The sequence below is a fragment of the Microtus oregoni genome, unplaced genomic scaffold, assembly GCF_018167655.1.
Source record: "Microtus oregoni isolate MIOR12 unplaced genomic scaffold, Mior012 000016F_ref0000370, whole genome shotgun sequence".
NCBI lineage: Eukaryota > Metazoa > Chordata > Mammalia > Rodentia > Cricetidae > Microtus > Microtus oregoni.
In genome coordinates this window covers 41,829,029-41,901,117 of record NW_024543075.1, presented here as the reverse complement: position 1 = coordinate 41,901,117, position 72,089 = coordinate 41,829,029, and the positions used below count along the sequence as shown (strand labels likewise).

Genomic DNA, 72,089 nt, shown 5'->3' with positions numbered 1-72,089 from the left:
ATTTTGATTAACTTTAAAAGGATGAAAGACATCATTCTAGCCACAAATTTATGAAGATAAGGATGGCATGGGTGAAGGACTTGCCAAAGTGAGTGTCCTTGGTCCAAACAGATGTTGCGTGGTGAGTGCTCAAGGTCGTCTCCCAGCCCTACATCTTAAAGCAGCTTCAAAGAGAGTCCCACCTCCATCCCAGGTCAAAGCTCTGCAAATTTCTTCTTGCTAATAGGCATGCCTTTCTAGTTTCTTGAAAATGTGAGGTAGAATGAGGGGAAGCATTTCCTAAGGCGGAAAAAATGGCAAGTTAACAAAACAGTATCAGAAGTCATAATTTCTAGAAATAGTTTTCTGATGGATCACTTGTGGTTTCCCATGCAAGCCATGCATCTTTTCAGAGGCTGATATATTAATAGGAACTTGTTGTTTTCTTGTTTCCTTAACAGGTGCTATGAGGGTATCGCTGAGGCAGTTTAATTAGAAACTGTGAATAAATTAACTTGATCCTTCAGAGAATGCCTTTAAGAGGAGAGTGTGGGCAACAAATTCTAACCGGTACTTGTTGTTAAAAGCTCAGAGCCTGTAGGAGACAGATAGCACACTGCTGTCTTTACCAGTAAGGAAACAAGTTACAGACATCAGGTGAAGATGCATGTAGCTTAGGAGTTAGTTCCCACTCAGTGCAGTTCCAGGACTGTAGACTTCAGTGCATAACATCCTCTTCTTTCTAATGAAAGTTTCCATATTCTCTTCTGTGCTATATATCTTCAATCTTCACAGCTAAATGACCTTTAATCACCTCCCAACTTTTGTAACACATCCTAAACACAAGAGAAAACTGTGTTAAAATCTCTTACAAGAACATCTGCCCCCACATGACTGTGGATATGGAAAGCAGCGATGAGAGAAAAGCAAACACACAAGAGCAATAGAAAACAAAACCAACAGAGAACAAAGGGCTTATGAATAAGGAAAGAGGGTCTCTTGTTCCCAGGATTGGTCTCTTTACAGTCAAGTCTCTTGAGGTGTGCCAAGAGAGATATGGGTTCAGAAGGATCAAGGAGTCACTTAAGCAAGTTATGAGAAGGAGCTATTTAGTCAGGGAGATTGAAATCCTCTAAAGAAGCTGAACATGGAAATTTGTATTTTAACACACTCTGTTATGTGTGATCCTTGTCTCTGAGGTCATTAATTTGCTCTGGACCCTCTCCAACTTAACTTGCCCCACAACCCACCATACAGACCTTTCCCAAATCTACTATCTACGGAGTTAAACTGCAACAGAGTTTGCGCAGGAGGGAAATGAGAGAGGTGCTTTTTCATTACTGTCTTTGATATTTCCATAAAAGCTTATATAGACCATGGTTTTAATATCTGAGTGTATCCACAATTTTTATTTTCTCAATGGCTTAATTCAGTGTTTGGGAAAACACTCTGTTACACACTGACTGCAGCAGTTATATATTTTTTCCTGTCAGGTATGTTCAACTTTTGACATTACACACAATGTCATCAACTACAAAGTTCACAATTAAAAACTGCAAAATTAACTTACGAGGAAAATTTCAGAGTATTTTAAGTGGGTTTATGATTTCGTGTTGGTTCACATTCAGAGCTACTGTCAGCTTCATGCATCCCTCAGGCAGCAAGTTGGACAACCCTTGCAGGATCCACCTAACTTCTCCATTTAACCTAAAATCTTTCTGCTGAGCCTCCTGTCTAAGATGAAATGATACTTCCTAAGTAAAATTTCCCCTGGCTTTTCAAAGTAAATCAAATTCCCTTTCTAGGATACTTTCATAGTGTCCTGAACTTTTCCATCCTAGGATGTAACTGCAAGGAAGACTTCAGGATCCTTAATGACCATGTCTGAGCAGGATGAGAATGAGAAGTACATGTGATCTCTATATCTTATGGCTAAAGGTTGCAGAGATTTCCTGAGTAAGTCCAGGACTCTCTGCTTCCTCCATCATATATGGGATTGGTAGAGAGAAATGCTAATTGTGAATAGGTCAGCAAGGCAGAGAGAACATAATAATTTCCAATGTGGAATAGTGAGTTCTATCCATTGCAGTGACTGTAAAAGAATTTGTACCAGAGTATTTGAACGTTGGGCTTGGGCCTGTGTGGATAGGCAAGCAGGGTGTGTGGGTGGGAGGATGTGCACTGGGGTGCATTGATTCATGATATAAGACTTCTCATGGTAGCATGAGAAGTCCTTCCTATATTCATCGTCCAGGATGCTTTTGTATTCCTGTGCTGGCCAAGACAATACTCTGCTCATTCTAGGAAGATGGTTTTTTAATCTTCTGACAAGAAAGCATTTATTGAATGGTTAGGTTTTTAATATTGCAGCTGTTTGAGGTCAGAGATATGTCTAAGACAAAGAAATCCTCATGAGTAAGATTAGGAGTTTTTTAAGATTATAAGTCAAAAGATTCTGGGGGTGCTCATCACAGTATTTCAGGGACCATGAAGTCTTTTAGAAAACAGCCAACCTGGTCTGACTCATTCTCCGTCATCTGGTTCTTTGCACACAGTCCTTCTAGCAATCTGTTCCAGGCTGCATTCATGGTCAAGATTTCAGCCTTGCCTTGGTCCTCAGTTACTCACTATGGGCTTATTAGGAATTTTAAAGCTGTTGTGTTGTGCTTATATATTTATCAATAACTTCTGTCTGTCTATTAAAAACATTAGTTGGTACCTTATTCTGGATTTGTGTATAGGTTTATTTCCCTAGTAGCTTTCTACAGCTAGGAGAGTCCACACTAGGACAAGATAGTCATTTACCTCTTAGCTGATCTAAGGTCCACTGCAGTTTGGATGGATGCTTTTCTTTCTTCTATAACTTCTTCAAGACAGAAACAGAAAATCCTTCACAATGAAAATATCTTAATGGGAATCATATGTAGGTTGTCAAAAACGAGTTCTTTGGTCACATGAATGAAAGTTTGTTTTCTTCTCTTTCCTTGATGCCCAATGAATTTTTTTTCAACATAATGCAGCCTCACTAGCTTGTTTCTGACCTTTGAGGTGACACTGCCACCCACCCGGGATTAGATGTCAACATGAAGAATTCCAATAGCTCTTTGGGGTTCTTACCTACAACGTTCATTTTGGTTGGCATCCCAGGGCTGGAGACAAAGCACATCTGGATATCCATCCCTTTCTGCCTGATGTACACCATCATCTTCCTTGGGAATGGTACCATTCTTCATGTCATCAGAACAGATGCTTCCCTGCATCAGCCCATGTATCTCTTTCTTGCCATGCTGGCACTGGCTGAGGTTGGTGTCTCAGCCTCCACTTTACCAACGGTGCTAGGAGTCTTCCTTTTTGATGCTTCTGAGATTACCTTTGAAGCATGCCTTCTCCAAATGTTTTTCATCCATTCTTTCTCCATTATGGAGTCAGCTGTGTTGTTAGCCATGTGTGTGGACCGCTTTGTGGCTATCTACAGTCCACTACGTTATACAACTATCTTGACACCACCATGCATCTTTGGCACAGGAGCTATCATTGGACTGAAAAGTGTTATACTAATGGCTCCATTGCCTATACTGTTACAGAGACTTCCTTTCTGTGGCCATAATGCCCTCTCTCACTCCTATTGCCTCCACCCCAACCTTATCCATTTACCTTGTGGAGACATTTCTATCAACAATATCTATGGACTTTTCATTGTTACCTCCACTTTTGGGCTAGATTCATTGCTCATTGTGGTGTCCTATGGGCTTATACTCCACACTGTACTGGGCATTGCCACAGGAGAAGGGAGGAAGAAAGCCCTGAACACATGTGGCTCCCACGTCTGTGCTGTGCTTGCTTATTATGTACCTATGATTGGCTTGTCTATGGTACATCGCTTTGCACATCATGCATCTCCTCTGCTACAAACCATAATGGCCAATGCTTATCTTTTCTTGCCCCCTGTCGTCAATCCCATTGTCTACAGCATTAAGACCAAGGAGATTCGCCGTGGCATCATCCGAATGCTCTCGGAGAAGAGGCTCAGAGTTTAGTGGACAATGCTAAAAAGAGGGGTGTTTCGTTGCTTTCTACAGTCACACGTCATCCTACTTTATGTTCTGTAACTGATGCAAGCTTAGGATACACTGTCTAGGATCTGTGGAGCTGTTCAGTGGTAAAGAGTGCATACTGCTCTCACACAGAACCCATGTTCTGATTCCAGCACCCACATTAGGCAGTTCACAACTGCCTTCACCTCAAAATCAAAGGTGATCATACTCTTCCGGCCTCCATATGCACCTGTACTTCAATGCATGCATGCCATGCATGTGCATGTGCACACATGTGCACACACACAAAATTAAAACAAAAAATCTTTTTTAAACAAAACAGTGTTCAGTAGAAGGAAATTAGAGTCTGGTAATAAACTAGAATGTAATGACAAGTAGATATGTATTATTTGTGATAGATCAGTTCACAAAATCAATGATATTATGCCCAGTTGTATGGCATGCTTGTTTGTAAAGTTGGGTCAGTAATGCGAGAAAAGTTTTTTTTTTAAACATCTCACTTTTCATCAGGAAATTGAAACTGCGATTTAAAAGTTACCTGAGACCAATTGAACCCCGTATACTTCTTTACTCGGGAAGAGAAAAAATAATCTGTATTGCATCCTCCTGAATCTCTGAATTCCACAGTAGGCAAACTGACACTTGAGTTCCAATGAGTTCATAGAGATTCCTCTATACAGGCACCGATATGTCATTTAGCCAGCTTCAGCAAGGCCACACATAGTTACCTAAAATTACAAATTTGTGCATCATACAAGATTTTGAAGTTCTACACAGATTCAGAAAACAAGCTTGTTCCTTAAATGCTTTTATCTGATTGAATATGACTCTTCAAATACTTTCAACAATTTAAGACTCTATAAGACAAGATTGTTGAGGAACAAATATGTAGTTGATACACTATTTTTTTAGTGATTCCTCACAAAGCCTCAGGTAGCATTAACATAGTGTTTATTCTTCAGATAAAAGTCTAATGCTTCTTCTTAGTGTCTTGTTCAAGCATATAGAACCAAGAGCTACTATTGCAATCTTGCTGGACCAAGACTTCATAATAAGAACTATTAGCGCTTAGCACTTGTCAGGAGCAACACTTTGCTCTTACTGTAATTCAGCCAAATAGAATTCACTGAGCACAAGTCTAGACCATCAAGACTGAGAGATGACATAAGAGGTCAGGTCCTTCACTCATAAGTTCTCATCTCACTGAGAAAGTGTTTTCTCCACATATTTTCTGTCTCTACCACATTGTGTACTACCTGGAATGAAGTTTAAAATCCATTTCAGTCAGAATCTATAATACCTATTTAGAATAAATACAAAATAAAAGAAGCCTATGAATATTGTAGTAGTTTGAAAGAAAGTGACCCCCAAAGGGAGTGGTGTGCTATTAGGAGACATGGCCTTGTTGGAGTAGGTGTGGCCTTGTTGGAAGAAGTGCATCACTGTGGGAATGAGCTTCAAGGTCTCTTTTTCTCAAGCTTCCCTCAGTGTGATACTCAGACCAATCCCTGTTGCCTATAACAAGTAGGCTTCTCAGCTACTTCTCCAGAACCACACCTGTCTGCATGCTGCCATGCTCCCCACCATTATGATAATAGACTAAACCTCTGAAACTGTAAGCTGTCAGAAGAATCAAATGCTTTCCTTTATGGGGGTTGCCATGGTCATGGTGTCTCTTCACAGCAACAGAAAGCCCAAGACAAATATGGATTTGAAACATTTAAAATCTTGTTTTCATGTTACATTTTAAGGCCTGTAGAAGTTATGTGACCTGACCTCTGAGTCGCCGTTTGCCATGTTTGTATACACTCTGAATTGAGAATTTATAGCTGCCTAAGAAAACAGGTTAGACTCACACCCACTGTGTGGCAGTGGAACTCTGTAGTAACAGTGATTTAGAGTTGTAGGGAGAAATCAAGCAAGCAAACCCACAGGAAGACCTTCCCATAGACAGCCAGAGGAAGAAGAGAGAGGTTATTTTCTGGACAAAGAAAATAAGAAAGGATATCTTTAGGGAATCCAGAAAAAAACGAATTCACATTTAGTGGGACACGAAAGAGATGGTAGGATCAAGTTGTCAAGCAATGTAGTAAAAAATGAAAATCTTAGCAGCTCACTTCTGTTTCTGGAGTTTTCATGGTCACTTTTCTGCTCCCTTTCTTTGGATACCTCAATATCTAAGGCTACTGAAACTCTGAGTCTCCTAACATAGATGCATATCAAACATATTTACTTTGTGTCTACATTTCAATAATTCTGTTCTATCTCTTCAAGCATCAAAAGTACTTCAAATAATTCAAATAATTATATTTCCTTTTTTATATATCTATGCTATATAAATCATATAGAGAGATAAATAATTTGTGCACATATTGGATCTATCAAAAACAAAAGAATGTTTTATAATGATCTAACCACAACTGATTGCCACTGTATGGGGAGAAATGAATGTAGTCACAATGCCTGAGAACATAGCTCAGTTGGTAGAGTACTAGCTAGTGTTCGTGAAGTCCTGGGTTTTTAGTATCCTTTACCTTATAAAACGAAGTGTGGTGGTACAAACTTATAATTCTAGCACTTAGGAAACAGAAGCAAGAGATGCAGAAGCTCAAGGTCATCCTCAACTACGGAGCAAATTTGAGAGCAGTCTGTACTACATAGAAGCATCTAAAAATAATTAACAAATAAAGTTGCACAAAACTCCTAAGTCAGGTGTCTCTAGGTGACACTCCTTATCGCCTCCTCTTCAGTCTGGGGAGAGAGCCAGAATTCTTGGGAAGATATGGAGTACATCATATTCAACAGCTATTTTCTGCAGACACTGTAAAAGGACACTTTTTTGCCTCTAATGCCGTTTTCCACTGAGAACCATGTGCTGTCCTTGATTCAATGTTTAATATAGTATATGTATGTCTTTTAGATCACTCATAGCCTGTATGTGAAAAACCTTGGCATTTATTTTTATATCCATATATTTTTCATTCATTGAAATCTGGTCTATAGTGCTTATCATAATTTATTTATAGGTTTCCAGGATATCTGTTTCTATGTAGTCTTAGAAATAGCACTGTAGTCATAAGTTCTCATATGTATGTGTCAATTTTTATGTGTCTAAATGCGTTTGTGATTTCTGGAGATGGAATGGCTGCGTAAATATTCTGGAAACTTACAGTTTTTGAAGGTGCCACACCCATTTATCTGCCAACCAGAGGCTGTCAATAGTCCTGGGTTTTGCTAATATGACAAAGACAAGCTGACTCTCAGTTTATTACACTATCTCTTGTTCTGAATGCGTATAGACTATGTGATCATTATCTTTACTTTATATAAGCAATCCCTTCATGCTTGAAGAGAAATGCTGCCTTCCTGGGGATAAAGTAATGTGTGCCCATGTCACAGCTCTTCCCTGCAGCCCACTGTAAGGGGACAGCCTGTTTGTCTAAAGATTCTCCTGTGAATCTCCCAGGAGATCTGGATACTTCTCACAATCTTCGGCTCGGAGTTTGATTAAAGCATGACTTCTCCAACTGTGGGCAGTCCTCAAGCCCAGAATGAGAAGACTAACAATCACTGAGATGAGCCTCCATTAGATTATGAGCTAGACCATTCTCCTCCTCAGAGGATCAGCACATTCCCAAGTGCCAGCCTCCTTAATTGCTGATGAGCATAGAATGCTCACAAAATGTCACTGATGGCAATACTGTTTGTTGCTACTACTTAGTTTTCCTTTTTCAAACTAAATGTCTGCATTCACAGAAGACAAACAATATTATTTTTTGTCTTTACATCTTTATCTCAAACCATTTTATCTCTGCCCTAAACTTGCTGTTACAAGCAGGCAGAATAGATATTCACATAAATAATTTAGCACTTCAAATTTAGACTTAGATGATGAATAAGAGCTTTTTCAATAAATTGAATATAAATCTGAAGTTCGAGATGGTAGAATTTTGTGGGGAAGGGAACAGTAGGAGATGAGGGAGGGGGAATTTATGGTTGTTATGTAAAATAAATAAAAATTAAAAAGACAGTAGAATTTCTCCTTAAGAAATGAATATAATCCTTGCCTGGTAGGCATAAAGACTTAAAATTTAACTTCTGCCATTGACCCTGTGGTAGCCTGTTCTTATATAATAACTCCTCGGCACTAATTTTCCAGGGTGTGCTTTCCATCCAGAGCCAAATCATGGGGAGCTCTCGGGTCTCGGTGCTCAGGTTTCCATCTTCACAATACAGATTCCTCTCCTGGGCAAAAAAGGCTTCCTGATTCTCTCCCTTGAGGCCTGATGTCTCAGAGCAATCTGCATATTCTTGTGAAGTCCTTAAGAAATGGTCCCACTGGTCTTCTACATTCCAGTCCATAGAAACCGCTTGCAGCCACGGGCCAGAGAACAGAAACCGAAGAGCACTGAACAAACACAACACAGTGAGTATTCAATGAGGCTGGACTACCCCCGAAATGGAGAGGAAAAAGAGGAGAAATCTGGTGATTGAGACAGAAGTTACTCCATAGAGACAAAAGGGAAGTAAGCAGCCCTGTCTCGGAAACCAGCCGGGGAAAGTGGGGCTGGAGGGAAGTGTGGTGGGTAGGAAATGGGAAGCAGAGTATGCAGAGATTTATCACACCCACTGATGTTAGGAGTGGCAGAGCTGCCCTTTATCAAAGAACTATGTGTTCTTCTCTGTATCATCAGAATCTTGCCCTAGAATTTGGCTTTCACTGGATGATATCCCTGTTGCTCCTATATTTGCCATTCTTATCAAGTGTCTCTGAAAGAGATGGGTTCTGGGGAAACAAGAAAATAAATGAATGGACAGAAACTAGCAAGCACCATCAGGAGATTGGGCATTACAGTGCCCCTTAAGTGATGGTTTGTAAGTTAAGGGCAATCTGATGGTAATGAATTAGTTTTGAGAGTTTTTCCCAGTTCCTCAACCCAGACCTCAGCACACAAGGATGAGTTCTAGAAGCAGGACTGCAAAGAGCATGAAGAGCTAAATAAACCATCCCACAGGAATGCAGGCATCGTGGGCTTCCATGGCAGGGGTGGCTAAGGGATTGACCCATCTGCAGAATTACTCAATAGACTGTAAGCTAGTGTGTGCTGCAGAGGAAGGGCAACGCCACATTTTACCAGTACTAAGCCCAGTTCCACTCTTTTCCTTTTCCTCCTCTCACTCCCTTCTTTGCTTCCATCTTTTTCTGTATTTTCCTTAACACATATTCCCTGGATTTAGGTCTACCCTAAGGTGTTGCACCTGCATAGATACTCATGCTCAAATACACGTACTCACTCATATCTGTATCACACACACTTACGTATTTCTAAACACAAAAACAATTTTCACCTTCATAAAGTGTGTTGTCCACTAATTCCACACTTTTTTTCAGGGATCCGCCTGCCCACAGCCCCTCTGCTAAAAGAAAAACTAATATGGTGTCTCTCCTTGCCTTAAGGCCTTGTGAGAGCTCCATTCTCTCTCCAGAGCACTGGCTTTTTACTCCTTTCTGCTTCAGTTTAGTTTCCATCAGACCTATAATCAGGATTCATGGCTTATGATGCTTTGCCATTATTAACCCTTTCTCAGCCCTTTTAAATTTCTACTTAAACTACAGAGAACCAGGTAGACTATTTTCATCAAGATTTCCTAGCTTTTTATACCACATTTTCTATCCTGTTCAGATGTGTGTGTGTGTGTGTGTGTGTGTGTGTGTGTGTAAGCATGACATGAAAGTGGAGGGGGAATATGAAGTAAAGGAAGGGGTAAAACAGGCAGGCAAGAAAAAGTAATAGTGGTGGGGAGAAAGTCAGCCATGTGCTCTCCAATGTGGAACATATATGGAGTATTTATGGAGTAGAAAGGGAAAAAGAAAGGGTTGGTATGAGGATGTGAACATGAGCAATGTATGGTGTACACAAATATGTGGATGTGTCATAAGAAAACCCATTATTTTATACCAAATTTAAAGAGAAGAAACACATCAAATTCAGAGCAGTGTGTATGTGAGCCTTCATCACTGGATTGAGTTAGTTCCTTTGAAAGAGCATTCAATAAACTTCATTATAGCTGAATTAAACAGCAGCAACAAAAAAGACTTCCTGGCTTTTCAAAGAAAAAAAGTTCATTTTTCTTCAGTAAACGCTCGTCCTTATTGAGAGAGGGGAAGGGCAGTCTCAGACTAGCTAACTGTGTTAAAATGATAGCATTCTAGGGCAGTGTGCTGGCAGTCATTGGCTGTAATCGCCACAGTTCTCTCCTCCTCTCTGCCATCCCCAGTGATGCTCCACTTACCACAGAGACTGAGTTATGCTCAACTACAACACCGTCAAAAACTGTACTTGGAAAGCCACATGGAAGGTTTTAGAAAGAAACCATTGTAGAATGCAAGGTACACTGTGTTGTCAGGTGGAGAGATGGACTATGAGAAGTGGGAATGCCCATCATCTCATAGTGTTACCTCTTGCTTTCGTGGAACTTGCACGATGGGTCTGATCTCTTGGCATTCAATGGTCCTCTCCATATAGCTCATTACTCTTTGTATTTTTTCATCTGTAAGTTCATAGCATAAATCATTCAAAATAAAATATGTTCTTCTTTGGCTATTGCACAGACCAAACCAACACAAGTGGAAATATTGAAAGAGAGATGGATCACACACACTTAAAAATAAAATGTGTGCCTACCATCTAGAAAAAGAAAAGAGATATAGAATCCCAAACTCCATTCAAGAGTGTCTCAGCCAGCACAGAGTGGCCAGCGGCTCTGCTGGAACCAGGCTGGACAGCCGCAAGGAGCACTGTGCTATGCTCCTTCCCTGGTTGTGTGAATAATCTTGTCATTGCACAGTGCTGGGAGTAGAGGTGCCAGCATAATTTACATCAGATTTCTTTCCTTTACAGTTTTACAAGGACCAGCCACCTTTCCAGTCAGCGTGGTTTTATTTAAAATATATTCTAAGTTGTTAAGTATTAACGATAAATCTTCTAATGAAGAAGTTTGATGATCAATACCACAGCAGCTTCATAGCCTTAGCCATGGTCATGTGACTTTTGCTATGGTTCGTGACTATTCTTCCTTTTTACTGTTCTGTTGGTCATTCCCACTGGTGTCTGTAACTTCTCTAGATTTTCTTTCTTATAAAAAATTCCCATTCCTAAATATCTACCTATTTTTACTTTTATGGAGTAAATTTCTTAAGTTTTAAATTATATTGACTTACAGAAAAACTTGTAAATATTTCAATCTTTTTTATTTTCCTAACTGAAAGACATCAACTTCTGTTTTTATTTTCTGTTTCCTATTTCTCCCAATTTTATATTGTCGTTGTTGTTGCTGCTGCTGCTGCTGCTGTTCAAATTCTTGAGCGAGCATTCCCTGAGTTGTAAATTTATGGCATTTATAGACCTCTTAGATTGTAACAATCCATAATTACAAGAAATAATTAAATAATGGGGTTTTCCTGATTAATATAGCCACAGTTTTCATTCTCAGAACATTTCCAAAAATTGTCATTCATCCTTAGACTTAAAGAAGACCTGCATTTATCCTCTAGGGGGCAGAATAGAGCCCTCTGAGTAGACATTACCGAAGCTCTTCAAAGACTCTTATTAATTCTGCCTTCAGACGTCTCCATCTTAGCTTCCTTCATTTCCCATTACTCTAACACTGAAATGCCCTTGTAAATGTTTCTTTTACAAAAAAGTCTCTGAAAAGTTTTATGCATACAATTCCCAATTGCTTCTTTTTCCATTTTTGTCTAATTACTAAATTTTACATTTCCTAATAAATTAATGTTAACATTTAATTTCCTTTCTTCCTGCTCTCCCTCCCTTCTTCCTTACCGAAGCTCTGGTCTACATTATCATATTAACTTCCAGATTCTCAGCTACTTGTAAAATGATAATAGTTTCTATGACTTCTCCCTGTCTTATTGTTCCTACATACTATGCATCTACTTGACACTTCTCACGGACTATCCCTATGAATATTAAACTCTTCATGCACTGAACAAACCTGTGGTGTTGCCCCAGGAGTTCGGTCCTGATCCTGTGCTCCCTAAGAAAATAATTGTTATTATAGTCCACACAGTATCTGAAAGCAAGATACCTGAAAATCACCTCAATACTTCCCAATCTAAGTACTAGTTCATCTGCATAAATAATACAAAGTACTCTTTCTGTGATGTCTGTCTGAGAGAACAGAAACAAAACTTTGTTTCATTTGCTTGTTTGTTTATTCAAAATTCTAGTAAGATTAGTTTCAGTCAATATATATGCATGTGTATATACGCACAGATAACAGTGATCAGAGTACATGTTACCAGAGGAAATAAATAGCTAAATTTTAGTACATGGCAGAAGTAAGGTAAGTTGAAAGAAATGAGTTTATCTTAAATAGAAATTTATACGCGAATCCTCAGTGTTCAACTTCTGGCTGTTGAATGACTCTCTGAAGCGTATACTTCTTGATTTTACTGATTGAATGAACAGTGACTCCCTTACAGTATCATATTGACACTGTTCTTAATGTGGAATGCAGATTCTGCATCTTGAATCTACCAGGCATGTCAGAAGTGACTAACATCACTCACAAGCCTTTCTACTTCATCCTCACGGGCATCCCTGGATTTGAGGCTCTCCATCTCTGGATCTCCGTCCCCTTCTTTTGCCTCTACACCATCTCCATTATGGGCAACACCACCATCCTCACTGTGATTTGCACAGAACCATCTCTTCGCCAGCCCATGTACCTCTTCCTCTCCATGCTGGCCCTCACTGACCTGGGTCTCACTCTCACCACACTGCCCACCGTCATGCAACTTCTCTGGTTTAACATTCGGGAAATCAGCTTTGAGGCCTGTTTTGCCCAGTTCTTCTTCCTCCATGGGTTCTCCTTTATGGAATCATCCGTTCTATTGGCCATGTCCTTTGACCGTTATGTGGCCATCTGCCGCCCACTCCATTATGCCTCCATCCTCACCAATGAGGTCATTGGTAGAATTGGGTTGACTATCATTTGCCGCTGTGTTTTAGCTGTGCTTCCTTCCCTTTTCCTGCTCAAGCGCTTGCCCTTCTGCCATTCCCACCTTCTTTCTCACTCCTACTGCCTCCACCAGGATATGATTCACTTGGTCTGTGCAGATATCAGAGTCAACAGCTGGTATGGATTTGCTCTGGTCCTTCTCATTATTGTATTAGACCCCCTGCTCATCGTATTTTCCTATGCACTCATCCTGAAAAGCATCCTGAACACAGCCACTTGGACTGAGCGACTGCGGGCTCTCAACAACTGTCTGTCCCACATGTTGGCTGTTCTGGTTCTCTATGTGCCCATGGTTGGTGTGTCTATGACTCACCGCTTTGCCAAGCAAGCCTCTCCACTGATCCATGTTCTCATGGCCAATATCTACTTGTTGGCACCTCCTGTGATGAACCCCATCATTTACAGTGCAAAGACCAAACAGATCCGCTAGGGAATAACTCGTCTCCTCTTCCAGAGAAAGGTGCACTGAAGACTGAAGTTTAGATTAAAAGGAGTAATCTTATACATGTAACATAGAAATAAGCATAAATTTTATACCATAAATTATATGCAGCAAAGATGCGAAGAACAGATGCTTTATAAAATACCTTCAGTTAATACAAGAGACATCATTATTTTACTGAAATTAAAATGAGTATTTTTTTGAGCTTCAGTTTGCTTTTCTCTAACCACATGCCTTTGAGATGAAGAAATCCAATTTCAAAATTCTTTCTTCTGCAGTGTTTATATGATTTTGTTTTACAAACTCGAAATTTTTATAATGTATGAACATACTCACTGAAGCAAGCCTTTGTATACCTCTTTCATTACCAAATACTAGAATTTAATTAAACATGAGTTCTTAAGTGATTTCAACCCATAATAATGGAAGAAACTCTATGGACAAGGAGACCAATTAAAGAAAGAATAAATGAGAGATGTTGGTGCTACATGAAAAACAAATGAACCAAATGAATGCCATATATCAAAAGTTGAAGTGGAATAAGTTTAAGAAACTAAGAGTTTGGGGAAATAGGGATGTGATAAACAGCTTAATTTCATGCAGAGTTCACTTAAATTTTGTGATTTGGTTCCAGAAGCATTCACTAAGCAATGGCTCTAGACAGTAAGAGAACAACTCTGATATCAGCTTCTTAAGTCTGTTGTCAAGCAGCTCTAATATCATCTTCTTATGTCTGTTATCAAGCTTTTCAGCATTAACATCTATAGGAAAAACAAAAACTAAATATAGTAATAATATGGTTGCAAGCCAACATAGGTATCATTTATTAACAAATATTTATTTGCAATCAAAAAACTATTCTTAGTCCCAACTTCTTTGCTCATGTTCTCCCTCCTTCTGCTCCTCATTGGGACCTTGGGAGCTCAGTCCAGTGCTCCAGTGTGGGTCTCTGTCTCTATCTCCATCCATCACCAGATGAAGATTCTATGATGATATGCAAGATATTCGTCATTATTGCTCTAGGATAGGGTCATTTCAGGTTCCCTATCCTCAGCTGCCCAAGGAACTAACTGGGGACCTAGGCTTGGGCACCTGGGAGCCCCTCTAGGGTCAGGTCTCTTGCCAACCCTAAAGTGGCTCCCTTAACTAAGAATTGTGGTTCCGTGCTCCCCTGTCCAACCTTCCTTTATCCCAATCCTCCTGTTTCCCCAAGGCCCCCCCCCTCCTTCCCTTCTAACTTTTCTCTCCCCATCTCCCCTTACCCCCATCCCACCACTGAGACAATGGAGCTGATCTATTGGGAGCTCACCAAGGCCAGCTGGACTGTGACTGAAAAAGCATGGGATAAAACTGGACTCTCTGAACATGGCGAACAATGAGGGCTGATGAGACGCAAAGGACAATGGCACGGGGTTTTGATCCTGCTTAATGTGCTGGCTTTGTGGGAGCATAGCCAGTTTGGATGTTCACCTTCCTAGATATGGACGGAGGGGGGAGGACCTAGGACTTAACACAGGGCAGGGAACCCTGACTGCTCTTTGGACTGGAGAGAGAGGGGGAAAAGAGGGAGGGAGGGGGAGGGAAATGGGAGGCTGGGAGGAGGTGGAAACTTGTTTGTTTTTTTTTTCTCCTTTTCTCAATAAAAAAAAACTATTCTTATCATTAAGATATCAGTTCCTACCTAGATTATTCAAGTAATGCAAAATTTTTAACATTTTTATTATTTATATAAATAATATGCAAAATGCATTTTTTTTAGTTTTTTAAACCACTTTTATATTTTCAGATTATAATTATGTTATGCCTCTCTTCCATTTTCTCCCTCCCAACCCTCCTGTATACCTGACTTGCTGCTCTCTTTAAAGTTCCTGGACTCTTTAATAGTATAGAATTTCAGAAACACATATTTAAATATGCATGTACGTTTTGTCATATTATTAGAATAGAATAAACACTAAACAATTTTCAAACACAAATATATATTTCACAGTCAAGACCTTCTTGGTGACATAAATGAAAAATCAGTTAGTGTCAACAAATGTGTTTATGTAAATATCTGTTAAAGAATATATTCTCAGATAACTGTTAATTATTAGAACATATATTTAGATTCATAAAATATTTAAGTATATGATGAAGTATTATAAACCAAAATATCTCTGAAAATGAATTCTCACCAACTACATATATTTATTATAAAATGTTAGCTATCAACCTGAATATACTTTATCTGGACATATTTTTTATTGTCTTAGAGAATATATAAACAAAATTTTATAATTGCTGTTCCAAACCAAACAAGTACTTCAAAAAATTACTGAGTATAGGTAATCAGTGAACTAAATAAATAGGGAGGAATAGCCTACAAAATGGAAAGTTTTGTCTTTGTAACTGGGGGCCTTAAGGTGAGAGGGACTGAAGGTCTGGTACTAAACCTGTGAACCAAGTCCACAAAGGGAATTGAGTTGCAGAGGTGAGACTGTGGTCATTCCTATTGGATGAAACTTTCTACTAAACCACAGGCAGAAGGAGAACAAAACAGTGAGACCTGTGTTGATAGAGCTGAGTGAAAGGAGGAGTCAGGGAAGAGAACAGAATGTACCACCCAGCGTGTTGAAGCTGATGAAGGGTGAGGGAATGGAAGGATGGAGGGGGAAGATAGGATGCTGAAGCAGGTAGGCAGCTGAGTCTATTCATATTTTACTTTATGCCTTGGTTGAAATCATTCAGTCAATGTGCATCCCAGAGTCACTAAATACATTGCATGGTATTTAGTTCGAGAAAGAATTAGTTCCTTATATAGCAAGGTGATTTCATAGGTGAGTGATAATACAACTTATTGTTTAAGGATGTACAATTTTCGGAGCTTTCAGAGTGAAAAGGGGTTCTACCATAATGAAGAAAATAAACAGTGAGTATCTGGGGCAAACAGGAAGGTATACTCATTCAAAGGCACATTTCCAAAATCACCTTTCTTAACTAAGGGGGACACTTCATCCCTAGGAATCCCATAAAGATGAAAATTTTGACTTACTTTAATTCAGCTATCATTAAATATCAAAACTATTATTAACTTTCTATTTGATAAGAGTTAGGATGGAATAAAGGATAAATTTATTATCCCTGCCATCAACTATTTATGTGATTAGAAAAGTATGGGTGTGTGTATTCAGAGATACGTGTACAACAATAAAATGTAAGACAGGATGCATTTGAGTATGTCACTTGTGATTCAAAATCAAATGTGTAGTTATGCTTTGAATTCCTCCTCCTCTTCCTTGTCAAAACACCTACCTGAAAACTTTACCTGTGGGAGGCCTACAATCATAGTTTATGGAGACAATAATAATCCCTGCCCCTGAGTCTGTGATTCAGATCATTCCTACTTGCAGGAGAACAAGGAGGCAATTCCCCGTTGAACTGGAAGGGTCTTAACACTGTATATGATGGGATTGAGCACTGGCGGCACAAAAAGGTAGATGCTTGACATGAGTGTGTGGACCACTGGTGATGCATGCTTGGCAACACGATGCATCACAGACACACCAATCATAGGCACATAATATATGAGCACTGCACAGATATGTGACACACATGTGTTGAGAGCCTTCCTCCGACCCTCCCCAGAAGCAATACCCATCACTGTGTAAAGAATGAGCCCATAAGAAACCACAATGAGCAGTGAGTCCAGCCCAAAAGTGGCCAGGACAATGGCCAAGCCCAGGATGCTGTTCAGCCTAGTATCTGCACAAGGCAGCTGGATCAGGTCTGAGTGGAGGCAATAGGAATGGGACAGGATATTTATGTGACAATATGGTAGCTGTTTTAAAAGAATTGGAAGTGGGACCATGAGTGCAATGCTCTTTAGTGTAATACTCAGACCCATGGATATAATCCGAGGGAGAGTTAGGATGGCTGTATAGCGCAGAGGGTTGTAGATGGCTACAAAGCGGTCGTAACTCATGGCCAATAGGACTCCTGACTCCATGCCAGAGAAAGTGTGAATGAAGAACATTTGGGCCAAACAGCCATCAAAGTCAATTCTGTAGGCACCAAACCAAAGGATGCCCATAACGGTGGGCAGTGTGGACACAGACACTCCCACCTCAGAGATGGCCAGCATGGAGAGGAACAGGTACATTGGCTCATGGAGAGCTGAGTCTGCATGAACCGCTGCCATGATTAGGCTGTTACCTACAATGGCAACCACGTACATGATGAAAAAGGGAATGGACAGCCAGCCATGTTGGGCCTCCAGCCCTGGAATGCCAGTCAGAAAGACTGATAGCAGGTCAAGACTTCCGTTGTTCTCGGCTCCCATGACACCAACAATAAAGACAAGTCTTCACCTGCATTTGAAGCAAACTGAAGTTAGCCCACAGCAGTTAGTCATGCCGGTTAGCCTCCACCTCAAGGGAGTGAGAAAGGTGGTGGGTGAAGCAACATAGCAGACATTCGTACCTTTCTTCTTGCTCCCAAGTCCACAAGGGTCAGCTGTTGCATCTCAAAGATGTATTTTAGATTTCTAGATCTTATGAGAGATTGGTTTGTTTTGTTTGTTCTCTAAAATGAAGGCATACTAGTCTCATATTTAAATGAGTAGAAGGTAGAGAATTTTGACATTCATTGCTCTTGTTTCTGATTCTCTAAGGTGGTGAAAGTGAATCCCTGTTTGAGCTAGGTTAGTGTCATCATGGAGTTGATAAAAATATGAGATAACAAGAACCCTGAAGTAAGAAATCATAACCATGTGTTCTCACTCTGTCCCAGGCAGGGAGCAGTGTATTGGATAAATCAAGGTTGTGGCTTTAGAAAGCCAGAAACACAAGTTCTAGATAAAAATGAGAACTTACAAGTTACCAATGCGTGGAAAACAGAGCTCAGCAAACCTACCAATGATGAAGTGCTACAAAAATGAGATTTGACCCAGAATCTGTGGACAGAAACAAAATGCAAAAATGGTTCTGTTGGCCATAAAGGGACAATTCGTAGTATAAAAATACTAAAGTTTAGAATTATGTGATGTGGCTTAATATAATGAAACATAATGAATGATAGTTACCATAACAAGACAAATTTTTAAAAGAAATGTAAGCAGTAGATGGAATGACACCAGTCATGTGTTTGATCATTCACAACAGACTAGATATGTGAATCACAGGGTCTATGTGACTCATTGTTGAATGGAGAGGATGGGGAGAATAAGCAGGCCGACAAACCTGCAGCTGCCCAGGTCCAAAATCAGGATCATGACTTTGCTTGCCCCAACATCCACCATCTGCTGGAGCATGTGAAGGGACCTGACCCACAGATCCAAAGCTGCAGGATCTCCACAACACAGGGCAACAATGGGTCTTTCAATTCATGAAGGACCTCAGCGAGGACCCAGCATCGATGGTGTAGTAGAAACCAGAGGCCTCACACCAGACCAATGACTCTTTGCAATGAACACTTGCAAGTAAAGATTTGTGAACAAAGGGGTTACTGCATGACTCACGGCATCACACTGAAACTTCCATGATGAGATTTTTTTTTCTTTTTTTCTTTTTTCTTCTTTATTCTTAACTTTTTGGGGGGGGAAGAGAGGGTTACAGGGGCAGAGGGCAGATGAAAAAAACCAGGGAAATGAACGTGAAAGAGTCATTGAATAAGTGTAAAAAAAAAAGCCTTTTTTAAAAAAGAAAGAAAATGAAATAGATGGTCTTCTGTTACATTTTTGTCTTTATTACATGTTACTTTGTATCTGCCTAACCTTCAGTATATGATAGTTTTGCTTTTATTATTTATCCATAATCTCCTCCATGACATCTTGCCACCAAATTGTCATCCAAGCTTTACTTAATTCCTCTCAATAATTGAATGCTTTCTGCTCTCCCAAAACACTGACTACATCGCACTTGGCTGTCTTACAGGTGACTTTCTTCCTCTTGGTTTGAATGTTTGTGAAAATATTAATCTTAATTTGGAAGCATGTATTTTTTCCTGTATATTTGTTATTTAATACCTATACCTCCTCATAGAAAGAAACCCCATCAGAAAAAGGGAGAACAATTATTTTATCCCGTAATTCCTAGTGCTTGCCCAAGTTTAAGTATATAGCAGACTTGTATAAAATATTCAACACATAAGCAATTGAATATGTAAGCAATAACTGAAAGCTTTGGAGATGGTAATTTATGATCCCTTCTCCAGCTGCACATCGCTCATATTACATTCCATTGTCTACTTCTCAAAGTTCTCACTTTTAGTTCCACACAGGATTTCTCAGCAAGCTTCCTTCTGGAAACATGAATCAACAATTTACACAGTGGCAACATTTCATAATACTGGGTAAATATAAATATAAATTTATCTCAAGCCTAACTTTATAATATTTTATAGACTTGATATTTTGTTAACAGTGACATTCCAGCTTGGGCAGAATGCAACCGTATATTTAATATATGTTGTCAATTACTGTTTATAATCTATAATATTGCTATTCAGCAGCATACCTAAAATTCTTCTTGAGAACAAATCTTCTCTTGTATCTATTTTAAGCCTAAATTCTTGGGCGTAGCTTTGTCCATGAAATGATCTCCCTCAAAGTTGTCTCCTTATACTTTACTGGTTCCTGAATCATTCTTAACAGTCTACTGGTTTGAAAATATGGCTTTCTACAATTGATTTTTTATTCCTTTCTAAAAATACTATCATTAGGTTGATTTCCACAAACAGAAATATTCCAAAAACTCTTGTCCACTTTCTTGTGCTAACTTGTATTTTTCACATTATTTGTATCAGACTTAGATTTACCAAACTTACCGCAGTCTTGTTTGAAGCTGAGAGGCAATGCTGTGGTGGCTACAGAGGTAATACTCAGGTAGTGGGTAATGCCCAGAAAATAGTCTTCCTGAATCTTTTTATCGTTTGTATTACATCATGCTATGGTATCTGGCTGACTGGTGAAATTTATGAATATATCTTCAATGAGAGTGTTTGGAAAACTTGAAAAATTCAATGAAAAAATCTACTTCATAGCAGGGAAGTACACACCTTTAATCCAAGCACTTGGAAATCAGAGGTAGGCAGACCTCTGAGCTCCAGGCTCTCCTGGTCTATGTAGAAAGTTCCAGGGACAGCTATATAGAAAGACACTGTCTCAAAAATAAATAAATAAACAAAAACCAAACAAATACACTCAATAACCCACCCACTTATAATTATTTCTAGTAAAATGATTGGTATACACTGTGTCCTGTCCTCCCTGTTAGACTATAGACTCTTTTAAGGTTATATTTCTGCCTGATCAAATACCCTGCAAGTACTTCCTATGACTGACTCTGAAATGTGCTTTTGGAAAACTAAAATCATAACTAGATAAATAGAATAGGGATGTAGATGTGTTGCTCAGCCGAAACTGAGAGTCCTGTGTTGCATGCTCTAATCAGTTATCAAACCAACTGTGACTTATGAAAACATGCCACATGGGGAGCTTTGGAGAAAATCAGGATAGTGAGTCTTAACAAGAGGGGACAATGGAGATGAGTGAGGCCAGGGCTAAAAGGAGGTGAGTGTGGAGGTCACAGGAAGTAATTTGAAGCTCATAAGAGGAATGTTTTCCCAGAGTCAAAAGTACACTGTTTGTACTGTTTGTGTAGAGATATGCAAAGACAGAATAAGCCCACATGGGAGTGTGGAGAGGGGCTAGCAGGACCTGCTGGGCTGAGATTGCAGGTCCTTGCAGCTCTCTGCCTGACCTTAGGCCTGAGGTTGCAGGCAATCAAGGTCTCTTCCATTTGTGACATAATTTCTAAAGACTGTGCATCATTGTGAGACATGACATAGACTAGTTTCTAGCCCCTCTTATGGGGCCATTATCATTATTATTATTATTCATTATTATTATACCATCTGTATTACTAAGTGTATCTCTGGCAATCCCAACTGAAAGCACCTGGACAACTATAGGGCATTTGAACCAGTATTACTCTTTCTACGGAAAAACTGTAACAGTGAAGTTTTTTGATTTGTTGATTATCTTAAACCTCTCTGTCATGGACTAAACAAATTATAGCATCTATTCAGAAACACACAGGAATTAACACCAATTCGAAAATACAGGATCATGATAATAAAGACTGAAAAGCAAATAGAGTGATGGATAAAAACATGCTTCTGTACACACATCAAGAAAACACAGACTCAACATCACCTGAGAGGGCTTAATGAAGAAATTCTTAGATTTACAGGTGGCCAAAGTTCCCAGTGGTTTCAGAATAGCCTCAGGCAGCCACTAGCTAAAAAGTGAGATGGACTTTATATATCTAGGCAAGAGCTTTCTAAAGGCCTAGGACTTTGGGGTTCTATTTTGTTCCAGTGTGATTATGAGATGTGTTGGGAAATGGAGAGGGTGAGATCTCACTGTGGGAATTAAAATCAAGAACTTTTGAAAGCCATTTCCCTTGGAGAGGTATTCCCCAGAGATAAAAGAATTTCAGCTCCTTGCATAAGATGGAGATAGAGAAAAGAACTTCTGGGCTCACTATCTGCAACTCTAATCACTCCACTAAAACCAGGCCAGCATTCAAACTGTGCCTGGAATCCAGGGGCATGATCTTTGAATACTGAACTTTAAAGAGCCTCATTTTCCAGGCAAAGCTTAAAGCTTACGAAGGGAGAGAGCATAGACAACCTCATGGTTTAAGCAATAGAGATTATGTCCCTGGTTACCTTCATCTATTTGCCCCTACTGCTCCCTATCCAATTCCCCTCTCAACACTTCCATCTCCCACAGAACCCTCCACCAACTTCCGCAACTTCAGGTCTCTTCTATAATAAACATATGAGGGTATGAAGGAGATTCAAACTTACATAGATATTGGTTGAACCCTACCCATGTAGCCTGATTGCTTCCCGACTGTGAGAAATTAACTTTCTTTCAACTTGGAACTTGTTTTCATAGAACAGCTAAGTGTCTATGAGACAGGTGTTCAACTGGATAGAAGCGAAGGGCCTGTTTGATTAGAGTTGGATGTAGTGTGTGTAATATCCTCACCACAAGCTCTGAGGCTTTTCTCAATTTTCCATCTGCGGTAGTTTTTTATTCAGTGTCTCTTATTCTCATGAAATATTTCGTGTACCTCTTATTCATTTTGGTTTCTAGTGGAATGAGGCCTTGTAGAGGAAAGAATAGAAGGGAAACAGCTTTCACTTTCTGTCAAGCTGTGTATGCAAGTGGAAAGGGAAATGGAGCTTGGCAAAGAGATTCTTTCTCCTTCGGAGTTCTGCAGTACTGGAAGAACAAGTGGAAATAATATCTGCTCCCACTGTTGGTTATTAATTGAGCTGGAATAATGAGTTTGAATACTAGATATGGAATTCAGAAGAACTTAGGTAAAAAAAAATCTTGTAGCATCAAAGAACTGATTTCAAAAGTCATGGGGTGCTGTGGCTCTACCATGGCCCTGGTGATCTTTACCTTTTGTCCTTTTATAAAGTCTGTTGCTATGTCTATCAAGTGGGTGGATAAAGAAAAAAATAACATATAATTATTCATTCAGGTAGTGAAAACACTATAATATTAGTTCAGCACATAAGATAACATCACTGCAAATCTTGACTTAAAATGTTTACTATAAATTTCAACAGTCACTGGTAGGGAGACATTTGCACATCCATGTTTACTGCAGCACTATTCATTAATAGTCAAGATGTAGAACCTGCCTACATGCCCATCAACAGATGAATGTATAAAGAATTTTAATCAGCTAGAAAGAGAGTGAAATTAGGTCATTTGCAGAAAAATGGGCTGTCCTGGAATTCAAGTTGTGAAGTGAAATAATCCAGATTTAGAAAGAAAAACATTATGTTTTTCTCATATACAGAATCTAGATTTAAATGTGAATTGAGATGAAATGTATAGATAATATGAAAGTTAAAGGCAACAGGGAGGGCTATATTTGTGTTTGCATGTTTGTGTACTTATGTGCATGTGTGCACATATGTGTGTGCATGGGCACATGTTTGTAATATGACAGGAAAGGGGGACTATTCAGAGGAATAAAACCCTGACAGAAGGGAGGAGGGAGACGAGGGGAGGTTTGTGAGAGTGAGCACAAGTGTTTAATGGTTTACCCATATGAAAATCTCAAATCCAGTTCACATGCGCACTGCAAAGTAGTAAAGATTCAGAAAGAAAGCTTTGTTGTTTTTTCTCACATGTAGATCACGTACACACACACACACACACACACACACAACATTAAGGTAGTAGAAGGACTAGTTAGGAAGTGGAGGGATCTAGCAGAGGGGAGATGGAGAACAGGAGAGGGTAATGGGAGAATATGTTCAAAGCACTTGATACGCTTTAATGAAAATACTGTTACAAAACATGTCAGTATAACAAATATGGGCTAAAAATATTTTAAATGGATATTGTGTTAAATTTTAGGCATTTGTGAAGAAATCAAGAGGTTCCTCCCAGGTGAAAGCTTAAGTGGAGAAATCCATACATCCAGACAGACATATAGGCATGCATACATACATGAGCAAAAGTGGACTGTCTTACAGTAGAGTGCGTGATTTCTCAGGAGATGTCCTAGTCAGGGTGCTTGTACACACTGAATTCTCACTGATGCACTCTGATCCCTCATCTCATCATAAAATCGAACTTGCTTTATCTTTTTAGTTCTATCTACTTATTTGACAGTCCCATCTGAATTTTTCGATGATCGGTGAAGGTGGACTTAGAAAATGGTGATCAGGATTATGAGGGAAAGGAGGCACATCAGGGGACAGTCAGCGTGAGATGGCTGGAGGGGGCTCGACAAACTCTCATCTGACGCTAGGCTTATTTAACCTCGGTCATCTCATGGTGACCGAATGGCAGTAGGTCTGTGCTCGCTTCTCTGTGGACACCACACTCCTGAGATGAATAAGTTTCCCTCAATTTTATGAACTTTATGAATTATTTATTGAATAATATTTTTAGATCTTGTTTCCCTGCTTCTCAAGAGAAAACTTCATTGAATAAAATTAATTGTGCCTTTCCCCAAATATCCAAGGCTATTACTCTGAGTTAAAGGTATCAGAATAAGTTGGGCAGTTTATTAATACACAGACTGCTGTGTCTGCTCTCCAGAATCTCTTTCGCGAACTCAGAGAGAAGTTCTTGGAGCTGTCGTGGCCCACAAAATTCCAGGTGTGGCTCATGATGCTGGTCTGGGAATTGTTTCCAGACACTTAGTACTATGTGTCCTATCGCTCTTATTCCACAGCAAATGCACAGCTCTTGGTACCTGGAAGGTCTTCAGAGACTTGTAAGCCTTCTAAGCTATAGTCATCAAGTTTTTGCTTAATGCAGTTCTCATTAGGTAAAGTGAATGTGGAGATCAAGGTTCTGTTCTCTAACAAGCTATGAAGTGTGGCTGTGCAGCTTATTGGACGAAAGCTGGAGAGTTGAAGCTCTAAATTTTCTGGATAAATATTTTTATCTCAGGCAATGTAATTTTTGGCAAGAATTTAACCCTCCCTTCTTGCTGCCATCCTGAAGCAAACACTCTATCTAACCACTGTCGTCTTTCATAAACTACTTCCTAGCCACACAGCATAGCCTGTCTCTATTTCCACAAATAAATCAACACCAAACCTCCATAGCATTTTCCTGTATTTAAATTTATCAGCTCATTCTTTGTGATTTTAGAATTCTCTTTGTTCAAGAAAATTTGCCCTGCAAGATTTTTTTATTCCAAAAAAAAAACCAACATTTTTTCAGAGTATCAGTAGTTGTTTGTACATCTTTTACCTGTGTATCTGTTCATTTAACAATACTTGCCATTATAACAGTCTTAGCACTGTTATAACTAGCACACAATTCTCACAGTCAGTGTCCAATAACTAAGTACATCATTGTATTAAGTTAGATATTGTTTTATTGACTCCAAATGCACATCTATCAAGAACTTGAGTCCTCTATGCTGTTTTAGAAAAAGTCTTAAACTTGGCAGACAAGGCTTAGTCCTTCCTCTAAATGAACTCTCTCAGTGTCTGCAACATTCCTCAGGTCTGGGATTTATGAAAGACCTTGAGGATTCCTTTTCGTATTTCCTTGGTCTTCACACTATAGATGATAGGGTTGAGCATGGGGGGTACAAAAAGATAGACATTGGACATCATAACATGAACAACAGCTGGAGCACTTTTCCAGAAGCGGTGGATCATGGAGACAGCAATTATGGGCACATAAAAGGCTAGCACTGCACAGATGTGTGATATGCAGGTGTTGAGTGCCTTGAGTCTCTGCTCCTGGGATGCAATGGCCAATACAGCTCTCAAGATCAATGCATAGGAAAGAAGGATGAAAACTGAATCCACACCATATGTAAAAATGACCACAAAGAGTCCATAGATATTGTTAACACGGATGTCTCCACATGCCACTTTCATCAGATCCGGATGGAGACAATATGAGTGGTGCAAAACATTGCCCTTGCAAAAAGGCAATCGTTTGACAAGAAAAGGGAAAGGGAAGAGGGTAGTGAAACTTTTGGTAAGGATACCCATGCCCAAAGCCAAGATGCGGCTATTAGTAAGCACAGTAGAGTAGCGTAGTGGGTCACAGATAGCCACAAACCGGTCAAAGCTCATGGCAAGAAGTATGCCTGATTCCATGAAAGAAAATGTGTGGATGAAGAACATCTGGACTAGACAGGCATCAAAACCAACTTGGCGGTAGTTGAAGCAGAAGGTAGCAAGCACTGTGGGCAGTGTAGATAGGGACACTCCCAGATCATTGAGGGAGAGCATAGAGAGGAAATAGTACATGGGCTGGTGCAAAGGAGGTTCTCGAATGACCAGAGCAAGGATACTGAGGTTACCTGAAATGGAGACGAAGTAGAGGAAGCAGAAAATCAGGGCAATCCAAGCTTGGCCTGTTTGCATCCCAGGGATGCCTGTCAGCTGGAGTGTGGCTGGTTGGAAGGGAGTGCCATTCAAGCCTAGCATGGCAGGCAGGTGGGAGAATGCAGATGAGGATTAGGCCCAAAAGAGAATGTGAGGGGAATTCTTCACTTCCTTTCTCTCAGATATCCTGTCTCCAACACAAAATGTCAGGCATTTAATATGTGTACCTACATTCTGCCTTCCCCATTAGACTGTTATTTCTTTAAGAAAGGAAGATATTTCCACTTATTTGTGTACTGCCAGCAGAGCATACTTCCTAGGACAAAATGCAAAAGGCTAGTGATCAAATGAGTGCCTATAACATAGCAACGGGGCAGAGACATGAACAAAACCCTCTAGCCATTCCCATTGTTACAGTATTCTACCACTTCCACATATACTCCAGAAGTCATACACTGGGCATTGGAGAGAAAAATAGAAATTAAGATAGACCAGAAATATGCCTTTAGAAACTCACCATCTAGTAGCATAAATAAACTACATGTAACCACAAAACCTTACCTCCAATAACCTTTGCCTCAACTTCCCAATGCTATGGTAACCCATCCCACACACACAAAAAAAATATCTACCTCTGAAATCTTAAATTTCATTTTATTACGTTTCAACATTAGATTTCTACTGCCTATCTCTCTTGCCATTTGATGTCTGTGATTGCTTAGGAAACGCTATAATTGCTCCATTTTTTTCTGGTCAATTTGTCGATTATCTTTTTCTCTTTTATGTCCTTCCTGATATCATCTCTACTGAAACTGTTACCCTGATCCTTGCCTTTCTTCTCTTTGAAATCTATATAGAAAATTCTAAATGCTTTAAAAAGTTCTATAATCAAACCAACTGTTTGGGTCCATCAAACCAAAGAAATAAAACATTTTATTGGAATTTTAAATATATGTGTGTATTGATATAGTATTTTATATTTCATATATTATATATCATTATTGATGCTTAGAATTTTAAAGATATTTGCACATTTATTTCTTCTTACCTCAGGTTTGGGAGCAAGAATCCCCCTTTTCTGAAGGTAGGCGCTCCACTAGATTCCCTTCCTGCTGCTTCTCCCAGACTCCTGTTCCAGATGCACAGGACTTTCAATCTTGTTCCTCTTCTGGCTCTTTCTCTTCAGGCAATGGCTGTGTACAGAAGCACCTAGCATACAGACATGATACCCTTTCTCTCAAGCTTCCTCTAGTCATGGTTGTTCCCCACACGTAGTTAAATTTTTTTCTTTCTTTTTTTCCTAATCTCTCCTGACACCAGGAAAGGTTTTCTGCTTCAGTGTCTGCTTCCCCAAAATGTTTCCGAGTCTCTCTCAATGCCAGGGAATTGGTCTTGTTGACCTTAACCTGCTAGTACTGCTTGTTTCATTGAACTGCGGTTAACACCTTTTCCCTATCCAAGCATATTTCTTGTAGGATGACCTCTTTGTTTCTAAATGTAACAAAAACATGTTCTTAGTACACTGAACTTTTCTTCAGAATGAATGCTGCTGGTAACTCACCTTGTTAAAGCTGCTTCCATCTTATAGAAACTGCTCCATTTTCCTATTGAAAATAGATTCTTCTCTCATACAATGCATCCCAATCACAGTTTCCCCATTTCACTCTTCCCAGTTTTCTCCCAGATCCCCTTTCCTCCAGGTCTACTCTCCCTCAGTTTCCCTAACAACTGCTTCTTAATTTTCTACCTACATTAGTTTCTTTGGGTATCCTTCCTGAGAACCTCTTTCTCTATCTTTGTCTTTAAGCAGCCATGAGAATGTCAACAAATGAAACAATGGAATCATGAACACTGAGAACCCATATCATAAAAGACTACTTTTATAGTCTTTATCCAAAGATGCTTCCATGATGCCCAAAAGCCCAAAATTAAAGCTCTATTTTGGTTCATAAGTAAAGTGACTCCTTACATTGTTTGCAATTTCTAGAGTTTTCATTCTGTTCTTAGTACCCTTGGAATCACACTGAAATGTGGTGGTGACCAGAGTGTGGAGAAAGTAAACATATTAGTCACAATCCTAGAAGTGTGGGGGACATGAGAGGACGGCCACATCTTGGCTTCTGAGAAATGAAAGCATCTCTTTTGTTAGTGTGACTAGTTGTCATGTATTCTCTCCAAACTTCTCTTGCAATTTCAAACAAGAATGAAAATTGATGTCTCTAATAAGGTTTTTGTAGATTCACTCTATATAAATATGATCATTTTTATTACTTTTGTTTTACACTGTCTCTGGGTCAAGAAGAAATGGAAAATTTTGCAACTGCAAGAATACTAAGAACTCTTTCAAAATATAGACTAAATTCAGCTCCCTTTCTTTTTCTCTAGTGAGCCAACTGAAGGAATCAAGGAAGGTACCAGACCTCCCTGTCTGTATGAAGCTCTGAAAATTTCACACAAAAAGCAATCCCCACTCTAAGTGGTGTGGTTTTTTCTTTGATTGTCTGTTTGTGTGTTAGTCAATGTCCCTCAAATGCAACGCCTCTAGGAATGAAGGTCAGAAGATGTAGCATGCACATATCCAGAGCCCTTGAGCACTTCAGAAAACCCATGCTTATACTTCCATGCATGTCCAAACGTTTATAGTCACTGTCTCGCATCCATATATATGACATGGGTATGCAGAACCTACTACATCCTCTTTTGTCACATCTGACACTGCTGTACCATAAAACTTAGGAAAAATCATGACTGCTTATTGGTGCTACATATACATTGCAAATCTCTGTTCACGTCTATACTCTCCTTTACATATTCTCCCACATATACTCACGTAAGGAATAGCAAATCATCATCATTTGCAGACACACAGTAGAACCCTCACTGATTATATTCTCACTATATAGTCAACAAGCAATCAACAAAGATTAGAAAACATGTTGTTGAGGGGGAAGTTTGTTTCTGTGATTTGTTTTACCTGTTTGTTTTTGCTTTCTGTAGCTTCATACACAAGATTTGGGTACAGGAAATCATTATTCAAAATACATGTTTTTAAAATAAGTGTGTAAAGATTCTCAAGACAAAATATAAATTGGATGTATCATCTTCTTAGCCTAAGAACACAAGATCTGATAATAGAGCTTTGATTTAGATAGTAGAAACCTGGCATTTTCCTGTGATCGCTGACTTTTAAAGGAGATATATTTGATCCATTTTGGAGGGAGGATACATAGATTAGGAAAAGGACTGCACTGGAGCTGTCTGGATGGGAATCACTGTGATCGGTGAGGGAGGAGCACTCACTGCAAGGAAGCTGTGCTTTCTTTGTAGCCAGATGTGCTGTGATGTGTTGTGTTGTGCTGTAGGTCCAGCCGTCAGAGCGGCCTTGGTTCATCTCTTTAGGACATAAATTTATACACCCCTCAAAATCCCAAAACTCTTTATGAATTAGAAGAATAGAAAAATGGTATAATTAGCAGGTGACATCAATGAATAAGGGAGCTGTTCTAAATGAGAATTGCTCCCAAGGGGATCTAATTCTTAGCATTTTTGATTTCATCATCTACACCCACTAGTGTGTCAATTTTCCTTGCTGGGTGTAAGAAGAGGGCCCGCTTGTTCATCGGGCTGCCCTGCTAGCTTAACCCTGAAATAGCCACACAGAAACTGTATTAATTAAATCACTGCTTTGCCCATTCATTTTAGCTTCTTATTGGCTAACTCTTATATTAATTTAACCCATTTCTATTAATCTGTGTATTGCCATTTGGCAGTGGCTTACCAGGTAAAATTCCCAGTGTATGTCTCTGGTGATTCTCTGACTCTGCTTTCTTCCTCCCAGAATTCAGTTCTGTCTTCTCTGCCTACCTAAGTTCTGCCCTATGAGGCCAAGGCAGTTTCTTTATTAACCAATGAAAGCAACACAAAGACAGAAGAACCTCCTACACCATCTGGACTGTCAACACACTGCACACATATGATACAGGGAAACATACACAGCCATAGTCACCCTGAGATCCCACAGGTACATCCTCAGACACTTGAGTTATTAATAATATTTACATTTTGTATGTTTGCAAGAAGCAAAGAACTACATAAAATAGTGAATTGCAATAAATCATATAAATGCTCACACATTTAGAGGGAGGTATAATTTTGTCACAAGTTTGAAAAACTTCCAAAAAGCAAGATAAATATGTGATTATACAGATGGACACAGGAATGGATAGGAACCATGCATGACCACCTTTTCATGGAAAATAGACAGTGCTATGAACAAAGAGCCCTCAGTCCTCTGTGGACAGGGCATGTTCTGAAGACAAGAGGAGGGCTCATTAATACGTAATAAGTAGGTCCCAGAGAAATCTTTTTGACTTTGAAAAAGAAGATCGTACACACAACAGGACCTTTATTTCTCAGAAGCTGGCAGACTCATTTGTTACTTGGTCATGCTTGAGATAGTTAGTACTTTGCATAGTGCTTATTATGAATATGAAAAACTCTTGGGAGATCCTTTATCCTACAACACTAGAATTATAATCAGAGTAAGATGAATTAGCCAGGCTTGTATGCCTTCGAATCCACTCTGTACCTTGTATGTCCATTCTCCATAGAGCAAGTGTTCAATTGTTATTCTTGGGATATTTCAATGTCTTGTGTGAGCCACTTTTTACATAACTTCAGCTGGTGGGAAGCATTCGCAGGGATAGAATCTCTCTGCCCAGGCTTATCTTGGGGTGTCTCTCACGGAGATCATGCTTCTTCCATTACTTCCTTGCTTGGGTGCACCTTTGCTGATATCGAATAATTGCACCTCACGTCATTACACAGGAGTCGCATTTGGTTATTGCAAAATCTCCATGATGCATCACTGTCTGCTCCTCACTTTCCCAGTTATGAAAAAATTTTCAGGATAAAATTTATTTCAAATTATTATGGTCATTATATTGTAACTTATCTCTCAGTTCCATCCTCAGTGTTGTTTGTTTGCGATTTCGTATGTAAGCACTTCAAACTGTGTCCCTTCTTTGCCAACCAGCACCTAAAATATGTGGCTACGGGGCACAAAGGACCAGGATGGGGGTTGCAGAGCCACGTTTGTTTTATTCTGCTGTGCTAGTTCAGCCTTACTTCTCACTCAAACACAAGTAACTAACACCAAAAGCATTAGCTGCTTCCACTTTGCAGCTTCTCAACACTTCTTAAAACAAGTTACTATGTGTTCTTAAATACCTCAAAACAAACCAGAAAAAAACCTCCTCCAACCCCTTTCTCTGAAGACTAAATATCAATCACAACCAGTCTCTCCTCTGAACTCTAGAGAGTACAAAACCACATAATCGATGGCCTCTCCTAAAAATCTTGACTTTCAGCTTTTTGGCGCTCTTATTTCAAGACTGTAACATTTAATAATCCCAAATCCCTCCTTTTCTCCATCCAGGCTGAGGCTTAGAAGTCATTTCCTGAATTTGCTACCTTTAATGTTACCTTTGAACTTGGTTTTGTCTGTCATACTCTCTACCACATGGTTAATAATTCTGTATATTAATTTCCTTGGTTCTTATATTTTGACTGAACTATAATTAAACTCTGATTTTGTTGCTTCCTGGAATGTGACTCACATACATCTGAATCCTGCCATTAACAAAACATGATGTGCTCTTAGCATGTATTAACTAAAAATAAATGTTCAAGTTGCCACTTCCCTGTTGAGAGGAGAGTGATGGGAGCATTGAGATCAGCATTCGTGGAGCCGAGGAAACCTTGTGTTTCATGGATGAGGCACATCCTGGAGAGAACACCATGATTCTGGCCTGTATTCTTTTCAGATGAGTACATGGTTCTTACAGGGGGACATCTGGGATATGGATGGACTCATGAGCATAAATACCAATAGCACATCAACTTAAATAAAATACAGAACAATAAAATAATAAAGAAAAGCTTCTTTGAATACAAAATCGCCCAATGAAAAAATCATCCCTGAATATTCAATAGATGAACTTAATACCTAAGTGCCAATAAACCATGGAACTTCTCTCTTCTTTTGACAAGAAACCAGAGATCCTTAGTAGTATTAGCTACTAAGGAATGGGAGGAAACCAAAGGCTGTAAGTCTAGATGCTAGGTAGTTATGGGGTTACACTAGACCATAAATTTTAACTATATATCTGAGGATACTTTATTATCTGAAGATGATCCCCAAAATTCAGAGAACTGAGTTTCAACAGAAGATTTAGAAAGAACTGGCTCCACTCAACACATTCAAAGAGATAAGAACAAAAATATACTCTTATTTTTCTCTTCACTCTTTATTTCCTGGGCTTACATATTACCTACTGCATAAAGCTGGGCAGTGGTGGTGTACACCTTTAACACCAGCAAGTTCAAGGCAGGCCTGGTCTACAGAGCGAGTTTCAGGACAGCTAGGGATACATAGAGAAACTCAGTCTCGAAAAAAAAATAATAAAAAAATCTGAGATTTCTCAGGTATTGAGCCTCCCTGGTCTGACCACCAATCATCAGATAATGTGCCATGTTGGTGTGAGAATTAGCTGAGCTCATTTCCAACTGAAAGAGTACATGATTTAATTGTGCCAGTCTCTTTAAAGACCTCAGGAGACCTGGAGCTCCCTGAAGAATACCCAGAAACAAAGTGTGCTCTCTCTGGGGATTAGGGTGAGATATAAAAAAAACAAACATGAATTCACTTCAGCAAAATGAAGGGCATGTTCTGATTGTGCCTCTCATCTTCACGTCTTCTGGTGAGTTCCAAAACTTTGTAGGGGATGAGATGGCTTATCTCTGAAACCCTGCTAAGAGAGGGTTTACCTGAGTAAGAGTAGATGAGGGTGGAATGGACTGGGTAGATGGCGTCTTGACTGCTGCTTCCTAGTAGAATGAATAGAGATGAAAGGAACATGAGAAGCAGGTGTTTTCTCTGGAGCTGTCACTCTCTTATTTTGGAATTCCCTGTGCATCACCAAGCAGCTCACTTCCCATGGTCAAATTCAGAGTTTTAAAGCTAAACTTTCTAAGGTTTAGAAAGATTGCCACAAGTTCAGGTAGCAAAGCAGGGCTCAGAACTCAAGACTACCCACTGTCATTGGTCCAAAAGCCTAAGCAAAGGTAATTAAACTTCACTTTAACATTCTCCTTTCTAAGTGGGGAGATAGCATTCCCAAGATAACTGGTTATCAAATACCAAGTGATCATTCTGAAAACATATATATGAGTAACATTATACTGATTAAGCAAGTGATATTAAGGAATAAGTATATATATGTGTGTGTGTGTGTGTGTGTGTATGTGTGTGTATACATATATGCCTGCATATATTAACAATTTATTTAAAAGGCTAGGAATCTGAAAGATAACAAGAAGGGACATATAGGGAGGTGGAAGGAGAAAAGCAAAGGAAGAAGTTATGTAATTTTATTATAATCTTGATTTAAAAGAAAAAATTAATATTTACCTCCTACACTATGAGAAGACATTTTTTGCTGAAATTTACAATATAACCTTTCAGAAAGATTTTTTAAAAGTCCCTGGGATATTGAAAGGATAAGGGAAATCAGATGATCATACCTACTGATGAACCATAAATCATTTCTTATCTCTTCTCATTTGTGCTATAGATTGAAATCTATAATCTGTAAACAAATCTTCCTGGAAACCAACTCTGTCTATTTCTCACTCCTTTCTAGACTATGAAAGTCTGCATAGATATTCATTACTTAAATAAGTAATATCAAAAAGCTGGGAAGGATTTAGAGTGTCCTTTAACAAAACAGCCATATGTTAGATAACAATGATTAGTTTTTCCAAAGTCAGTATCAGAGTCAGAGAGAAGCCACAGCAGTCTGACCCCTATCAAAGAGTCTTCCCCTTACCACATTAGCTTCTATACAGCTATAGTAACATACATATTCTGGTTTCCAGAAGCAAAAGAAACTGGCCTCAGAGCCATGCATTTGATGTTCTCTTCTTTACCTGTGTCTGCTTGAGTCATTTACCCTCCTTGATCACAAGGTCCTGGGAAACCTTCCCTCAGAGACACAAAATTGTATTTTCTGTTTGTTTTTTTCCCCTATAATGTTTTAATGATTCCTCAAGATCTTGAGTAGACAGACAGTCCAACAGATCTCTATGAAAACTCTATCACTTACAAACCATGACTGAGAAGGCAAGCATTCATTGCTTAGCTTGTTTCCACATATCTCAGGGATTAAATGTGCAATCGTTTGGATAGATCTATGCAGAGAACCTTACACACTGCATAGCCAACACACAAATGTTGTTTTTCCTTTGTCGGTGTTTGTTTATTCACCAATTTCCAGGAAGGTCACAATCTCACCACCACCCAGATAAGAAAAGACTGTAATCATAGCTCTGTCAGGTGTTAATGCTCTCCCGTCTAAGAGAACTGTCAAAGCATAGTCTGATCTTACTTATTTGGAAACTAGAGAAAAAACATCAGTGATACTTGTTTCTCCCAGAGCTGTAGGCACACCTCATCACTATTGACTCCGAGCCTAAGACATATCTCCTTATATCACCCCTGAACCTGTAGGATTTTTGTTCTGTTTTGTTTTGGGGTGTGTGTGTGTGTGTGTGTGTGTGTGTGTGTGTGTGTGTGTGATATAAACCTGGGTTTCTGGAGCAAAGGAACCTAAGTCTAGTTTTGGCGTGAATTTCTGGAGTTCTCCCAAAGCAAGGTGCCCTAAAAGCTAAAACCAAGTCAGCCAAATGAGAAGTCTTCTAACATTCTCTAGTCTTACTACACAGCAGAAAAAAATAATGACATCTTGAATTTTGCAGGAAAATGGATGGAGTTAGAAAACATTTTTTTGAGTGAGATAACCCAGACACAGAAAGACAATTATCACATGTACTCACTCATTGCTCTTTTTTAAACATAAAGCAAAGAAGAGGAGCCTACAATCCACAATCCCAAAGAACTTAGACAACAATGAGGACTTTAAGAGAGACTTACATAGATCTAATCTACATGAAAAGTAGAAAAAGAAAAGATCTCCTGAGTAAATTGGGAGCATGGGGACTTTGGGGGAGGGTTGAAAAAGAGAGAGGAAAGGTATGGAGGGGAGCAGAGAAAAATGTAGAGCTCAATAAAAATCAATGAAAAAAGAAAATGGAATCATGTCAAAAGTATTGGTAGAAGACAAGACACTCAGAGAAGGATAGCTGTAAGAATCAAGTAACATGTAAGTAGTGGTCTTAAAACATCTGGAGAAAATAATCTTCATGAATGTAGACAGAAGTGTGAATAAACAAATCAATATGCATGCACGTATTTGCACATGTAAATGCTGCCTATATATCGGTAAACTGAGATAATAAACAAGATAAGATGTGTGCACATCTATGTTGAAATAGAGGAGGAATATGGGGCTACATTGTGTGAAGAAAGCAAGATTGTGAGGAAGAGAGTTAAGAATGGGTGCTCATTGGAGATGGAAGTCGGACTGAGTCTAATGTGGAAGGGTATGAATGTGTCTTTTGAACAGCAAATATTTTGAGAATCTATAAGACTATATCAAGGTATAGAAGTGTCTTTTTGGAACAATGCCCTCCTATACTCTGAAGATGAGTATGTACTGGACACTTAGAATTTATAATTTTTCCAGAAATAGAATCTGTTTTATCTTTTCAGAAATATATGGGTACTTTTCTTTCTTTTTATTATTGCTCTATTTTTCTATATATCAAATTATATTAAAATTTTTATATATTTAATATAACTTATTTAAATAAAAAGTTTATATTTGTCATCCAAGGCATGCTCTATTATAATTTTTAAAAATCCTGTTATTATTTTTAAAAATCCCATTTCAGTAACTGTGACAATGAAAAATGATGTTCAAATATGGTCAGTTACCTCAGTCTCTTATTGTTCTTACCTCCCAAGTATCCACCATGATAAATGCTAGCTCTGGAGTCTAGAGAGATGGCCTAGTCATTAAGAGCACTAGCTGCTCTTACAGGGACCTAGCTTTTGTTCCCAGCACCTACATCTCAGTTCACAACTCCCTGTAACTCTTTCTAGGGTATCTAATGCCCTCTTCTGGCTTCCATTGACTCCTGCATACACGAGTTGTACATAAACAAATGCAAGCAAACACATATACATACAAATATAAATACATAAACTTCCAAAATTATAAAAAAAAATATGGCTCTGGGAAAATTTTCCCATAATTAGTGACAGAAAACTAAACAGTGTTTTCTAGGAAATATTTAAGCACTTCTAAGAGTTATTGATGACTCCAATACTTGATTTTCTTCTGCAACATTGATTCCTTTGAATTACTGTTTATATATTTCTCACAAATGGTGCTCCTAAACTGCATGTAAAATGTGAACAACATGGTGGAAACATGTTCCTCATGATTAACTCAGATTTCTGAAGTAACATACAATGTTTTTCCGCATCCAGGAAGCAGGGAAATGTTATCCTCATCAGTAGCTTGATGATCATAAAATATGAAGAAAGGCAATGTGCCTGCATTAGTCTCAAACCAGTCATGAGTGCACCAGCTGTTAGTTGTAGAGACTTCCTCACTGCGTGTCTTGATTCCTGGTTTCTTGTCCTTCAGTTAATGCAACTCTTGGAATTACCCAAGCAAGAAGCTCTGACCCCAAGACGCATTCTGGGTTCTTCCTGTTATGGCGCTGTTCAATGTCACTCGCCCTGCTTCCTTCCTCCTAACTGGTATCCCTGGTCTGGAGAGCCTCCATCCCTGGCTGGCAGGACCCCTCTGCATGATGTATGCCGTGGCCCTTGGGGCAAACACTGTGATCCTTCAGGCCGTGCGAGTGGAGCCCAGCCTCCATTCTCCCATGTACTACTTTCTGTCCATGTTGTCTTTCAGTGATGTGGCCATGTCCATGGCCACACTGCCCACTGTGCTTAGAACCTTCTGCTTTGATGCCCGCAGCATTGCTTTTGATGCCTGCCTAGTCCAGATGTTCTTAGTCCACTCTTTCTCCATGATGGAGTCAGGGATTCTTCTGGCCATGAGCTTTGACCGCTACGTGGCCATATGTGATCCCTTACATTATGCCACTGTGCTCACCAATGAATTCATTGCTGGAATGGGGGTAGCTGTGACTGCTCGAAGCTTCATCACCCTTTTCCCCCTGCCCTTCCTCATCAAGAGGCTACCTATCTGCAGATCCAATGTTCTTTCCCACTCCTACTGCCTGCACCCAGACATGATGAAGCTTGCTTGTGCTGACATCACCGTCAACAGTATCTACGGGCTCTTCGTTCTTGTGTCTACCTTTGGCATGGACCTGCTTTTTATCTTCCTCTCCTATGTGCTCATTTTGCGTTCTGTTATAGCCATTGCTTCTCATGAAGAACGCCTCAAAGCTCTCAACACATGTGTGTCGCATATCTTGGCTGTACTTGCATTTTACGTGCCAATGATAGGGGTCTCTACAGTACACCGCTTTGGGAAGCATGCACCACGATACATACATGTCCTTATGTCCAATATCTATCTCTTTGTGCCTCCTGTACTCAACCCTCTCATTTATAGTGCCAAGACAAAGGAGATACGCCGTGCCATCTTCCGAATGTTTCGCCGTACCAAACTGTGACTTTCACATCTTTCTTTAGGATCTGATGATTGCAATGCCTATGAGTTTTCACTGATGATGTCATCAATATAATCATAATTTTCATCATGAGCATTATCAACATTATAAGTATAATATGGATGTGCAAACATGGAAAGCTATGAGACCAGGAAAATTAAGACACAAAACTTAAAACATAAAATAAGAGGGTGCAAAGCAATGGTGCATTTAGCTAGCATGTGTGTCATCCACAGAAAGGTAAATGTGGGAGGCAATTGAGTAGTTGTGTAATGTTATACAGATTAGCCTAAACTCAGAATTATTTTTATAAAGATAGCAAATTTTCCTAATGTAACAATTAATTTTACTGAGTCATTAAATGTGCCATGTTCTAGTTTAAAATCTTTGTATGCATTGACTTACTTAATGTTCATAATTGATGGAGGAAGGTCATTGGCTAATAAAGGCACTGCCCTGGCCCATTTTATTGGTTAGGACATAGGTAGGTGGAGTAAACAGATCAAAATGCTGGGAGGAAGAGGAAGTGAGGTCAGAGACTCCACAGCTCTCTCTGGAGCAGACGCCTGAGAGAGACGCCATGCCCCGCTCCAGGCATGAAGCTCCGACCCAGGATGGACTAGGCTAGAATCTCCCCGGTAAGCGCACCTTGGGGTGCTACACACAGATGATTAGGAATGGGCTAAATTAATATGTGAGAATTAGCCTAGAAGAGAATGGGCCAAGCAGTGATTAAAAGAATACAGTTTGTGGGTTGTTATTTCGGAGCATAAGCTAGCCATGTGGGCGGCCCGGTGTGGGGGACACAGCCCTGCCGCCCCATATTACTACATTTGGCGCCCAGACGTGTGAACAACTAAACCCACTTAAAAAACCTGAGAAGGCTTAAAAATAAGGGAGCGAGAGTTTAACACAGATTTTTGCTGTTTGTTGGTGGCGCGCTGTAGAGAGATTTCCTGATTCGGCAACAGTAGCAGAAAAAAAAAAACGCTGTGTCATTTTAAAGCGCGACTGCCTGGGGCTGTGCCACCATTGCTATCTCTGTCTGGCTCCTGCGGGAGACAGAGCTTTTGAATAGAGCATAAATGGAGTAAAGTGCTACGATTAGTTTGATGGCAACTAGACTCACTGTGTCCTCAGGTCTGCTCTGCTTGCCAGAGGCAAGCAAGCACCTCATCTAAGAGAGGCTTCCTGACTCAGCTTTAGCTGCAAAGCCTGCAGCTCATTAAGAGGTCCTGCCACGAAACACTTAAACGGTGTTGACGAAAAGCTGAACGCATGCTTTTCGGTTTTCAGCCGTAGCAGGAAAAAAGCTGCGCCGTTTAAAAATGCTGGCTTTCTGGGCCATCCTGCCAGGGCAAACTCTGACTGTTTGAGGCAGGAGGGCCGGCTACCAAGAGAGGACGTGAGTGTTGTCTGTTGTAGCTCACTTGCTGGCAGGGACCTTGAAATGCCATACAGTTGTTGCAGTAAACATGGCTACAGCCTGTATATCAGCCATGAGGCTGGAAAGCTAAGGAATGGACTGGATCTAGCTGGCAAAGCCACGCCTTTAATCCTACCCATATTGCTCAGTAATTTAAAGGCTCGTGTGGTCAGAAAAAGAGAGATATACAGTAAAGAGAGATTCAAAGACAAAGAAAATTTTTAAATGGTTTACAGTGTGTTAAAAATATATGCAGACTAAAAGTTGAAGTTCTTAAAGTAAAAAACAAAAAAAGGAAGAGAGTTGTTGTGTGTGGTAGCACACGCCTTTAATCCCAATGCCTGGGAGGCAGAGACAGGCGGATCTCTGAGAGTTCAAAGACAGCCTGGTCTACAGAGTTACTTCAGGTCAAAGATACAGAGAACCTGTCTCAAAAAGCAAAAAGTTAAAAGTAAAAATAAACGAAATAGAGGTTAAAACAAAGCTGTACAAAGATGGAAAATACACAGAGAATCTTGATACTGTATGCTATTATGCTCTCTTTGAATTGTTTGAATGCCGAGGAAGGAGCAACAGCTGCTAAAAGATATTTATTTATAAATGCTGCTGAACTAATCCAACATAAATATTGTGAAAATGCCTTGACTTTGAAATTTGGATCTAAGGACATGATGCTTTGGAGAGGAGTTTCTTATTTTGTTTTCACAGAGGATGAGACGCTGTTCATTTCTTCTATTCCGATTTGGTATGATGGACCACGCCCTCCTGAAGGGTTGGTGTGAACGCCTTCAAAAAATTGCTTCGCTCAACTGCCAACTGAGATGAAACTAGCACACAGGTTATACCATGAAAGACCTAATTAACGACGCCCCCATTCAGCAGGAAGCAGTTTGGAGAGAAATAACTGCGCCCAAATTCCCAAAAAATGTTTATAAATGTTCTTTTACATTTAAAGGGGGATATGATATAGATATGAATAATTTGCATTAGTATAGATTTTGCTTTATTGATAGCGATTTAAGGTCAATTTTGTTAAATGTATATGTATTTCTGATATTGATTAAGGTATTGTGATTGTGTAGTTCATTTAAAAATGTAATGTATATAGGTAGTTAATAGATAATCATAATGGTCAAGTTTGTAGTCATGTTAGTTAGATTTTCTAGATATATAGAGATATATTTTAGATAGACATTCTTCATGTCTTTCAAAGATTACAGAATAGGACATTTAATGTTTTAATAACTGAGGACTTTTCATGACAATGAGACACTCTGCTCCTGGCAGCACCAATCTATTTCAAGAGGAAGATGGGCATCGAAGAGGCTCGTTATGGAGTTTTGATAGCCATTTGGGCAAGAAACTGCTCTTGCCTGGACTATTGCATAAACTGGACACAGAGAACCCGCAGAGAGAGGACTACTGAACTTGCCTAAGGTGAGATGATCTTTCGGGGTTCCTGATTCATTTTGAAAGAGTGCGAGACATTCTGCAGGACACAACAGATAGTGACTGAACTGACTTTGAATTTTCCTGCTTTATGGAAATGTCTGCTGGATACCATGGGCCTGAAGGCTGAAGATGGATGCCCCAACGGTACAAAAGAACTTTGGGTGACTGTCCAGGCAGCGAGATGTCTTTGTCATTTCTAGAGTTTGAAGTTTCTTAGTTCTTGTTTACTTAGGTAATATTATATCTTTCTGGAGTCTTTGATGGAGTTAAGAATAGTTAGTTATAGTTATAGTTTTCCTTAGCTATGATAAAGATTATTGTAACTTTTACTTGCTAACTGTTTTGTTATATGTAATTTTGCTATGTTAAAGCCTTTTTTTTTGTTTAAACCGAAAAAGGGGAAATGATGGAGGAAGGTCATTGGCTAATAAAGGCACTGCCCTGGCCCATTTTATTGGTTAGGACATAGGTAGGTGGAGTAAACAGATCAAAATGCTGGGAGGAAGAGGAAGTGAGGTCAGAGACTCCACAGCTCTCTCTGGAGCAGACGCCTGAGAGAGACGCCATGCCCCGCTCCGGGCATGAAGCTCCGACCCAGGATGGACTAGGCTAGAATCTCCCCGGTAAGCGCACCTTGGGGTGCTACACACAGATGATTAGGAATGGGCTAAATTAATATGTGAGAATTAGCCTAGAAGAGAATGGGCCAAGCAGTGATTAAAAGAATACAGTTTGTGTGTTGTTATTTCGGAGCATAAGCTAGCCATGTGGGCGGCCCGGTGTGGGGGACACAGCCCTGCCGCCCCATATTACTACACATAATAATCTCATAAGGCACAGAGAATGAATTGCCCAGAGTTACATAAATCTTTGAGATTAAATTTATGTTTGCTTCCCACCCAAGTGCAGCATCTAAATGAAAGACTAACATCTCACTTATCTGCATTGTATAAAATCAGCTCGCTGTCTGATCTGCATTATATAAAATCTGCTTGCTGTCTGACCTGCATTGTATAAAATCAGTTCACTGTCTGATCCACATTGTTTAAAATCAGCTCACTGTCTGATCTGGAGTTTTATTTTGCTTGTTTTGGATGTTGGAACTACTCATATAGTTATTGTCAAAGCCACAGGTAGCCCTCCCCACACACACACAACTACAACCCTAAACAGAGCTAAACCAACCACCATTGGGTTTTATACTTGTTTTACTGCAATGCTTCCTTTGAACCCAAAATTTATTTCCATATTGAAATAACAAAATATCTTGTTTAGTCCCAGGAAAAATATTTAAAAGACAATTCCTTTACTTCTTTTAAAATCCCATTAGACATAGTTTTAATTAAGAAAATGAAATATTAGACATGTTCAAACTAAGAATATTGAGAAGACAAGTTTCTAATTTACAGAAAGTATGTGGAAGTATGGGAGTCATGCTTCCACCCCGACTTCTCATGGATACATATCTCGTCTCCATAGCAAGGATTGAGTTGGTCGATAAGAACAGAAGCTAGAAGGAGCAATTATGTTTGCACAGGATTCTTGATCTTTGTGCCTCATAGTTAAGATTCATAAAAGTCCTATGATAAATAAGAGCCAACACCGAACATAAGAAACCAAAGTGACAATGCAGGGAGTTCCACGGGATTTCAAGGAAGGAGAGATTCTTCAGAAATGACTCTCACAAGAAGACAGCAGCCACGCCCCAACAGTGACTAACTCTCAGTGTCATTTCCTATGTAACCTGACGCAGAGTCAAGAAGCGGTTTGCAGATCTGACTAGCTCTTCTCAGATACCACAACTTTGCTGCTGCAGACACAGTCCAGCTAGTCTGGAAGCAGTCTTCACTACCATGGCTTTATAAGGTGATAAACAAAGCAAGACACAACGGGTTCATCTTCCAAGTTAAGTTAGGTGCCCCTGAAGGGCATTTCCTCATCAAGTGGACACTGCTGCATCACCAACTTGATATGTTTTCTGAGTCATGAACTCAGAGTCCTCTGTCATCCTATTTCACCTTCAGCTGTGAAGGGATCTATCTGTTGCTGCCTGTGCATCTTGTTCATATTTATTAAATAAAAAGGTTTTGCCCTTTCTTTCCATTATATACAGAGGATTAGTTCATCAAATATATGTGATAAAATAAAAGAAATAATTATACTTAAATGAATGTTTAATTTATTGATTTTTATCTGTACTTGTATAACTTGCATTCCAGTTGGCATCACTTAAAGGTTTGCTATTAAATAGCAATTCTCTTAAACCCCCAACACTCTTCAAATGTAAAGTAGAATCTCAAGACAGTTCTATTAGTCTCTAGATGCAGGTGTTACTCACCCAAACACTGGGGCATGGCAGGCGGCAGGCTCAGATGTCCAGAGAGCCTCAGTTAGTACAAGTTCAAAAGGCAGAGCTGAGCAGCAGACAACCTGAATCTTACATCATTTGCTTCCAGCATGTTGCTCAGAAAATTCTGTCTAAAGGATTTTTCAGTGCTCATTCTTTCTAGCACAGAAATTAATTATCAGCCTGCATGTAACCCCAGCATTAAAGCACTATAAAGACTGGGGAATGGATTCTGAAGGTAAAATACACAGTTTATGAACTTTGTTCTTTCATTTAAAGGAATATAACAGCTCATCTATTACTTATTCACTCAATAATATTTACCGAAACCTACAATGTACCAGGTTTGGTGTGAAGACTGTGACGATATGACTCAGTCATTGGAGGGTGGGCAAGATCCTATATGAAGAGTTACAGGAAGAATGCAGTCTGTCAACTACTCCAGTGCTTAGTTTTTATTTATCTACATACACATTTCTTCTTTTCTTTTATGTTTCTCTTTTTATCAACAAATATTAATTATACATAGTAATACAGTTTGGTGTGATATTTTAGCGCATTCCTGCTGTATGCCTTTTACCCACCCTCCCCTTCACAACCTCTAGTAATGAGGGGGCTACATCCAAGTCACTTCCTCAAATTTCCGCATAAGGCAAGAACATGTGGTATTTAGGAGTAACTTCAGTGAAATGATGTCACCGGTGAAGTAAATCTCCACAGACATTATGTGAAGGAATAACAAAGACTGAATGCCACAAAACTATATATTAAAGGTAAATACAAGTGAAAAGAAACAAGATTCCTGGGTGTTGGAGATTGAACCCAGGGCCTGGTCCATGCTAGATGAGAACTCTGCTCCTGATCTACATCACAGCCTTTATGGTCTTGACATCCAGTTCTTATTATTATTGTTAACTGAGATGAGCTGATCCTTAAACATTGACAAAGTTAAAGCTTAACACATGGCCAATGGCTTTTTCTATACTGAACACAACTTAACACAAAGCCAATTTTTGAAGATGTAGAAAAGTAAGTAAAATATTTTTTAAAAATAAACAAATTTCTGCTAAACAGATATATCCAAAGTGAGTGACAGATAGTAGATTGGAAATATTTCATGCGAAAATTATTCAACAAAAATGGAGATATATCATTATGCTTCACAAGAAATACAACTCAGTATTTAGAATCCAAATATCTACAAAAACTTTTACAAATAATATAAATGTTTCCAATTATAGAAAAGTGTTGTTGGAAATAAAACAGATACAAATTGGACAGTGTTGTTTTATTTATTATCAGACATAAATTTTTTCAAACTAATGAAGCTTCTCAGTTAAATATTATTAATGGTTCTTAAATTATTTAGAAGTTGACACACTATATAAAATATTTATTTTGCTAGTAATAGAAAATATATTAATTCAGGAAAATATTAAAAATCTCTTATTTATGGAGTAGATTTTTATTTGATAAGGAGTAGCAAAGCAGAATACATATTTGTTAGTATAAATGGCAAATACTTTCCACACTCAATATGGATACAGTTCTTCCCCTATAAAAATATAATCAAGTACTCACTTAGCATTCTTATGCCCTATTATATAACTAAGTTGCATAGATAAACTTGAGCTTCAATTATTTTCCCTGTATTTATGTATTTCTTTTGTGTGTAATGTGTGTGTGAGCACAAGCATATCAGTGCCATGGTGAGCAAACAAAGGCCAGAGGACAACTCTGTTCTAGCAAACTTTGTTGGATACAGGGATTGTACCCAGGTCATCAGGTCTCTGTGCAAGCTCCTCTACCTACTAAACCATCATGCTTGTCACAAAATTTCAACTTTAGAAATCTGAAAAATACTGAAGTCAGAAATATGGTTCATAATTTCAGAAAGAAAGAAAGAGAGAGAACACCAACCCTGCTAGTATGAATTAAAAGCCAAGAGTTCATTGTCATCCTTGGCATTTTGCATATTTGCATGTATATATGCAAATGTGTATGTATATATATATGTATATATATGCATATATATGGGTATAGAATTGCCTTCTCTGTCCCTCTTTCTCTCCAAATACTAAGAAAGTTGGCTTCTGCAATGACCCAAAAGATTCTTGGGAGAGAAGAATTTTGGCTGGTTTTGTTTTCTGTTTCTTCTGTAGCATGTTTCTGATTCCAAGCTGAATGTGTTCTGTGCTCTGGAGGATGCCCCACCTCATCTCTGCTCCAGCCTAATCTACAGGTGTTGCTTCCAAGCCAGCCTTCATCTTGCAAAACTATAGCACTCTCTTCTACCTGACTCCCTATACTCTTCTCTTTCGGAACCTTCTTTATCTTGCACAGGGCCCTCTTTCTTTCACTTAATGTGCTTTACTTCAGGTTTATTGTGCATTCTTTTGAAAGAGCTCATTTGATAAGAATCTTTGAGATTGGCAAAGACTTGGAGCAATGATGACAGTACTTAGACATCTCATGTCTCAGACTTTGAAACCAGTAAGTTTCTCTCCTTGTTTTACCAATCTGTAGCAAATCCTTCTTGAAATATATTTTCCTATAGTTGGAAATAAGCATATCTATATCTCTGTTACCTTCATTGTGTCATATGTAGGTTTTTATTTTACATTTCTGTCACTTAATTTGCATTCAAAAAGGGCCTTTAGGGGCAATGCAAGTGTATGCTCTTTTGTGTAGGTCACTGTCCTATTACTTTGCCCACATAGCTTTGCTTTCTAAAACTTATTTCACCGTCTTACCAGGAAAATGTAAAGAGATATCACTTTTTAAAGACTTCTGCCAAAAGTATCTGATTTCTCCATTGCTCTCCTAGAAGTTTGACTTACAAGATCCCCTGTTTACTATTTGGTGGAAGTCTCCAGCCCACTGTACTTAATTCTACCAGTTCCTGTGTCATACGGATTGTGCTCACATTTGTGAATCTTAGAAGGTTTCAGACATTTCACAGCTGTGATCCTGTGATTTCCCTGGCATCTGTCTTGTCTCTGTTGTGGTCTTTGGGAGGCCCTACTCATTGTAGAACATAAACACATACAGCAGTAGACTGTAGACCACACTGCCATGGCTTATGGACCACATTGCCGTGGCTTATGAAGGGAACTTCCCCATCCACTAGTCACTAATATCAGTTCATCTTCCACTCAGTGTTCCTATTAGCTTCTTAGGAGAAAGTTAATCTTTCCCTTAGTTGTGCTTGAGTGATGATAGCACATGTCACCATGATCAAATAGCTACTGTATAACTCAGAAGTTTGAAGTTTAAAGATATCCAAAACTGTTCTTCTTTTACCAGATAACATCAGATATATGTATGTATATATACATTATATGTATATGAGTGAATTTACTTTTATAATACTTGAAAATTTAGGTATTAGTGGTATATTGGAACCAAACAAGATCTAATTCAAGAGCCTTTTTCTTGTTTGATTGGAGAGAATTAATTTGCAGCAAACTATGCCCTAATTAGTTAGTCACATGGTGTTTTGAGTTGCAGATTGAATCTAGGCTATGTCTTGTAAGCAATGCATACTCCCAAATGTAGCTAAAAATACACATATTTAAAGGTCCACAGACTATCTTGATACATTCAAACATCAACAAAAACAAAAATGTCTAAGCTATGTAGTGTTCCATAAAGTGCATCTCCAATCAGAACTTGGTGCCTGACAGCATCTTGTGCAGCCTCCTGCGAATTTCCTTTGTCTTGATGGAATAGATAATAGGATTGAGCATTGGAGGTACAAAGAGATATACCAGGGATGTGGACTTGTGCACATACTCTGGGGCATGCTTTACAAATCTGTGGACCATTGACACACTAATCATGGGCACATAGAAGATGAGCACAGCAGAGATGTGTGACACACAGGTGTTGAGTGTCTTGAGTCTCTCTTCTCGGGAGGCAATGGCCAGCACAGAGCGCAGAATGAGCACATAGGACAGAAGGATGAGCATTGAATCTATACCAAAGGCAGAGATGACAATAAACAGCCCATACATGCTATTGATGGTCGTATCTCCACAGGGTAGGCGTATCAGGTCTGGGTGCAAGCAGTAGGAATGAGTCAGAACGTTGGCCTTACAGAAGGGCAGCCTCTTCAGTAAGAAAGGAAGTGGAAAGACCATGCAGAAGCTGCGTATAACAATAGACATACCCATGTGGGCCACACGAGCATCAGTGAGCACTGAGGAATAGTGCAAAGGGTTACAGATGGCCACATACCTGTCAAAACTCATGGCCAGCAGAATGCCAGACTCGGTCCAGGAAAAAAAGTGTATGAAGAACATCTGGGCCAAGCAGGCATCAAAGGCAATCTCTGGAACACGGAAACACATAGAAGACAGCACCGTGGGCAAAGTAGAAAAGGACACCCCCAGGTCATTGACAGATAGGAGGGACAGGAAGTAGTACATTGGCTGGTGCAAGCTCTGTTCCTCCTTTATGATGAAGAGAATGAGGACATTGCCTACAATGGAGATAGCATACAGCAGCAGCAGGAGGCCACTTAGCCAGTGCTCCAGACTCTCCATCTCTGGAAAGCCCGTGAGTATGAAGCTAATGGTGCTTGAGGTGTTAGTCTGGAAGCTCCTCATCAGGATTGCTGAGTAGCTACCTAACAACTGTAGGAAGATAGACCAGAGTGAAGTGAGATTAGGGCATGGAAAAAGTGAAGAGGTGGGCCAGCAAGTGTCTCAGGATAGGAGGGAAATGATGCCTAGATTCCGACACCAAACACCAGGAAGGATGTAGAAAGAACTTTTCCTTTTCTGAGGAGTCTTCCCTTGACTCTTTTTAAAACATTATTCTTTATTCTGCCTATGCCAGGTTATTTATAGATGCTTACATCTGTGTGACCTGGCCTTTTTTGCTTCTGGTTTTTAGACATTATCATACAGCAAGTGCTCAATGAATTCAGTTCTTAATACATTAAGGTTGAATTATTTTCTTCTATGAAAGTTATGACACTTTTTAGCTAGATTCTAAGCTGTCTGTCTTTCTCCTGAATTCAAATATCCCAGTAACTCATCTTCTCTCTGTTGTTTGAGCCCCTCATTTACTCACTGAAATTCAATATCCTCACTCTCTGCCACTCCTAGTTGCTTTTGATTTTGTTTCCTGTATGTATATGTTTCCTTGGGTCAAATATTCTCAAACTGAACTGTATGCTGCATTGATTTGAAGGGCTTACAAATGCTGTTCAGGCCACATTCATAGCAGTTGCATCTGGAAGCCTGCAAGATGGGCTAAGGAATCCACTAAAAAAGATAATGTAATATTTTCCTTGCCCTGTGTGACTTATTTCACTTAATATAATTGTATTTAGTACATATATTTTCTTGAAAATGACATAATTTTATTTTTCCTCATAGAATAATAAAAATTGTGCTTATACATATTATATATTTGTCACATTTCCTTTATCTATTCATTGACTGGCACACTTTCAGCATTTGGCTCTTGCTTAACCATATTTTATTCACTGTTTTTATCCTAGGTAATTACAGTGACAGACATGTGGTTCTTTGATTAGTGTCTTTCTCCTTTAGGAAATCGTGAACTCCATCATCACCCACATTTTTTTTATTTTCCAATTATATCACATTTGTGTTTATCTATTCAATAGAAAAGCATGCTCCACGACATATGTGAAAATCAGTAGACTACTTGCAGAAGTTGTTTCTCCCTTTCTACCATGTGGATCCCAGAGCCAAGCTCAGGCTATCAGGCTTGGTGGCTTGTCTTTGCCAGCCACACTATGTCCCATCTCCATTCCATTCATTTTATCCTCACTGCTTAGGCAGGTAAATTGATGTACAAATCCCCGAACTAGGATTCAGAGATTGCTAGTTCTAGTTTTAAACTTTTGAAAATATTATTAAATTGATAAACTGCTTTAATAGCAATATATTAACACCTACATTTTAAGTGTAAAATTCTTGATACAAGTAAATTAATCTGAACTCACTTTCCCAAATATCAACTGTAAATTTAAATTTCTATTAAATAGTTTCTACATTTAAATAATATGAAAATTAATACAGAATAGATCACTTAATGTGAATATTCGGGTCTCCAGTGCAAGTCACATGCTGAAGAAATACAGATAATGAAGTAGCAATGAAAACAGATTCTTGGAGAGTTAGAATACCTGGTCCTGTCTCCAAACTATTATCCTAATTCCAACCAGTTTCCCAAACAAAGGCTCTCTTCTTTTGTAACATTCATGTCTAATCACCTAATAAGAATAATGGAGTTATTCACCCTGAAACACTGATCCCAATCAAAACTGTTTATGCCCAGCAATCAAATTAGATGCCTCTCTGAGGCGCCATGCCAGAACCTGTACTGTAAATGGAGAATCAGGACAGAATAGTGGGGTTGCAATCTCTTAGAGCTAGATGCTGAACTGACAGCCTTTCCTGAAATCTGTGTGCTAGTCACTTCAGAATCCAGACCCTGAGAATCCCTGTGAAAGAAGGGCTAAGGTCCTGACTTACATCTTCAGTGTAGATCATAATCCGAGAGTTGGGAAAGCTGTCCCTGGGCATCCCTGTGAGAGAAGGGCTACAATCTCACTTACATCTTCAGGGTAGATCAGGATCCCAGAGTTAGGAAAGCAGTCCCTGAGCATCCCTGTGAGAGAAGGGCTAAGGTCCTCACTTTCATCTTCAGGGTATATCTAGTAGCTATGAGAAAAGAGGTGGTCAAGATGCTTGCCCAGAGGAGCAACACCAAACAAGTACTCTACATCCTCGCACACAGCTCTGCTCTTCATTACGTGTTAGTCTAGATTCACTTCCTGCTCTGGGATCTATGAAGCTGTCTCTTAAGGGTCCCTTGGGCCTAGCTAGGACAGCCTGGGGAGCTGGCCAGAGCAACGGAAGTGTGAAAACTCAGAGCTCTCCTGTGCTCTGTCGTTTCTCCCATCCAAAGATATCAAAGAAGTTGAGAGTAAAAGCTGGAGTGATCCTGGAGCGATCCACATGTTCAGCTCTTCATTTGGTAGAACTGAGACTCAGAAACAGTTTATCCTGTAACTCTAACAGATCTGGGAAGAACCCCAGACTCATGGATTCCACCTGGCTCTCAGAAGAGAGATTTTTCTGTGAACTGTGCCATGACTCAAACAGATATCAAGAAAGGAATAACATGGCCAGTAAAAGTCTAGTTATGTGGTGTCAGGAAACAGGGCAAAACTTCCCTGTCTGTCTGGACAGCCACCTGACTGTTAAGTCTTCAAAGACAAGAATCTGCTTGACAACTTTTGACCATGTGGCCAGACATTCAAAGCTAGCTTCCTCAGAATGGTTCGGCAATTAAAAATGACCCTGGTTTAGTGCAGCTTCATAACCATCTGTAACTCCAGCCACATGAGATCCAATGGCCTCTTCTTGTGTGCATGTGTACCAGGTACACACAAACATTCATGCACATAAAATGAAAATTAAAAAAATAAATTTAAAAATACATTTTAAAAACTGAGTTCCTTCTTTAATTAATGCCATTAAGTTTATTTAATTCTTTTGGTTTTTGGATTTCTTATTTGTAAAGTGAAGGACAAATTCCCACAAATTTGAGCATTTATAATCCAAATCACACAGCAAGAGTTTTGAAACTGTTGGAAAACTTGCTAATTTTTCTCCCCAGCAATCAAGCTGAATAGTAGAAAGACCAGTTTTCTCTGAACACAGATTGACTTCTAAGACATAAATTTAATTGAAAGTGTTAAAATTAAAAGAGTTCTGGGCTGTCATATATCACAACCAAACTTTATAAGGGAGAAATAGAGACTCAGGCTGAAAAGTTTGCTGATAAGCAAATTATGATGATTTACAACATCCGGATTTGGATGTAAATTATCCTGCTGCACATCCAAAACATCTTCACTGTCCATGCCCTTATCAGAGCTAGAGGATAAAGAGTGAACGTGTACTCCACCCAAGTATACAACAATGAAGAAATCTTATGAATTCATTTGCTTCACCTAAGATAAATACTAGATTGTTGAGTAAAGAAGCTAGGATAACAGAAAGATGTAGGGCCCGGGGCTGCCCTGGTTCCTGGGGTGCATCTGCGAGGACAGTTTCTGGTTAGCTGACAAGCATTCTGTTTGTTCCTGCATTTCCCCTGCCCCACCTGGTGATTAGCAGTAGGGCATTGACTCCATTGTTAATACGGTAATTTCCCACCTTCCTGGGTGGAGGTCCTTGTGCAGCAGTTAGGTAGATAAGGACTTCCCCAAGTCTGAATAAACGGGCTTTGGGCAGTTGGCTGAGCTCCTTTCAAATGACCCTGGTCTTCTTGTGTGTTCTTTCAGTCTCCAGGCCCTTGCCCGACTCGCCTACGGTACAGTGGCGTGCAAACTGTACCAAGGGTGTAACACAGAATCCGGTGTTACAGAAAGACACATATTTTAAACCCGTTTATGCTAATTATATTTAAATACAATTTTATATAATGAAATTTTCCTTATTGGAATAATAAAAACTATTGAACTGTCTTACACCCGAGACTTAATTTTAAATATAAAATTTATATCTAAGATAAAAATTGAGGCTGTGTATAAGCAAACACATACTATCAACAACTAAAAGCACTGATACGAAGTAAAATGAGATTTGAAGGACATCATCAAGAAAGTAATCACAAAGGGAGGGTCAGAACTGGTCCACTCACCACAGAATTTCATTCACTAATGCATTGCTTTCTGGAGTTTAGTACATATCCATTAGAGTTTCAAATATGGCTTCTTTTTAATTTAAAAAAAATCATTGAAGATCTGAAAAACAATTTCTCAAAAGTTAGAAGACTGTAGCTATACAATGCAGCTGAATTAGAGTTTTTTAGGTATACCCAAGAGTGGCAGAGAAAGGTCATCTAATAGTTAAATTTCAATTTTTGAGGAACCTCTGTACTGATTTCCATAGTGCCTACACTAATTTACATGCTCACCAGAAGCATACAAGGGTTCCCCACAGCCTCTTACACATTTGCTACTTGTTTTCTAATATCAGCCATTTTGACTGGGTGAAGTGGAACGCCATTCTTCCAAATTGTACTCCTCTAATGTTTAAGAACGTTTAACTTATTTCCTATGGTTTGGGCCTTTTAGAAGGACAAAATGAGCATATCATGGAGATAATTGCACATCTATTTATTGAATCCTTATTTACAATAGCAAAGATATGGAATATGCCTATGAATGGATAAAGATAATATGATTGATATATATGAGATGGGGGGAGGAAGGAATGGAGAAATCTTCATTAATCTGTAGAAAATGATGAAGATACGTCATTAACAGGAAATTTAATACAAATGGAAAATAGACTGTTAAACTAAATAAGTCAATCTCAGAAATAAAATGATCATGTTTTCTTTTGTTTGTGAATATATTTTGTGTAGATGTATAAAATGATACGTGTATATAGGACATGAAACTAAAAACAAATCTGAAAGAATGAGCATTGACTCAATGGAGGAGCGGAAAGAAAAGGGAGGAGAGAGTATTTTCAAAATACCCTTATGGCCTACTTTTATACAAGTATCATTATGAAATTCATCTGTATGTACAATGAATATGTACCAATAAATTGTACAAATGAACAAGTATGTTGTTTTATGTACTGAATTGAACCTGTGGCACTAGAAATCACAGCCCGCAAACTTCAACTGGCCTCTTCATTTCCTTTATCATGTTAATGCAGTGTTTTTTTTTTTTATTATTTTACTCCTTCCTTTTGGGGTCAGGGGTATTTTAAGCAATTGGAAATTAAATGTGGGTAATTTCAGTATTCACTGGAACTCTCTACCAGTAATATTCTATGTTTTCTGTCTTACTATTTTCATGTCTTCATACTCTTTACTTGTATTTCTAGTCCCCATGCCCCGACCCTGGCAAGTGGTAATTTGTCAAGGCTGGTTCTCGACACTTGTTGAGGGAGATGGATATTTCTAGAAAGATCCACACAACTGGTCAAAATGCAGAGAATAAGTGACCATAGGGTTCCCAGAGTCCAATGGGACATAGGTGACGCAACTCCTATAGCTCAAGCTTCGGGAACATCATAGAAAAGGGGTGAAATGAGGATAAGGGCAGTAGTTGTTCAATACAGTCTTTGCACTGGCCTGGCAAGTCATTCTCAGAAATTCTCAACAAAATATCTGCCAGCACAACACCTCCTGAAAAGACAACAGGTGTAAACATTCAAACTTGGATGAAGGAATACTTTTTCACCCTCCTGTACATGAAGAGCCTCAAGCAGTCAATGACTGCTGAGGTAGAGAGAACCAATATTTGTGTATCTATTCATTTTCTTCTGTTTTCAGGGATGAGACCCCAACCCTAAGCACTGAATCCAAAGCACAAGCAAACAAGAGTAGCAGTAATTAGATTCAGTCAGAAGTGTATGTATATATGTATGTATATATGTGTACTCTCTCTCTCTCTCTCTGTGTGTGTGTGTGTGTGTGTGTGTGTGTGTGTGTGTGTGTGTGTGTAGATGCGGTCATAACTCAAAAGGGGGTAGTTGGAGAGACACAGGAGGGACTGGAAGGTGAAGGGTGGAAATAATGCAAATACAGTGTTCCCATGTATAGAATCCTCAAATAAAAATAAAAACCTCTTTTTAAAGAAGACATGAAGTTCAGAGGGGGTTGGAATGGTGAATGGATCTGGGAGGAGTTAGAGGGAATACCTATGGAAGATTGAGAAGTTAAAGGGATGAACATTATTAAAATGCACTGTGTACATATATTAATTCTCAAAGAATTAATAAAATATTGTAAAATAAAAATTACACACTTTATGATAGTAATGCTTTTGGATGTTTCTGATAAAAATAACTCTAATGTATGTCCCCTTAGAAACAGAATTTCCACTTGGAGAATGAAAGTCACAAATAATTGAGATAAGTGAGAGACTCAAAGACTGAGAGAAACCAGCCCATCATCATCTGCAGGGAAATTAAAAATATATTTTAACAAGAAATCATGAATTAGGAAAATCTGCATCTAAACATTGCCTAGGTTTATGAGGGAGATATTCCTTTAAATCTACTATTTTTTACACATATCTTTCACTATCTTACTAACTAATATGAAAAAGTATACTGAGAGATTTCTAAAAACATGGTGCACTTTAATCCTATCATGTATGTAGTCTGTATTACTAGGGGGGCTGAAACAGGGGCAGCGACCTGAGAGATGAAACAATATAGCTTTGTACTCCATGTATATATGTGCTTATAAAACACGTATACATTCACTACAGTCTCTCTCTTTCTCTCTGTCTCTCACACACACACTACATTGCAGGCATGGGAAGACATAGAATGTCAAAGTTTCATTTTAAATTGGGTTGCCTTTTTTAGAAGTTGGACTAATACTACAGTTTATTAAAGGTGAAACTAAATTTTCCTCTTTTTTATGCCCACTGATTAGCTTCTCTAAAGCATCTGTACCATAAAGTAGTACATTATTTTGTCATCTCTAAAATCAAATCATCATCTTATTTAATGCATGTATTTTGTTACATAGCCTTTTTAACATTTCAATTCTTTTATTAATAGATACCATATATAAAATTGCATATGATTTAAACTAACAAAAAGTTTAGTTGAAAGCCGGGCAGTGGTGGCACACGCCTTTAATCCCAACACTTGGGAGGCAGAGGCAGGTGGATATCTGTGAGTTCGAGGCCAGCCTGGTCTAGAAGAGCTAGTTCTAGGACAGGAACCAAAAAGCTATGAAGAAACCCTGTCTCGAAAATCAAAAAAAAAAAAAAAAGTTTAGTTGAATTTCAAAATTACTAAAGGTGAGATCTTTTAATATGATTTATATGAAATAATATCTATCTAGTCTAAAGGTCAGAGGATGCCATACTGTATAAAATGTTTATGCATATTTGGTGTGCATTGTGATAAGGAAAGAAAGAAACAGAAAATTCAATGTCTCTTGACTAAACTCTGGGGAAAACAATCTAATTCCCATTATGACAATGTTTCTATGTTAATAAAAAAATCCAAGGTTATGTAAGATTTTTTTAAAAAGCAGGGATACATTGTGACAGAATAAGAGAATGAATACAAGAATATATATTTTTTTATTTGAAAATGACAAAACAGAACACTTGCTTTTTTGCTAAATTTTGACGTGACCTTTTTACCACACCAAAGCCTGTTGGTATGAATTGTAACCACCACCACCATGATGCTATCATAATACAACATCTGATAGCAAGAATGCCAATTAAAAATATGAGAGAGAGAGAGAGAGAGAGAGAGAGAGAGAGAGAGCTGTTAAAATTCCAGGTCAGACTTTAATCTGACAAAAGCCTTTAATCCCAGCATTTGGAAGGCAGAGAGGCAAGTCTTTGTGAGTTCCAGGAAAGCCTACAAGAGCTAGTTTCAGGACAGGCTCCAAAGCTACAGAGAAACCCTATCCCTGCCTCCAAAAACCAAAATAAATAAATAAATAAATAAATAAATAAATAAATAAATCCTGGTCAAAGCAGGTCTTCAGAGAACAACGTGCTGCAGTCAGGGTAAGCAACACTGACCTTACCTTCTCCAGCTCAAAACTTAGTCCCCAGCAGGATTTTGGAAAGCCTTCTACGAATCTCCTTGGTTTTTATGGAATAGATAACAGGGTTTAGCATTGGAGGCACAAACAGATAAACAAGAGACAGGAGCGTATGCACATACCGTGGGGCATGCCTCCCATAGCGAGCAGCCATAGACACACCTACCATGGGCACATAAAAGATTAGCACAGCACACAGGTGTGACACACACGTGTTCAGGGTCTTCAACCTTTCTTCCTGGGAGGCAATAGCCAGTACGGAGCGAAGTATGAGTACATAAGAGAGGAGAATGAGAGCAGAATCAAGCCCAAAGGTAGAGATGACTATGAAGAGACCAAATATGTTATTAATGGTGATATCACCACAGGGCAGGCGAATCAGATCTGGATGAAGACAGTAGGCATGGGAGAGCACATTAGCCTTGCAGAAGGGCAACCTCTTCAAGAGGAAAGGTAATGGGAAAATCATGCAACAACTTCGAAGGAAAACACACATGCCCATCCACACCACCCGGGCATCAGTGAGCACTGTGGAGTAGCGCAGTGGGTTACAGATGGCTACATAACGATCAAAGCTCATGGCCAGCAGGATTCCAGACTCCATGAAAGAGAAGAGGTGGATAAAGAACATTTGAGACATACAAGAGTTAAAACTGATTTCTCTTAAGTGGAAGCAAAACACAGCCAGGACTGTGGGCAGTGTGGAGAAAGACACACCCAGGTCATTGATTGACAGCAGAGACAGGAAGTAGTACATGGGCTGGTGCAGACTCTGTTCTTCTTTGATGATGAAAAGTATCAGGGCATTGCCCACTATGGAGATGGTGTAGAGGATGCCCAGGAGCAGAAACAACCAATGCTGAGAGGTCTCCAGCCCTGGCAGTCCTGTCAAGATGAAGGGAGGCAACCCAGAGCTGTTGTGGGCTTCACCTGCCATCATGGCACTCCCTTTTAGATGCTTAGACTTCTGCCCTATAAAGAAGACAAACAGGCATTTCTTGCATGGCCTGAGGCCAATATTATTTTCTTTCTCATATGTATGTACTCGTCATTTAAAGAAATTTTCACTCTGATAGCACTCAAGTTTATTTCTCATCGAAAAACAAACCTTCTGGAAACTCTTTAATGTCCCACTGAATTTACCTGGAAATAGACATTTGCCTTTCTTCTTACCAGTGTCTATTACTTTTCCTTACTTTTGAGACTATGAACTCATCTTATTGATATACTGAAACTAGTCTTTTCTAGTACCAAGATAAAATTCTTGGTCTCAGTGACTTCAATTATTATGCCCTCTTTTGAGGCAAAACACTTACTCTTCAGACCACAATCTTTTCCTCTCTCTACATTTTAATGAAACTGAGCCTCTATTTATCTATCCATTTATCCAGATGGGGAATAAATGGTCAGAAAGATAGCTACACAAGCTAGATGTGGAGGCTCATACCTGGTCACTCAGAGACTGGGATTAGGAAACTGGAAGTCCTGGACATCATTAAGCTCATGGCAAGACCCTGTCTTTTAAAATATTCATTCATACTAATACTGTCCAGGTATTCATTAGCTGTGCTTACACTTTCTCCTTCCCTTCCTATCTCTTTCTCATTTTTCTACCCATCCGGCTCATGACATAATTTTTCTCCCTGAACATTACTATTTACTGAAAGTAATTTCATATAAATTCTGAACAATTAACAGTTTGGAATCAACTTGTACTTAATTTCTGAAAGCTATAGAATTAATAGTCACTTATCTGAGTAATAACATTGCTTTCATGTGTGAGGTTCTGTCTTTGAACAACCTCACCATTACACCCAAAGCTGAGACTCAGTTCCAAACACTGCCTGGGCAACACCTTCTCCACTGCCTACTATGGAAAGCAAGTGACGCTAGATAAAACTACTGGCCCAAAGTGTTTCTTCCAGTACCTGTCTCCACCTCATTTCACTTGTGGCCCCTACCTCAGATCCATGGTACCACATCACTAGCCCATGACAACAGCCTCTTCAAGCCTCTTGCATCTCTTAAATTCACCTCTGTTCTAAAAGAGGACACTTAGAAAAGGACATGTGAAAGCATAATTTTCTGAGTTAAAACCTTAAATAGAATCTTATTATAAGATTAGCCCAAAAATAAGACTTTCTGGTCTGTACTTGATATTTTAATCTTCAACATTTTCTTCTTTGTCACTCCAGTTACCCAGTCTGCCTGCTATCATTCAAAATTTGCATGTAGCTCCCCAGTACCCAGTACTGTATATAGATTCCACAACTGTATATAGACCCATTGTATATACCAATTACATAATAATTAACCACACACATTCTAATCATCTTCCAAAGGAAACCGAACACAGAAAGAGAAGAATCATATGATTGTCCAAATACGAAAACTTCTTAATGTGAAAAATATATGAAAGAGGGAGAGAGATACAGAAAGGGGAACAGGAGGATTGGGCAAGAAAGAGGTTCAAGGAGAATGGATTGAAAAACAAGCACAGGATATAGACTTGTAGAAAAAAACACTGGCAAACTCAATATATTTTACAAAGGATATTAACTGATAACAAAAAAATTGAAGAAAAACTCATTTTACTGGTTTATGAGCAGAAGGTGCCATCTTTTATGATACATGGCTGATTATTATAAGCACTACTATCTCCCTTCTTCCTCTTAGCCCTCTAGGCTTACATCTCCTTTATGAACACTACTTTGCTAATGTTGTTTGATGTATCCTAAATACTAGATTTCTCTTAGAAAATAATGGAGGTGGATATTGTATTCACAAAGTTGGCATTCATAATATAATCTCATTAGCTATTCTTTCTGAGAAATATCTGAGGCAGAAAGCAGGTGATGTTTCTTAGATGAAGAGCAATAGATAGAAAAAAAAGAAGGAGAAAGTATAATGAAAATAGTAAAGGGGAAAGAAGGGAGGGAAAAGAAAAAGAGAAGGCAAGAAAGGAGGGGGAGGAAACAAAAGGAGAGAAGAGGAGAGAAGACAAGAGGAGAGGGAGGCATACGTTTTCCTTCTTCAGTCTGCAATATTATAGTTCTGGGATTTCTACACTAATAACAGAATCTTAAGCCTTGATTTTGGAGCACCAATTGCTTCACTTTACGTACCTGAGAATCATATGAACGGGCAGTGGAAAGAAAGGAAGAGCATCATTGGGGACCAAGCCCTGTACATATCCCCTGTTGCTTCTTTCAACTCTCTATCCTGAGAATGGTATGATTGAATCTGGAAAGTCCCTTAGGTTATTATCAGCTCAGGTGCTCACGGACTTCTGGGAACAACAGCAGCAGCCATACCTTCTGGACTTAGCATTGTGTCTCTCGTGGGGTTGTGCCAGAGTGGAAATGATCAGAATTGGGAAAGAACTGTAAGAAGATTGTGTCTCATCCCCATTCCCAGAGACAGTGAAAACGACTCCTCAGATTTATATAGCTTGGAAGTGAGAAATTTTTTAAATCTGTCTGCAGTGTATTTTATGGCCATTCAATATACATGTGTGACGGCATGCGAAATGGATAAACACAAAAATACTGAGTACCATAACAAAACTCAGACCCTGAAGAAGGATGCTTAAAAGAAATCCCACACTAGCTTAGAAGTGAGTAATAGATGGTTATTTATTTAGGGGTAGACTCACAAATCAGAATCCTCTGATTGAATGGAGATCAGGAATCAAAATTTGCAACCAGAAAAGAGAGGTCAGAAAAGAGGCTGGACGCATGCTCTACATTGGCATATATAGTATAAGAGGCCATGCCCCAGTGGGCGGGTAACCACATGCTGTAAGACTTCCTACAACATCTGCCCCTTTTATTTAAATAAGAGAGTTCTAAGCCTAATACAAAATTATATACAACAAGAACAAATATATTCAATCATTTCCTAACTAGTTTAAGTCTTGTATAATAAATAACTTGGCCAAGTCATGAAAGGAAAGTAATTACAACTATCTGTTGTGCCCAGACTCCCAGCCCCCTCCCCGAGAGGCCACCAGAAACAAGAAGATCGGATTGAAAAAGCACAGTTTATTGCTGCTAATTAGCGTAAATCAAACTGCAGTTTGGAGCCCATCCAGATACCCTCATATGCAGCAAGGTTGGAGGAGCTGAACTCTTTCTGTGGGGTTAGTCTTTTTAAGGAAAAACTACAAGAAAGTCTTTCAGAGCCGTTTTGGCACAGGTGCAAGGTCTTTTGCTCTTTCCTATCCTGCTATTTTAGCTAGTTGCTTGTTCTTTGTTTCCAGGGCAAGGTCGCTTCTGCCATCTTTACTATCAGGTGGCCTTGTACTTGGAATTTCTCCAGGAGGGAGAAGGGAAAGCCACTCTCTTCCTGGGAACAAGCTGGTCTGGGTTTCTATTTTTAAAACATTTTGTTAGGAAATTTCTTTTTGCATCAATGAGAATAGAGGATGAGGGTCCCACACTATCTAGTCTTCAACCCCATCAAAGATCTGAGAAGGGAAATATTACTTGAGTAAGCAAGAAGTACAATCAAGCAACTTCCAAAAAATGTGCAACAAATAACAGAGACAATTTGCTACCTGGGCAATCACCCAAAGTCTTATTTGCAACATGGAAGCAACCAACTTTGGATAAGGTCTACAATAACTGACAGACCATTTTCAGAGACAAGAAATGTGGCCTGTCTTGACAAGATTTGACAGTCCTGTTTATCCATTTCTGGATACAATGTATCTTGTCAGTGGTTTGAGGCATGGGCATTTCTTTGTCTAAAGGTCAGCTCTAAATGGACATTCTCTCAGGAGTAAATCTGTACTACCAGGAGCAATCTTGTCTCACTTCAACAGAACCCTAAGTTATTTAAATGCCAAATTCTACAGCTCTTTGAAGCAGTTGAAGATTATCAACCTATGCAGAATATAATCTCTATGTATCTAAAGAACCTAATTAGTCTAAGATAGACATAGATGACTATTGATCTATAATCCTTAATACTTCATATTAGAATATTATACAATAAACAATTGTGCAACAAATGAGGACAATGACCTCAAAATGTAAACAATATATAAGTATCTTGATCAGAGGTGGAAATGTACATTGCAATATAATAAATATATATCAATATATAAAAAATGTTTTAAACAGAGGTAGAAGCATGCATGCATACAATATTCAATGGAATTTTACTTTGTATCAATAGACAAGAATCTATACCAATGTAATTGCCTATACATAATAACTCACAAGTATTCACTCTAGTACTCACTATTATTATTATTAGTGTGAGTAAGCTCATACCAATCTATTATCCCATCCAATTCCTCCTTTTTTTTCACAGATATACCTGAGCCTATAAAACTTCCCCCATCCCCCAACTTTATACTAATTATAATCAACCCCTAAATGATGTCCCTAATGCTGAGGACAAACTTTGTTGGGAGAGGGGACATAGTCTTCTAGAATTATTTCCAGCTGTCATGGGGGGATGCTTTTTCTATGGGATCCTGTGAAAGTAAAATGATGGTTAAGTTCCAAGATTACTGTCTAGTATAATTGCAAATAGTCTCTGAGTATTTGGTAGGGTTTTTCTGAGCTTCCTATTGGGAGGTCTGACCAGAACATTGTAAAAAGGTGCACCATTTCAGCTAACCAAGTTGAACTAACCATCTTAAGCAGCTAGTACCAAAAACAGGTCTTGTAGTAGCACTATCAGCATCATGACATCATATCAACCAGGTGGGATTGTTGTTGTGGTGTCCCATCTTCTTCCTGGAAATTTCAAAGATTACTTCAGGAAAATTCATTGTTCATTGTGGAAAATGTAAACATCATTTATAGACAGATACAAACACATATTATTCAATAAAAGGTATGATAGAGACAAAAATAGATATGAAGAAAAGTAAAATTTTTCTAAATTTTTTTTCTGTCCCATATTATATGGTTCTTGACATGAGACAGAAACTCTGAATTTTTCTTCTAACAGCATGCTTGGATTTAGAGAAGGACATAAGCATTGTCCAACTCCAAAACCACCTCTATAGATTCATATATATATATATATATATATATATATATATATATGAATGTATGTGTATCAGTTACCTGATGTCAAAAATTGTGATCCCTTTTCTCATTAATTCTTAGTGGATAGTTATTTTTTCCATCTGTCAGCATTCAAAACATCCAGGGTCTCTTTAATTTTCCAAGATGAGTATTTTTTTGCAAAGACAAGAGCAGAACCCTGACCCAACCCTTACGAGGTTTCCTTACCATCTGTATGGTTGTCATCACTGTGGATGAGCTGTCATTTCTCTTTTCCAAGAGGTTTCTCCTTTTCAAACTGAATCTTTATTAATTTTGATGGTATCCATAGTTTTTCTTCTCTTGTGGAAACAAGAGAAAAACCCTTTCCCCAACATAGCACATCTCTTGGCTTCCATTTTGAAGTCAACACATCCTTGAAATAAACTGATTGATTTAATTCCAAAGACTTTTCTATGGCCCAATGTCTCTCTGCTGCTGTTGTTCCTTTCTCATTAGCATTAAGAAAAGTCAAGGTTAATAAAGCATTATGTAATCTATTACTAGGGGCATTTACCACCCCTTTCTGTTTGTTTAACATATCCTTTATAGTTTAATTTGATCTTTCTATAACTGCCTGACCTGTAGGATTGTGTGGTATACCTGTAATATACTTAATATTATAATAAGCAAAAAAGTGTTTCATTTTCCTAGAGATGTATGCTGGACCATTATCTGTCTTTATTTGTGCAGATATACCCATGATGGCCATAACTTCTAATAAATGTGTAATTACTGAATAACCCTTTTCTGAGCTTAAAGCAGTTGTGCATTGAAAACCTGAATAAGTGTTGATGGTTTGGTGTACATATTTTAATTTTCCAAATTCTGCAAAGTGGAACACATCCATCCACCAGATTTCTTTCCTTGGAGTACCCTTTGAGTTACTCCCTGCAGGTAGCAGTGTTTGGTTATAGAAAGAGCAAGTAGAGCATCTCTTTATAATCTCCTTAGCTTGTTGCCATGTAATAGAAAACTCTTTCTTTAAATCTTTGCTATTGACATGATGTTTTTATGAAATTATAAGGCCTGCAACACACTTCCATTCAATAATTGATCAATTTCTGTATTACCTTGTGCTTCAGGACCTGTCAGACTCATATGGGATCGGATGTGTATTATGTATATCAGCCTATTTCTGATTATGTGTTGCACCTGGATAAATAATTAAGTCAATTCTGTATCATCCACTATAAATTCAGTGGTTTCAATATGCAAGATAACTCTTTCTGCATATTGTGAACCAGTAACTATATTAAGAGGTTCTTTAAAATCCCTTAGTACCATGAGAATATGATATAATTCTGCCTTCTGTACAGAATTATAAGGGCTTTGTTCCACCTTACTTAATTCTTCTGATTTGTATCCTGCCTTCCCTGATTTATTTGCATCTGTATAATAGGTATGGGCTCCAGTTATTGGAGGATCACATGCAATTTGAGGAAGAATCCAAGAAGTTCTCTTTATATGGTTAAGTCTACCACTCTTGGGATAATTGCTATTAATTTCTCCCAAAAAATTAGCACAAGCCCTTTGCCAGGGTTCATTGTCTTCCCATAACTTTTTTATTTCATTAGTAGTGAAAGGCACTATAATCTCTGCTTGGTCTATACCTGCTAATTGACAAAGTCTCAATTTACCATTTATAATTAATTCAGAGACTTTTTCCACGTAAGTTTTTTTTTAATTTTTACTTGGTTTATGTGGTAAAGAATCCATTCAAAGATAATATCATATACCTGCATTAAAATCCTGTAGGAGAAATTCTGGAAGGCAATATGACTAGAATACAATTAAGATTTGGATTCACCCTATCCACATGTGCCTCCTGTAATTTCTCCTCAACAATTATCAATTCCTTTTCTGCTTCAGCTGTTAATTCTCTGGGACTATTCAAATCTTTATCACCATCTAAAGTTTTGTTTAAATGAATTATTAGATCAGGTATTATCCCAACAGCCAGTGGTAGACTGGAAAGGTCTCCTAACAATCTTTGAACATCATTAAGAGTCCTCAACTAGTCTCTCCTAATTTGTGCCTTTTGTGTCCTAATTTTCTGCAAACCTATTTTATAACCTAAGTAATTGACAGAATTTCCTCTCTGTAGTTTTTCAGGAGCAATTTGTAATCTCTGTTTTGGTAAAACTTTCTTTTCTTCTGCAAACATTCTTTCTCAAGTATTCATGTTTGAATCAGATAGCAAAATGTCATCCATGTAATGGTAAATTATAGACTTAGGAAATTGCTAACCTATTATTTCCAATGGCCAACTTACAAAGTATTGGCACAATGTGGATCTATTGAGGATTCCTTGTGGGAGGATAGTCCATTAATATCTCCTAGTAGGCCAAGAATTATTATATATATAATGTGAAAATTTTTCTCTATCCTTTTTTAGTAAAGGTATAGTGAAAAAACAATCTTTTGAATCAATTACTATAAGAGGCCATTTTTTTGGTAATAGAGAAGGCAGAGGAATTCCAGGTTGTAGAGGGCCCATAGGTTGAATTATTTTGTTGACAGCTATTATATCTGTCTCCATTCTCCATTTACCAGATTTCTTTTTTACAAATACAGAAGAATTCCAAGGGCTGGTTGGCTCTTCAATATGGTGAACATCTAGTTGCTCTTGTGCTAGCTGTTCTAAAGCCTGCAACTTTTCTTCAGCTAGAGGCCACTGTTTAACCCATATAGGCTTCTCAGTTAACCATTTTAAAGGTAGGACTGTTGATATCTCTAAAGGTTTGTTAGTTGCTTTATGTTCTTGTACAGCCTGAACAGCTGGTGACCTTTGTGTATGGTACCTTATAATATCCTTCCCAGAATTATGAGTTCCTGGGACTGTTGGCATATTAATCTGGGTATTCCATTGCTATAGCAAGTCACGACCCCATAAATTTACTGAAATATTAGCCACATATGGCCTCAGCTTCCCCCTTTGACCTTCTGGTCCAATACAATCAACCCATCTCGTGCTTTGTTTAACTTGAGATATCGTTGCAATTCCTAGTAATTGAACATCTGCCTCTTGAAGAGGCCAAATTGGATGCCAAGATTCTGGAGTAATGATACTCACATCTGCACCTGTGTCTATCAAACCAACATTTATAATGACATTAATATGCACTCTTAGCTTTGTTCTTTGATCATTTATAGAAGTCTGCCAGTATATACATTTTTTTATTTCCTTTTGGAATTTTTGACTTATCCATATTTATGCCAGCATCTAGAAAAGTATGGTCTTTTACAGAAGGCTGGATTTTTTAATTTTCCTGGTGAGATATGTTACTGGAAATGACTCCACAGTTACTGGAAATGACTGGGCAACTTTTGGCTTGGAGACCTGTGAGAAGCCCCTTAAGGAGTTTCCTCATGGTACTGGGTTGCCTTGGCTGTCTTTTGCTGATATGCACTCATTAGTCCAATACTGGCCTTTGCCACACCTTCTACATATACCTGAAGGCTGAGTCCTCCTATTTCTTCCATTCCCAGAGGAGATATTATTCCTAGGAATTCCTTGTATTAAATTTTTTCTCAGATGTCCTATTCTACCACAATTAAAACATTTGGCATTTTGATGTCTCCTCATTCCTTTGGAAATTGCTTCTCCTACCCAAGATTCAGTATTATAGTCAAATGTCTAAATGTTCATTGTATGCAGGATCCATTCATCCATAGTTGCTGATCTAACCTTTAAAGGGCCATGTATCTTTTTATATTCTAAGTTGATCTTTTCAAATGCCAGAGATTCAATAAGTACTCATCTAGCATTTAGGTCTGTTATTCCTATTTGTACAGCCTTATTTAATCATTGAAAAAGTCAGTAAATGGTTCTTTCTAGCCTTGTTTAATCCTGATGTATGATTCAATTTGTTTTCCTATTCTTGAATACTGTCCCAAGCATTTAAGACTGCTTTGTGTCATAGGAACAAAATTTTTCTTCATCGTAAAGAGCTTGAACCTGTGGGGCCTTCACCAAGAATTTGATCTTGGGAAGTCTCAAGGTCTTTTGCTTTCTCCTGATGTTCCACAATCTTGGCCTTTTTTCTGAAATACATTTTAAACATTAATTGATGTCCATTTTCCAGGACTGCTGTAACTAACTGGAAAACCATCATGTGGTGTTGCTTTGATACTAGAAGCCCATGTTTTTATCATCTCCTTAACAAATGTGGAATGTAAGCCATAATTTACAACAACTTGCTTAATTTCTTTTAGATCATTCATTCCTATATGTATCCATCTACCTTCTTTGGATCCTTTAGGGCCTTTAGAACCTGATGCCTTGTCAGAGTAGATTACAGAATAGGAAGCGAAATCCCTGGGTAAGTCATCTCTGACAGCTACTGGTGATGTTGAATCCTGTCCTTGTGCCTTCTTTCCCTGTTCATCAGCTCCAATAATTTCATCAATTATTTCAAATCTTTTTATTATTATCTTTTGTAAAGCCTGAATCTCCTGGCCTGTATATATTTCTAGTGATTTCATTGAGGCACCTAGCCTCTGGTCCTCATTTTGCATATGTGATTCCAAGGTCTGAAGTTTCTCCTTTAAAAATAACATCTCATCCTTGGACGTTACTTGAATAGTGTGCAGGTTGCCATTCTGGAGAAACAGTCTACTGCTAACTTATCATTACTTTTAAACAAATTTTGATTATCAAATTCAACAGTATGAGTTCTTTCAGATAACTTCTTAATATCCTTAGATATGGATTCAATTTTGTCTATCAGATTAATGTTATCCTTTTTAATAGTATTCATTTTTTCAGGCAACTTTTGATTTTGATGGTATTAATCCTGTCAACTAGCTGTTCATTTTTAGTCTGTAAAGATTGTATTATTCCTAAAACTGTCATATTCTTTCTTAATGATAGGATATGGAGAAGAAAACTGAATTCCAATACCCAATAAATTGAATTACCACCATAGCCGTATAAGCCTTACAAAATACAATCCATAGTATTATCAAAAAAATTACTAAAAGTTTCAATATTAATGTAATCTGCCATATTAATTTACTTATTAGCTGTCCATGGCCCAGACAGTCTCCCAACCCTGCCCGCTTGGCTTGCTTTTACATTTTGTAGAATCCCCCTACAGCAGAGTTCACTGTGAGTGGCAACTTGAAAATTTCCCAAGCGCATGGTTATTTATTTAGGGGTAGACTCACAAATCAGAACCCTGTACTTGAATGGAGATCAGAAAACGAATCCCATAACCAGAACAGAGAGGCTGGAAAAGAGAGCAGATACAGGCTCTATATCGGCATATATAGTATAAGAGGCCATGCCCCAGTGGGTGGGTAACCACTAGCTGTCAGACTTACTACAGCAAGACCCCAGGTAAATTTCAACATTTTATTTGATCATAACTTAAGGAAATCACACCTGATACCAAAAAGAGTTGTTCTAAGCCATGGTAAAAGCCACTAGTGCACACTGCTGGTCACACACAACACATGAATACAAACTGTGTTACCAAAAACACTAGTCCTTCTAAGAAAGTGCTGAAAAATTTGTCCTACAATCTTCACAGATGCTATAGAATACCTGTTAAAGAGATAGTAAAGGCGCAAGAGATTTGTAGGAGTAAAGCATTATGAAAATTTCGATTTCTGTGCTCATTCTACCCCTTGATTGAGAAAAAAGTCTTTCCCCCATAAACTTCATTTTCCTCCCATAAATAGGTAATGACAGAAGAAATACACACAAGCATTCAAATTACTGGCTGCCATGTGGTATTCAGCGAGGTTACCTACTATGTTAACATTCTTAACATTAAGTCCTGATAGTACAATGATAGAGAAAGAGACTCCTGACAATGTTCCTTTGAAAGTCCCTTTAAGAGACACATGGACAGGGACATCTGAACAATAGAAGATTCACACTTGAAACAAATTAAGAGTCGTGTGTGTGTGTGTGTGTGTGTGTGTGTGTGTGTGGTTTCTGTAGATAGAATCCAGGATATACGTATGCTAGGCAAGCACTCTACCACTGGAAGCATCCAAAGTTTCTTACTTAATATTTCATGCCTTTTTTCATTCTTAGTATAAAACAGTAATTAACTCATTTTGGCCATACATAAACACAGCTAATGCATAACCTCTCACTCTAATCTCTCTCACACAGTTTACCCAATAGTCAAGCTGTCTTATCTTAATGAATTCCATACCACCTTTCCCCCAAGAAATAATATGCATGCATAATTATTATGAGGTTTGTGTATGAGTTGGCTTTGATAACTCATTTAAACTTCACATCCTAGTCACAATCCTAGGATAATGATTGTGCACTGTGAAGATTTGTTGCATATATTGGTTGAATAAAAAGCTGATTGGTCAGTGGCCAGGCAAGGAGTATAGGAGGGATAACCAGACTAGAAGAATTCTGGGAAGAGGAAAGGCAGAGACACAGTCACCAGACAGATGTAGAGGAAGCAAGATGAGAATACCTTACTTGGAGAAGGTACTAAGTCACATGGCTAAATGTGTATAAAAATTATGTGTGAATTTAAGTTGTAGAGGTAGTTAGTAATAAGCCTGAACAATAGGCCAAACAGTTTATAATTATTATAAGCCTCTGTGTGTTTATTTGGGACTGAGTGGTTGTGGGAAAGGGCAAAACAGAAACATTTCTCTAGAACCATCTATTAATATATATATATATATATATGCATATATATATTGCATTTAATAAAAATCAAGGCACAAAAATTGATAACATTACTGGGATATGGTGATATCTTGTTTGTACAAATAAAGATTGTCTGAAGATCAGATGGTGAAGCTAGCCACTAGCTAACAGACAGTCAGGAAGTGATATAGATGGGCAGAGAGAGGAATTGATAAAGAGGGGGAGCCAGGAACTCAGTCTATTTTTGGCCGGGAAGTTTGGAGGTAAAGTGACAGTTGTTTGACTCCTTCATCTCTCTGATCTCTCAGCATTTTCCCCAATATCTGACTCTGGGCTTTAATTTTTAAGACCTATAAGAACTCATGCTACACTGGGGACTGAAGAGATGGCTCCGTGGTTAAAAGAACAAGTTGTTCTTCCATAGGACTAAAGTTTGGCTTCCAGCCTCCACATAATGTAGCCCACAATCACCTCTGCAGCGTTTCCAGGGGAATAAATGCCCTTTTCTGGCTTCCTCTGCAGGCACCTGCACACACTTGACACACACACTTACACAGATACACATACATATACATAAGTAAAAATAAAATAAGCATTTAAAAAATAATTTTACCATAGTAATGTAAATGAAGGAATTAGCATTGAAATCTAGACACTGAATCGTGATTCCAAATGGTCACCTTCAAGTTCAGAGGGCAAGAGACAAAGACTCCATCCTTTATTTGCTTCAGCAATCCTTCCTGGGAAAGTGGCGACCAACAGGATTCCTGTGCTCCAGAGGCTGGCCCACACCCATGTACATATAAGCATGCCATACCCATACAAATATAAGCAGCACTAATTGAATTTACTGAGTTAACCAAAAGAAGAAAATATGAAGCTGGAAAGAGAACATGTTGAGGAGGGTGTGGGGAGACTTAGAAGAGAGAAGTGGGGGGAGGGTGATGTAATCATATTTCATTGTACACAAACATGAAATACCCAATGATAAAGGAAAATATAGTGTAAAAGAATCACGGGGCTGGAAAGATAGCTATGTGATTAAAATCACTTGCTTCTCAAGCATGAAGACCTGAGTTTCCATGGCAACATCAATGAAATATTAACAACTTAGCTACCAAAGCAAGACCAATGTGGATGAGGGAAATCTCATAGGGTCCCAACCCTAGACAAAAATCTTTAAGCAACTAATGACATAAGAGACAACGAATCTATCCTCTTCATAAATGAAGCCCCTGATTTATATCCAACCCCAAGTGGTCAGTCCTATATACATGTACACATGAGCAGCACTGACATACTCAACAAGTTGTATTTATATATTTATTAGGACATATACTAAACAATACTAATTTTTAAAAGACCATGATTATGAGGCATGGAGAAACATGAAAGCAATTATAGGGAGGAGTTAATAATGTAAATCAAGTACAAAAATATGAAACTTTAAAAATAAATTTAAAAATAATGGAGGCAAATTTCCAAGAGCTAACATTGAACAAGACTACAGTATTTTAATTTCCAAAAACCCAGGCATACATAGCGTCATGAAACCCTGTAATCCTGGCACAGCAGTGGAATAGTTGTGCGAAGAGGAGAGTTGAGAGGCTTGCTGGCTACCAGCCAACCTCCAGATACAGTGAGAGAACCCTTCTCAAAGAGAAAGGCAAAGTAGCACGCCCATTGGCCTCTTCTGATCATTCCACAAGCACACAGGCAAGTACACCCACATATGAACAACGAGAGAGAGAGAGAGAGAGAGAGAGAGAGAGAGAGAGAGAAATTCTACGGTAACCTTGAAAGTATTTCCACATAGGTAATATATAGGACATTTAAGTTTATTTGGCATTTGATTCTCTGGAGGATGATCTAATCTACAAATTTATTAAGGGGCAATGCTGCACTATTTGATTTCTTTTCCATATACTCTAATTCTTTTAGTTATTTAGACAACTTTGTAAAATAACTTATTTTATGTAATTTCATAAATCTAATCCTTAAATGGTGGACTTTCTTCTTCTGTCATCAAATGGACCCCCAATGTCTTGCAATTGCATAAACTTTGACACAACAAATAATTCTACATATTCCATGTTTTTTTGCTATACATAAATGTTATTAATTCTATAAATACTTAATACAACTTAAATTATAATATAAAATTTAGCTAAATTTCAACATCACCAACATATCTTTTAACAAAATTTACAAAGAAGTTTATTTACCTCATTTAAAAGGCCAAATGGACACCAAGTACTATGTAAAATAGATATTTCTGTGCATAGTTATTGGGTAGGTGGTTTGGAAGGTGAAAGAGATTTTTAACTCATGTCACTTGGCTATAATATTTGGTAGAAAAATCTAATCACCGTTGCAATAATGTTTCCCTATTAGAGAGAAATCAAGGGTTATGTAGGACTTCTAATAAAGAAAATGAGGATATATTGTGATGCAATGAGAAACTAATTATAAGAATATATTTTTATTTAAAAGAAGAAATGGAAGCCTATGTTTTTGCTAAATAATGAATGACCTGTGTTACCATTGGAATGACTGTGGTTTAAATCCTAAGTACTATCTATCTCTCTTCCAATATCTGATAACAGGAATCATGGTGATGAGTCAGGAGATCAAATGGTCTTCAAAACACAAGCTGGTGGAATTAAGGTAAACATCCTCTAAACATTAACATTACAACATTCTTCTCAAAACTTGGTTCCCAGGAGGATTTTGGAAAGCTTTCTACGAATCTCTTTGGTTTTGATGGAATAGATGACAGGGTTAAGCATTGGAGGAACAAAGAGATAGATAAGTGACAGGAGTGTGTGTACATAATGTGGCACATGCCTCCCATAACGAGCAAACATAGACACACCTACCTTAGGCACATAGAATATTAGCACAGCACACAGGTGTGACACACACGTGTTCAGGGTCTTCAACCTTTCTTCCTGGGAGGCAATAGCCAGTACGGAGCGAAGTATGAGTACATAAGAGAGGAGAATGAGAGCAGAATCAAGCCCAAAGGTAGAGATGACTATGAAGAGACCAAATATGTTATTAATAGAGGTGTCACCACAGGGCAGGCGAATCAGATCTGGATGAAGACAGTAGGCATGGGAGAGCACATTAGCCTTGCAGAAGGGCAACCTCTTCAAGAGGAAAGGTAGTGGGAAAATCATACAGAAACTTCGAAGGAAAACACACATGCCCATCCACACCACCCGGGCATCAGTGAGCACTGTGGAGTAGCGCAGTGGGTTACAGATGGCTACATAACGATCAAAGCTCATGGCCAGCAGGATCCCAGACTCCATGAAAGAGAAGAGGTGGATAAAGAACATTTGAGACATACAAGAGTTAAAACTGATTTCTCTTAAGTGGAAGCAAAACACAGCCAGGACTGTGGGCAGTGTGGAGAAAGACACACCCAGGTCGTTGCCTGACAGCAGAGACAGGAAGTAGTACATGGGCTGGTGCAGACTCTGTTCTTCTTTGATGATGAAAAGTATCAGGGCATTGCCCACTATGGAGATGGTGTAG

The 72,089-nt window shown here is 38.6% G+C and overlaps 8 protein-coding genes across 8 annotated transcripts in view; 3 read left to right on the top strand and 5 right to left on the bottom strand.

Annotated features, from left to right (window-relative positions):
• Positions 1–3,062: 3,062 nt before the first annotated feature.
• LOC121458086 (olfactory receptor 51J1) lies at positions 3,063–4,016 on the top strand. Its single transcript, XM_041667211.1, has one exon. It carries the CDS (start codon positions 3,063–3,065, stop codon positions 4,014–4,016), a length of 954 nt encoding a protein of 317 aa, XP_041523145.1.
• An 8,584-nt stretch (positions 4,017–12,600) lies between these two features.
• LOC121458097 (olfactory receptor 51Q1) lies at positions 12,601–13,509 on the top strand. Its single transcript, XM_041667225.1, has one exon. The coding sequence runs from the start codon at positions 12,601–12,603 to the stop codon at positions 13,507–13,509; it is 909 nt and encodes a 302-aa protein (XP_041523159.1).
• Positions 13,510–16,903: 3,394 nt separating this feature from the next.
• LOC121457401 (olfactory receptor 51I2-like) lies at positions 16,904–17,842 on the bottom strand. Its single transcript, XM_041666072.1, has one exon. The coding sequence runs from the start codon at positions 17,840–17,842 to the stop codon at positions 16,904–16,906; it is 939 nt and encodes a 312-aa protein (XP_041522006.1).
• A 7,718-nt stretch (positions 17,843–25,560) lies between these two features.
• LOC121457787 (olfactory receptor 51I1) lies at positions 25,561–26,505 on the bottom strand. Its single transcript, XM_041666789.1, has one exon. The coding sequence runs from the start codon at positions 26,503–26,505 to the stop codon at positions 25,561–25,563; it is 945 nt and encodes a 314-aa protein (XP_041522723.1).
• A 10,581-nt stretch (positions 26,506–37,086) lies between these two features.
• Positions 37,087–38,025, top strand: LOC121457876 (olfactory receptor 51I2). Its single transcript, XM_041666935.1, has one exon. It carries the CDS (start codon positions 37,087–37,089, stop codon positions 38,023–38,025), a length of 939 nt encoding a protein of 312 aa, XP_041522869.1.
• Positions 38,026–46,912: 8,887 nt separating this feature from the next.
• On the bottom strand, positions 46,913–47,857 carry LOC121457886 (olfactory receptor 51I2-like). Its single transcript, XM_041666950.1, has one exon. The coding sequence runs from the start codon at positions 47,855–47,857 to the stop codon at positions 46,913–46,915; it is 945 nt and encodes a 314-aa protein (XP_041522884.1).
• A 7,982-nt stretch (positions 47,858–55,839) lies between these two features.
• Positions 55,840–56,784, bottom strand: LOC121457892 (olfactory receptor 51I2-like). The gene has a single exon (XM_041666956.1). It carries the CDS (start codon positions 56,782–56,784, stop codon positions 55,840–55,842), a length of 945 nt encoding a protein of 314 aa, XP_041522890.1.
• Positions 56,785–71,251: 14,467 nt separating this feature from the next.
• The window catches only part of LOC121457897 (olfactory receptor 51I2-like), a 945-nt gene continuing 107 nt past the window's right edge, over positions 71,252–72,089 (bottom strand). Inside the window, exon 1 of the mRNA XM_041666960.1 lies at positions 71,252–72,089. This exon is cut by the window's right edge and continues 107 nt beyond it. Within this exon, the coding sequence (XP_041522894.1) occupies positions 71,252–72,089 (838 nt within the window).

Coding starts and splice junctions, on each gene's coding strand:
- LOC121458086 (XM_041667211.1), top strand. CDS start 3,063: ATGAAGAATTCCAATAGCTCTTTGGGGTTCTTACCTACAACGTTCATT.
- LOC121458097 (XM_041667225.1), top strand. CDS start 12,601: ATGTCAGAAGTGACTAACATCACTCACAAGCCTTTCTACTTCATCCTC.
- LOC121457401 (XM_041666072.1), bottom strand. CDS start 17,842: ATGGGAGCCGAGAACAACGGAAGTCTTGACCTGCTATCAGTCTTTCTG.
- LOC121457787 (XM_041666789.1), bottom strand. CDS start 26,505: ATGCTAGGCTTGAATGGCACTCCCTTCCAACCAGCCACACTCCAGCTG.
- LOC121457876 (XM_041666935.1), top strand. CDS start 37,087: ATGGCGCTGTTCAATGTCACTCGCCCTGCTTCCTTCCTCCTAACTGGT.
- LOC121457886 (XM_041666950.1), bottom strand. CDS start 47,857: ATGAGGAGCTTCCAGACTAACACCTCAAGCACCATTAGCTTCATACTC.
- LOC121457892 (XM_041666956.1), bottom strand. CDS start 56,784: ATGGCAGGTGAAGCCCACAACAGCTCTGGGTTGCCTCCCTTCATCTTG.